The following is a 60948-nucleotide window of genomic DNA, read 5'->3' on the forward strand; positions in this document are numbered from 1 at the left end:
GCTACTCTCTCTCTCTTTTGATTTGTTGCCATCTTGACTTGCTAGTCTGTTGTGTTGTCTATCTGGTACATGAAGTTGTGTGGGGTTTTTTTTGCATTCACTTTGTTTAAGTTAACTTATGTCTGCATGCCTCTGTATTAGGGCTGCACGATTATCATAAAAATTATAATTGCAGATTAATTCCCTTGATATCGCAATGGGATTATAATTTTGATTAATAGAAATGCAATTAAATACATATTTTGTGTTGCCAACTGCATATAATGTATTCTGTATAAACAACCAAAACAAATCAAGCCAATAACGTTGGACTGAAATTACTTTATCGCACTTTAAAACATGAATAAATCAACAACTTCGCATTGGTCCTCTTAGCAGCATCATAAAACAAAACTCTTATTAAACAATAACTTAGATGGGACCATACATGCAAACTAAAAATATATACACGCCATAGCATTTAAGACTTTTCAAAGATGGCATAACAATTGGCATTGCTTTTTTAAAGGTTTTTGGCTAGGAAAACGAGCCTGTCAACACTCTCAGGCTTAAGGGAAGAAGGCAGACAAGTGGCGATGTTCCCCCCACCAGGCCAATGGATTCTCTTCGCTGTCAAGGGCAGGAGAGAGCAGGCAGGACTGAAGCTCAGCAGCTAAGGCCAAGTCTTGGTGCAGAAGGGGGTCAGATGGCGCTCTGTGGTCATCACCTGCCTTGAAGAAGCTGCCCAAGGTGTTCTTGGTCTTCTTTAGTGCTGGTGCGTTGCTGACCTTGATATTCTGCTTCTGTCTTCACACTCACAGATGGTTGAGGCTTCTCCTTCAAAAAGGTATAATAAAGAAAATCTTAATCACAATTTAGGTCTAACTCACTATGGCCTAATTACATAGAATTTTGTTTTAAAGCCATCCATAATGAAATTACAGCACTTGATCTTCTCACAAATTATGTCCATCCATACACAACATACTGTATAATCTGACCACCTTTAAGTAATCATAATCATCATGACTGTACCATCTCAGAGGTCAATCTGGTCTTGACAGCTTCAACATTGCCCTCACTGACATACCTCATCTTAAATCTGGGATCAACAGCAAATGTCAAGTAGCCCAGGATCTTCTTCTTGAGGGATCCGGAGAGGTCTGTCTCCCCCTCTTTCTCTGCCAAGGTTGTGCTGTTGAGTAGGGAGAGGACAGGCTTCACGAAAGATACACTGACGTAACTGTTCTCCCGAGAGCGCATCCGTGAATTCAGCAAGAGGACAGAGGGAGTTGTTGACTGCCTCGAGGACTTCTACATCCTGCCATGTGGGGGCGAGGTGTCTGACCTTTCCGTCTGATGAGAGGACACGAGCAATTGCACTCTGCTGCTCCAGCACTCTGTCAATCATTGCTTGCTTTGATCCCCACCTTGTTGGGCATTCTGTCTTGCAGCTTGTGCTCAGGTAGCTTCAGCTCTCTCTGGGCCTCGGGGAGTTGCCTCCTTCGTCTCCAGCTGTAGGAGAAGCATCCCACCACCTTCTTGGAGACACCCAGAGCACGGTTAATGCATGGATCTGTCATAGCATTCTCTGAAAACATAATATTAAGAAAACATAAGTTGCATGACATGTCACGTGTTATGTAAAATCAAAGCACAGAATAAATCTCACACGATAGCGATGTATTGAAAGATGAAGAGGTTAATGTAAGTACAATCTGATAGTTCTGCTGTATATACAGGGGATGGACAACAGAAACACCTATAATGCAATCCAATGCAATAGCCCTGCAATAAATACCAGCTTTGTGAAGCTCTTAATGTTCAGTTTTTGTTGAGACTGTTGCAGAGGTGTTGATTCACCTCTGGCAAAAACAGGCAAACTGCATTAGCAAATAGGAGAGTGGTCACAAGTAGAGGCGTTTAGTTTGTCACATAAAGGAATAGTTCGGTCAAAATTCGGTCATTATTTACTCATTCTCATGCCAGTACAAACTCGAATCAGTGTTTTTTCTTCATACAACTTACCAGGAGCTTTCTTCCAAACAATTGCAGTAAATGGAGGCCAGTCCTTTAGGCTTCAAAAAGGGCAAAAAAAAACCATTAATGTACTCCATACAGCTCGCATAATCCAAGTCTTCTGACGTCATGCGATAGCTCTGTGAGTGGAAACAAACAGCATTTTCTATCAATTATTTAATGAAATCGAGTCTTCCCCCATTGTATTCAGCTTCCCTGCACTCACGAGAATGTATTTTTGCACGATTTTTGATACCAAAACAAACATGGATCCAATATGGCTTGCAACAATTGTGGTTTGTGCTGCGATTTGCACAGAAAAAAAAAGGGAGAAGACATTCTTGTTTCTTTTTCTTTCCCCGCTCATCCATGGCGCATGTTGGATCTTGTCTTGCGTTTGTTGCAAACTCAATTTTCATTGGCTATTGAAAATTCCCGTTAAGATTTGAGTCTTTGGCGAGTTCACACCACAGGATTATGCAAAGACGAGCCCCAATAAAATCAAAAATGTTTAATCTAATCGTTGCCGATTGGGATCATAGAAGAGAGATTTGAGTCTTTCACTCCCACACACACAACAATTACAGCTGTGACTATACAGTGCGACTACCCTGGACTACTGCAGACTCCCAATCTCAAATCATTGCCAAGTCAGGCTTGAAAAACATGTAATGTGTAGAGCAGTGACAGCAGCACTGAACCAGCCTCTTTGTCACTTCGATCTCCCCCTGGTTGCTCCTCCCCAGGGGCCTCATGTATAAACGTTGCGTGCGCACAAAAACGTTGCGTACGGCAGTTTTCACGCACACGTAAACTTGACATGAGAATGTGTGTGTCGTCCCGCAACTTAAGACCATGCGTAAGCACATTTTTCTAGTTTTGTCAGTTGGCGATGCCAAATGGCAAAGTAGTGAAACTCTCTAAATGTTTCAAAATCACATTCCCACTCAATTGACTGTTCTCTGTCTATGAAATGGTCTATGAAGAAACTGAGTTATTTCTGCTGATACACCATCATATTTATGGTTATTTATGTGTTTAATGTAATGATAATGATGATGTAATGTAACACTTGAAAGGCCAATGCCCATCCCTTGTTGGTATGTGTGAGTGCACGTCTCTCTCTCCTCGGCTCGCTACAAGTAGGTGAACGACTGACACATTGAGACAGACAGGAGAATGGAAAACCTAGTGAAAATACTTTATCACAGATGGCAGGGCCTACTCACTGTGCCAAAACCAAGATCGCCAGTGAACTGGACAGTTTTCTTTGTTTATGTGACATGGAGATGTTAATGCACATCAGGGACTGTAGCCTACAGTTGCCGGGGCGCACAGCGATCCATCCCTCGTGGGAAAAAAACGCAGTGTCAGGTGGGCTAATGCACTCGGAATAAGTCCTGGGACAACTGTGTGATGTCCAAACGAGTTGTGTGCAGTACCTGCTCACACAAACCACCGAAGCTGTGCGCTGACTGTGGGACTGAACAGTAAGAGAAGATGTAACAGTAACAAAAAAGGTGTAAAAGGAACAAACCTGTGGAAAAGCATATTGTCCATATTTGGAGCAGCAGAGTAGGGAGCACTGAACACGGCACATTTTGTTTTTATCTTTGAATCAGTTCATTTGTGCAGTTTACCTTTTTTTTTTTTTTTTTTTTACAAAGACACTGTATGCGTAAAAGCACATTGGTGTGGTGGCCTGCAAAAACCCTTCACATGGTGAAATCTTGACATTTCTATTGTTTGATATTTCCAAAAGCTAGAAACTATCCCGAGTATAACTTTTTGAATGACTGAAATAGCTCTCTCAGATCAAGAGTCTTTTTATCTGTCATACGTCTAAAAGTAAAAAGTGAGAAAATGGCTTTAAACATTACACAACCAGTCTCTACCAAGTTAGTCTACAGAAGACTGTAAGGAAAAATCCACACCAGCACTGAAAACATCCAATTCTGATTTGTTTTCCTCAACAACATACTTGGTCACTTTCTTACAGCAATCTGAAATCATAAGATGATGTCCCTTACACCTATTGGACACTTATCTATATTTGCTTTAGTGGTGAGAAGGTAAACAGGGAGAAGTCAAAAATATCTGCCTTCTAGTAAAGCTTTTTATTAGTTTTTGCAACAAGTTGTTGACGTCAATAACCGGGGAATACCACGAGTGGATGTAGCCATCATCTTTCCATGGACATGACATCGGTTTGCTGATGAATAGCTGACACGACCACCAGCTACCTGTAGCTTCGTTCATACTAAGACTCTGTCCTACTGCTTGTTAGCTAAAACACCAGATAGGCTACTGTTATTTTGTGGCCTGTTTGAATGCCTGTGTTTTATTCCTGGATATTAGCTAGCTACGCTAAGCGATTTTTTCTGACCACTAGAGGGTGACAGAAACCGCAACACATTTTGTAAACACACACAGCAAAGCTAACGGACAAACCGTGCATAAATGCTAACGGCTAAAATAAACGTACCTACAGACAAATATCGCCGGTTACCCGTCTCGCTTTGCCAGATTTCCTCCCGCTGAAGGTTACATGTCCCACAATTACAAGTGAAGAGGCAGGTAGCTCGTTTACTAGTTGGAAACGTTTACTCGCTGGCTTCATCGATTCGCCATTACTCGGGCCGAAGTTGACAACAAGCTTTAGGAAAGAGGTGAAAACAACAGTATGCCGCTAGATGTGTCAGCCTGCCCACCTGGCCCGTCCTGAGGATAGGCAAAACAGTTTGTGCACACAGAATAAATATTGGATGGGCCAAATGCAACAAGGAGGGAGAGAGCGGAGAGAATAGAGAGGCCGTACAACCCATCTGTCTGCCCTCCTTACACTGACTCCAGTTGGCTATGATGCACGTGAAAACCCAGGACTTTTGCTCACATTGGATAGACGTGGTACATATTTTTGAGAGCGGTAGTTTTAACAACTTCAATGCAGGAGAGATACAAAGGTTTCAATGTGGAGAAACAGCTCACTGAGTTGAGGATGATCAACACGTGTAGCCCATGGCCACTGCTAATGGGAGACAGATTGACGACAAGACGTTTCATTTGTTATTTAAAAAAGTCTTTATCTTGTTACTTGTGTCACTTTCATCTGCTATACCTAACAAAATCTAACCCTTCCAGCTTAAAAGTCATACCAGCATACTTTCATCACAAAATGTGGATGTTGGCAGGAAAACCTGTTTCTGAGATTGCTCAAGCATATATATATAGATTTGTTTTTATTTTATCTAACCCTTATTTTACCTGATAATCCCATTAGGATTTAAGATCTGTCATTCAAGAGAGACCCAAGTAAGCAGCATCATGACAAACAATTCATGCAGACAAGTAACATCAAACAATGCACATAACAATGTACCTAACAATGCACCCTCACATAAGTGCAAAGTCACAATTCACTCATTATAACTCACTCAAAAGACAAGCCAAAAATGTGAAACTATACAAAATGAATAGTTTGTTCCACACCAAAAAGGCCTGATTTAGGGTCTTGGGTTTATTTCAATTTCATTCTGATTCACAATACAGTGAGAGGAAATACAGTACAATCATGCAGAACGGAAATCTTTAAAAACAAAAAAAAAAACGAACAGCACAGCATTAATTTTGAAAAACGATTTTAATTACTCGTTGTTAAAAAGTCTAATGCCTGTGCTGGTGGCATTGCTTAATCAGCTAGTACTTGCCCTTATTTGGGAAAGAAAGAGCGGATAGTCCTTACTCTATTGTTTGGAGGGAGAAGGTTATTCGGGAGAGAGCAGAGGAGATAAAAGTTTCAGCACTACATCATCACGACTATCACAGCAAATTTCCAGAGAGAAACTCATCTTCTCTGCTCTGCCCCTGAATTAAACAAAAGAACAACTTGCATCCTGCCCTTTGCAGTGTGGACCACACTCCTCCTATTGTTCCACACACCAAACAATTAGGTGATTAGTCACTGACATCTCAATGTATTACAGTGTCATTTACAGTCATGAACAGTCAATCCATGATTTTAGTGAGCCCAGTTAATTACTATTAGTTCTGCCTTAAATATTCTAAATGGTCCAAAGTGCCCGTGGGGAAGCACACAAAGTAGTCAGTCCATCATTAAATATTTCCCATTAACTCCATGGCTAGAGAGGTTTAAGGGACTGATATAAAACACAGATCACATATTCAATCCCTAAGTAACTACTATTGAATTATTAATGGTGAGGTACATTGAGTTTGAGCTGCAGGGACCAAGGGGTCTGGCAAGTCCCATAGTTATTCACTAGCTTGACTGCAGTCACTGAACCTTGTGAATACTACTTGTCTGGATTTTCACTTATTCAAAGAGGTTGACAGATTAGGTCTCTCTCTCTCTCTCTCTCTCTCTCTCTCTCTCTCTCTCTCTCTCTCTCTCTCTCTCCCTCTCTCTCTCCCCTTCATTTGTTCAGTCTTGTTTTGTCAGCACATATGCAAATGCAAATACAGAGTTACACAAACGGAACATTATATAAACTCAGGAATTCTTTCACTGACCAATGTCCTCTCACAGATAAGTGTATGTGGGTGGGCAATGAAAGTTTTCACTGCACAGAAAACTTTTACAGAACATTTTACTTGGTATTAACACCTTCAGTCACTACTCATCCACTCATCTACTGCTCTCATCTCATAAAGAGCAAGAGCAAGACAGACAGGCAGGCAGGCAGAGAGACAACTAAAGAGACTAGTAGCCCAGTACAAATTCTGCTGGTGAAATATCACAACCAAATTTAATAAGCTCTGTTGAATATTAATGTATTTTCTGCAGTCCTTGCCTCCTGCACAGCCACACTTTTATGATGAAAAGAGATAGAGGTATTATATTTTCAAAAAAATATAATGATCCTTTAATCAACCCATGGGCTTTTATTGTATCTGTTATATTTCTCACCTTTGGCACCTCTTTATTTTAGACCACTTCAGATTAAATAAAAACAATTTTTGTTTCTCTTCCACCTCCATCAGAGTGGCATATTCATACTAAGAAACATCAAAGATAAAGTTATTGTTCTGGTTTATTTTTTAGTATATATGTAGAAATTATTAAATAGAAATCTTAAATACATAATAGAAATATGAAATAGCTATATTTTGTAGTAGGTCTTAGTAAATCCAGTTGTTTCCCCCCGGTACTAACTGTAGAGAACATAACCTTAGCAGGACACATGGACCCCACACAGAGGGGTAAATTCTGCTTTCAGCTGTCATCACAGAACTAACAGCTGTTGCAGCTGTTCAGCTGAAACAAGGGCCAGCAGTTCAGCAGCAAGACAACTTTAACTGGCTTAATTGTTTAGAGATGACCTGGGTAAGGCATTAGTCGCTACCCGCTGTACAGCTCCAGCTTTATAGCCCCAATTTGTCTGTTCCCATACTTGGAGTGGAGGTATAGGAGAGAATGAAAGATGACCAGCAAGTCATCCTCCCCCTGTTTAGAGAATCTGATTAGCTTTGGCTCCAGTCTGCCTCAACAGACCAATGAAATGCCGATTAGAGACAGGCCATAAAGAACAGTGAGATAAGAATGGGATTAGACACAAGGAACAAATGGTATTTGTTTGACAGTTTTGCATTTTTTTTATATTTTTACTACCTGTTAGTGTTATGTCCTCTACATACAAAGAGACAGATAAATGCAAACTTGATCACTTGGCACAAAGATGGTGAAGGTGCCTTATGGTGATTTATGCCTAGGACTGCCTGTGGGTTTTCTCCAGGGCTCTGTGAACAGAACTTTATTTGAGCCAGAGCTAGAATATGGTGTGTATTCTGTCCGTTGGGTGTGCCATTTCTTTATTTCCAAACTTGACTCCTAGGTGACCATTGGTCTGACCCGGAAGAGGTGTAGTGGTTCTTATAAACTTTAATAGCTGTAACTCCTCATTTGCATTTTTGCAGTGTGACTGCCTCAAAATCACAGTTTGCAGTGGAATGAAATCATGAGTGAAGTGAAACAGTAAATCCCGGTGAGGATCTGAGTTTTGATTAAGGTGGCTTTCACACCAGCATCGTTTGGTCCGGACTTGAGGACCTTTTTGCTAAGTTCGGATCATTTTGACTGGTGTGAACTCGGACTCGGGTGCGGACCAAAATCTTGCAAAAGGTTTGCCAAAAATCGCCGGTCTCGGTCCTCTTCCATTCGGACCGTGGTGCGGATCATTTTGGTGTGAAAGCAACTTTGATAAAGTCCGAACCAAAGAAAGGAAATGACGATATGTGCGCAATTACTTGCTCTTTCACAGTGGGTTGCTTGGGTTGTTTTTAGCCAGCAAAGAGGAAAGAGTTTCCGACTCTAGCTTGTACCGACTGTGGAGTCAGTAACGATATTCTTTTCTCCTTTTCAGGACAGTGAGGAGAAGCTATTTTTCTTCAGTGCAACACGGCACACCCGCCGTCTCGGTCAATATTTTAGTAAAACAAATGTACACTCACCTAATGCAGACACACTGTCTTGTCAATATTTTTCCCAAGTTATTTGACCCGTCATTATATATATTTTATGCCTTGAAATCTCACTAGCTAGAGAGAAAAAGAAAGTGTATTCACTTCAATATTAACACCTAATAATCATTGTAGTGATTATATTATCAGTAATCATTCAGTCAAGAGATTGCTATTGCTGCCATACTGTTAAATTTTTATGCCAATTAAAACTGAGAGACATTAATTGATTAGTATTTGAATACCGTGATATTGAACACTAGTTTAGCCATTAGCATTAACTGTGATTAATCTAACTTTGAGCTGGTTTGCTTTTGTACCACTAGGTGTAACTGCCGTGCATTTCAGCTTGTGTAGCTCCTTATGCGCTTTGTGCCACATAGCTGTAACTTTCCACGATTCAGCTTTGTGTTCTTTTCAGTAGTCACCCTCACTGCTGTTGTAACTAAACCCACTAAAAGGTGGTACTGTAGCTAACCTTGTACTACAGTAAGAGCCCTTCCCAAGATGTGTTAAAACTGTGAGCGTGAACAGGCGACTCCAGTGAAGCTTTTAGGTCAGTGAGCTCACCCAGCTACACTGAAAGGTGCTAACACATAGCCCCAAAGGCAACACCAGAGATTGCATGTCAAGCAAATTTCCTCTATATTGACAACAGATATGGAGTGCCTCGCAATCAAAAAGTTTATTTCCTCTGTGTCCCAGAACGTAACCCCAGTCTACATTGAGTACATCAACAGCATGGACTCCAGGGACTGCACCAAAGAAATAACGTTTCTCCTCAAAGAAAGGTGTGAACAACCCAATGAGTCCCATTGTTTTCTTGCCTGTTCTTGTTGTCATAGGCAAACCAGTCTTGTCTGCCAAAACAATGCAGCTTTAGCAGAGTAACTGACTGCTAGTCTCCTCCATGAGGTCCAGAAAGCCAAAAAGAAATCAAATCTTTGCTCCAGCTGCTCAAGGTTAGAAGTGAACGATTGCCACAGACACTCAGCACTTCAGCATCACTTGACCATACAACCTGGCTCAATGTCTTCTTCAACCATCAAAAGATAGTAGTGATCAGATGAAAATTCTGTCATCCCTTAGTCACTTAGGAAACCCTCTACCTAAGGTGCCATCTTATGTCTCTCCTTTTGCTGTAAGCTCCAATCCTAGACTTCCACAAGCCTTTTTGGCTAACATCAGCCAAGACCACAACATGACCAGCATCCATCTCCCATTGGCACAATTCATTCTTCATCTCATGAAAATGGGAAAGGGGGGTTTCATTTTGACCTGGGCTGCTCTGATTATCAGTCTTATTCTTGTTCAGAACATGACTACTCAGCTCTCAGACAGAGAGGACATTTCCCTACAACACACAGCTGTTAAGTTTTCTATCTGCTTCAACCAGCACTGTATTATCGACTGTTGCATTGTTTGGACGTGATATGTCATTCTCGCATTGAAACTTGGGGTTTCCCATTTGTTTTAATTTGTAAAGTCACCATTCCATGCATCCTCAGCTGGCAAGTAATTCATGTGATCTTTATCCATCCTCCATCCTCGGTGCTCTTTTGTTTTGGAATCTTACTTCAACCATTAGATATTACGTCAAACGCATCATGGAGGACACAAAAACATACAAGAAAGCATAATGAGAAAGATTGATTGTGTCTCATGAAGAGTTGATACATTCACTCCTCAGATATACACCTCAGTGCCCAGCCCCATGTTCTACAATGGAACCCACTCTTAAACCTCTTAGAGGTCCTCTTAGCATCCCTTGGCCTCACCGTCAGCCCTTCTACCTTGCCTTTCTCCAGGTCCAGCAACACTCACAGCCATAAAAAGACCCTGCTACAAATCCCAATCCTCTGAATGGGCCATAGCCAATCTGTCTTCTACCATCAAGGGATCTGCAACTGGAAAGAAAGCAAAGCCTGCTTCTTAGTAGCATATGGTAGTACTGCATACTGTACATATTTATGTCAACAACATATAATATTAATAGATCCATTTATGTCAACATCTTATACTGCAACTGCATTTACAGTAGCTACATATGTTCTTCAGAGATCCGCACAAGATCTCAGTAGCATTCACCACACTCTGCCTTTTCTGTGAGGGTGAACAGCATAGCATGGAACTGTGTAAAAGACTACTTACAAGGCAAAGGGCACATAATGCACAGAGAAGCTGAGCTGCCAAGTGTGTTCTCATGCTTTTTGTACTTTACTTCACATAAAGAGCAAGGAGAGCGTTAAAACCAACGGGACCGTGCCTAGAGAGAAGTCATCTGGCCATCTTGACTATATACAAAGCTATTTTACCCGGGCACTTCATATAGACTACCCAAAGGAAGACTAGAGCACTCATTCAAGTCTGCACATTCATTGCAGGAGGGTGACTGAGTTTTTTCTTTTCTTTTTTTTATTCATAGTTTCTCATTTTCCAACAGATAATCACATACATACAACTCAAAAAGTATAAGAAACTTTATGAAAACAGTATTAATTGCATAATATTCATTTTCAAAAAGTCAGCTCGACCCCATAAAGACTACGTTTCAAATCTCCTTTAATATTTTGAAGCAAAGAGGGACCATTCAAACTAAATATCTTCTCTAAATTGGAGTGATGATCTTAACTCGCAGATATTTCATTTTTTTGTTACACCAGATAAAAGGAGTACCAGACAGGTCTGACTTTGAGGTATACGCATTTAAACGCATGGCTTCACTCTTCTGGCAGTTAATTTTATAGCCAGAAAAATGACCAAAGGAATTAATCAAGTCATGAGTGCTAGGAATAGACGTTAACAGATTGGAAAGAGTAAGAAGGTATTTCAAGCTTTCCTCTATCAGTGTCCTTTAGGGAAGGGAATGAAAAAAAATGTTAAGAACCTGTTCAGTTGGTTCAGTCTGATTGATACAAATCTCCATAATAGTGTTTAAAGACCTCATTAATTTTAATACCATAAATTAAATTCAAACTTTCTATCTTTTTTAACATGTGGGCTAACATCTTGCCTGCCTTGTCTCCACACTCAAAATTTTCCAAACGTTGATGGAGCAGAGTGAAAGCTGTCTCTTCATGAAGTATTTTAAGGTCTGCTCAAGTTGTGAGTACAGCTCTCTTAAGCTCTGTATTATTATGATCTTGCATATGTTTTAGTTCCAATTCTTTAAGTTGAGCAGATATAGTACTTTTCCTCTCCCTCTTTTTTTTTACTTTCTGAAACAGAGTAATTCATAATCCAGCCACGACAAGTGGCTTTGAATGCTTCCCACACAGTAAAGAATGAGGAGACAGAGTTTTCATTCATCTCAAAGACAAACCCCAAAACTAATGCAAGAAAAATAAAAAAGAGGACATACATATCCACCTAACATAATCCGTGAAGGTAAGAACAGGCCTAAAAAAGAGAACTAAGTGGCCAAGACCTTTTTTATTAGAAAGTCAAATAGACTGTAAATGACAAACTATTAATTAGGAAATGAATCAATGCTCAGAATTCTTTATTAGCCTATTCTCTAACTACACTGCTGGAAACAAAAGAGAGAAAGGAGAAAGGAGCCCACCTAAAACATTGGGCTCTTTTTGAATTTTCACTGTAGAACAAAGTAGCAAAGACATACACACCCACACACACTGACTGATGTTTCAACTAAGCCTCTTCTTCAGAGTCAACTACAGGAACAAAGACAGAGGGGAGGTGGATATACTGCAACAACCATTTTGAGAACAATAGACATAATAAACAACCATTTTAAGGGCAATAGATATAATGATCACATTTAATAAGTAATGAAAATAAACAAAATGTGTAATTAAAGGAAACAAGGCTTGGCAGGTCATTCACTCTGCCTGTTTTAGCTGCATTGAAAGTGAAGATCCAAAAAGCTTCCTTAGATAGTAGTTTGGCCATAATGTCAGCATCAGGACCAGCATACTTAGACCCATCTCCAAAGTTTGTCTTCTTCAAGAGACTGTACTTTCTTGGGGTCAAGTGCTGGTAACCTCTGACCCCCAGGTAAAGGGTATGAAGAGAGAGGAAGAGGAGAAAGAAGATAGAAGTTTATAGGTGATTTGGATCCTGGTATATCCTGTTAGGGCTGTGCCGATTATGAAATTTTAGCTGACCATTATTTGTCACGCAAATAATCACAATCAACAGTGACTGACCGTATGGAATGGCTATAGATTAATTTGCATGTGTTTTGAGGCTGGAGCCAGACCTGCATTTTGAGTTATTAAGAAAGTTCTGTTAAGCTTATTTTCTATCTACAAGTTAACTCAAAGAACATATATATAACCAAAGTTTAGATGGTCAAATCCTGCTACTCAATAAGGCTCTATTCTTTTATCTAAGGTAAAATATTAGTCTCATATCCTTGCTATGGGTCAGTGCTATACACTGTAAAAAAATAAAAAAAATAAAAAGTGCAGTGCAGTGGGTTGATTACGGGTTTCAATATGGGACACAATACAGGGCTTTTGAAATACAGGGCAGTTGAAAAACAGATCTATGTTCCAGCTCATGCTCTAAAGTGTGGCATATAGCCTACAGCAAATGGTAAAATAAAGTAAAATAAAATCTATAGAGAAATCATGCCAATCACCCTGAAATTAATCATTTGGAATCTTGTCACTGTGGTTAGTGTTGCAGGATTGATTTTCCTCAGAATTTCTGCATGAAAATGCAACTAAATAATGAAAAAGAAAGAAGATCACCATCTCTGGCATATACCAAGTGCCATGATTGAAACAAGCATAAAATGTTTGGCTGCCAACTCGGCTAGCAAGCTCAAACCTTTGAAGACTAAGCTGATAACTGGGAGAGACTCAAAATTGCAAAGCACTATGGGCCCTTTTTTGTCTGATGAAAGCTATCAATTTCTGTGACAGGTCTCCAAAACAAACCAAACCGCATGCATTATTTAACTGGAAAAGAAGACCCGCGACGCAGGATTGTGGGCAATATTTGTGGTGCATGAATGAGGCAGGCAGGCTTGCTGTCCAAATACAGTATATTAATAACAATAAAAGGGCACTTGTTTCTTTTTGTTTGAAGTATAAGAGGTTTTAATGTAGAAAAAGATAGAGAAAAGTAAACAGAAAATTAAAGTGAAGCTGGACAGAAAAAGAAAAGTTGTAAAAGTAATTGGATGCTTGGCAGCTGTGTATCAGCTGCTGCTGGGGCTTCTATTTTGTGTGTGTAGGAGAGCGCGGTTGCATTCGGTTTGTTGGATGAGGTTTCCTGCAGTGAGAGGGTTTGACGGGGAGAGGTGCTCTTTGACAGCCGGCTCATCTGGAGGAGACAGCAGCAGAAGTGGGAGGGAGAGCAGAGAAGCACAGTGGGTGAAAGGGCACCCCGTGCATGTGTGTGTGTATGTGTGTGAAACCACTCCTGAAGATGGGGATACAGTAAAAAAAGGCCTTTGGACACTCAGTGTAATTGGTTGCCTCTGTCTGTCAAACGCTAGTTTCTGAAAAGAGCTTGAGGCTGAGACTTACTGCATGTGAAGTAGGTAAATAAGTCAATAATAAAATGGTATGGCAGATGTTAAGAGGATGAAATGAGGTGGGAGGAAAGGGAAACAGGCCAAAGAGCAAGAAAGCAAACATTAAGATGAACTGCAGCAGAATGTAAAAGAGAGCTGTCTTAAAGGCAAGTGAGCCCTTGGGAGCTCCAGTGATTGTCTTTGATGGTTAGGGCAGGAGAGAAAGGCAGCAGCACGTCTCACTGAGTGGCTGCCAGGGGTCAAGTCTCTGATCGCCCATTTAGCACAGGCAACACAGACAGGCGGGGATGTGTTGAAATGAATGTATGTCAGAAGAGAGAGGTAAATGAATATTCTATCTTTCTATCTCACTTCTGAAATTCTCACTTTTACCTCTTAAAGGAATAGTTCACCCAAAAATGAAAATTCAGTCATTATCCACTCACCCCCATGCCACTAGAAAATCGGGTAATGTTTGTTAGTCCATACAACTTTACCCGATTTTCTACTGGCATGAGGGTGAGTAGATAATGACTGAATTTTCATTTTTGGGTGAACTATTCCTTTAAACCCCTGAAGAGCATTGGGCCAGAGCACAGCTTAAACGTTGTCTTCATGCATTTTCAGTGGAGAGGGGGGCTAAGCCACAAAGGTTCGGATAATTTAGCATACTGTTACATTGTTACATAACCGAATGATGCTCAAATAGCTGGAAACCAGATGGCCACTTAATGAATCCAGCCTTTATTCTAATTTCGTGACCCCATTGAAAACCCATGGGTACCCGCCTACCTCCATATTTCACATTTATATAAGACAACGCAACACTTGGACGGATGTTTTCACACCCTGCAGGAAAGAGGCTACCGTCCTGTGACCCTCCTGTTCCCCTCTCTATTTCTGTTCCTGTCTCTTTCCCCCTGAATTTGATTTGCTCTCAAACACCACTTATCTTGTTTGGCCTAAATTACTTTTCCTGTGTTCTCTAACTTATCTCTCGTACAAAGAGAGCGATAACCCTGCCACGGGCTGCTTCTCTCCTTATCCTTTTTGTCCAGTTTCATTTGTCTTCCTGTCCCATGTTGCCCTCCAACCCCATCTCGCTCTCTCGTTAGATATTTTTCTCCAAAGATGCTGTTTTGTCCCTCCTCCTCGTTCCCTATCGACTGTGGGACAGTTCTTCTCCTCTCAGCCCCTCTGTCTTTCCTTGGGCTGCACTGCCTACAAAGGTCAGGAAGTTGTTTCTCTGATTACTAAAGGAGACTCCCCATATCTCTCTCGTCAACTCGGCATGGCATAGCACAGATCATCACTGAAGGAAGCAATCAGTCTTCTGTTTCAGAGTCGCAGCTGCGCGGGGTGAGGACACACGGATGAGGAGGCGCAATCTAGGATTAAGTTGCGACGTTAAATATCAAATGACAATCTTATCGTATCTTTCGTTTGCCTTAATAAGCTGTGAAGTCATCCTCAATTAACCTTCTGATCTGGTCTAATCTGATTGTGGTTTCACATGATATTCAGGGACTCATAAGGACTTCTGGAAACTGGAAAGATGCAGATTAATGGAAAAGAAATGTACCATCTTCCTACTTATACAAATGAGCACACGCACACACATACACACACACACACACACACACACACACACACCCAGACACTGACACACACACAAATTGATATCCCTGAGCAGCAGTGTGGACCCGGCGCCAAGCTCTTATCATTGCCACAAATCATTGCTTTTTTTTTTTTGTTTGTTTGTTTTTTTTTCAAATTATTGCCAAAGCAATTTTCTTTCCACCCATGGTTGCCTATTGTTCCTTTTCTCAGTAAAGTAGAAAGAGGCAAGCTGGTAAAACAGCTGCCCCTCCATTGCAGAGATGTGTGACGCCATTCATATTTTTCCCAGAGCAGCAATCAATTAATCATCTTAATTAACGCTGCCTCAATGCAGGAAAAAAAACAAAAAAAAACACAACAAAGCTCTTTTTTAACTTTTACATTTTTACAGTACATGACAGGAGAGGCTGACTCACACAGTCTGACAAATGGTTTTAGAAAATAACGGAGCGTCCTCCCACACTCTTTCTCTCCCTCCACGGTTTGTTCTGTTCGGTTGTAGCTGAAGTGGTTTCCCTGCTTTGCCCCAACATCTCCCAGATTAGGCCTGCAGAATTAGCAACAATGGAGCACTCACAAAGCCGGGCAGGACGTCCCTATTCATCCAGATTCACACATTAATTTTTCTGTAGGACTGGATGTTGTATAATCAAATGACTCATGTTCCAAACAATAGCATGGGGTATATATTGTGGGCCACTTTGAAAAATGTACTTGCAAAGCAGTTTTTCCTTTCTATGGGAAAGCAGGGCATTGTTTGCTAATCTGTTATGTAGGTGAAATTGGAACAGAATCAGGATCGAGAAGTGTGAGCCATGTATACAAATTTGTCTTGCACAGATATATCGACAATTTACACAGAGCAGGTGGTCCAAGGGCAGGAGCTCACATGCAGTGCAAAAGGACAGCGGAAGATACATGATAGACAGCAGACTATTAATATTAATCTAAAAATATGTATTCATCCCACAGTTATCTGGCTAACTGGAGGTTGGCTGACAGCTCTTAGAAAGAAGCTGTTGAGGCGATGTGTGGTATTGGACATAAGGGACTGTTGCTGTTTCTCAAGAAAGTTGAGAAACCATCCTGATTTGCTCAACAGTATGGAAACTCATTTATCAACAGTGCGTACATACAAATATGTGCGTACACCATGCGTACGACCATTTCCAAGCATTTATTAATTTGTACATGCTTGATAAAGTGTGTAAATTTAAGCATGGCTCTGACACTGACACTGAAAAACAGGAACAGACAATCAAACGAACAAGCATTTTCAAAAATGCTTAGGCTACAATAGTTGAGAATAAAGTGCACATTATACCATTCATAAACAATTTGGACAGAGCATATTGTCCAACTATATTATCTACCATTGAAGCATACTGACTTAAAATGTCATAAAAATTGGCATCATTTTAAATATTAGTACGGGTGATGAAATTCAGGGTATGGGCAATCATAAAAGGTAACAATAACACATTGATTGTTGTGTATGTAAAAAGGCTCACTTTGCTTTGATGGAGGATTTGCAGCATTCTGCATTGCGCATGGAGCGTGTTTCCAGACAGCACACTAACCTTTTAATTGAGAGAGATGAGTGGCGACTCAGTAGATTTTGGTTTTTTTATTGGACCTCTGCCCCCAACTTCTTCAGGGAGGAGCTGCAGATGGATGGCTTGTTGATTAGTGTAGCTTTTGCAATATTTTGATGCGCTAGGCTTAGAGAAATGTATTCAAATTATAATTATTTATCACAACAGGAGGCAAGTGGTTGGTCCAAAGTGGCCAGTCCACATAGGACAGGCTGTTTCAGTCTGTCCTCCACCTGTTGCAGCAATATCCCTCTTGTTGACTAATTCTTTTTTTTTTGTGGCTTCAGCCATTGATCTGCAGATAAAAGAGTTTATTTTTATTTCAGTCAGGTCAACACACATTTTGGTATTAATACGTTTATAAATGGTTATGACATAGCAATAAGTTTGGTTTTGGCGGAATAGATCTGCTTTTATGGCTCGCTGCTGCACATTAGACCTCAGTCAGGGAGAACAAAACCCCCCATATAGAACATAGAAGCAGATCTAAGCAGGAGAAGCTGGGAGGAGGTGGGTGAACAAAAGCAGCAAGACTCATGACAGCAGACGACAGCGGCAGAGTGGCAGTCTGCAGGCGAGCGAGACAGAGAGTGAGTATGTGTCATTTAAAAGGTTTGACATTAGGGTGTGTGAATGTTGATTGGTTCACTTGTAAAGGCGTGCTGCTGAGTTAGTCCAATCAGCTTGACTTTCCTGCCTGAACTTGCATTGCTCATTAATCTGCCGCTGAGTGTTCCAGAAAGTACTTTGTGGTGTGCCACAGTTACCAAAAATTCAATTTCTGCATCAGAAAAATTCTTCCTCCTGATTTCTTTGTCTGAGCCATGTTCAGCATAAGGGAGACATCAATGACATTTCCTGCAGCATTTAAAGGAAAGGTTGTTACCATATATGGTCAATTGGAGGCTTATATTTATGTTAATGAGTGACTGTGCACGAGCATCATGGTGGTGTAGAAAGTGTGGTATTTATCAAGGCAGATTACTTACAGGTGTGCATACGCATGTTTGAGAAATAAAAAATGTTTGTACGTATGAACATTCTAAATTTTAGAACCTTTTCTATGCAGTGCTGATGAATGAAGGCCCAGAGCTTGCCTCCTTGAACAGGAGGAGGTGGAGAAAAAACAGACTGATGGAGGGTGAGGAATGAGGATGCCTTTGATTATTGATCTATAAAACTGGGCCAGGACTGATTGTGAGACATTGAGCATTCACATCCATTTCCAATTTGGCTATGTGGGTGGGCTGAGTAAGTTTTATCTGGTTTTGTGAGCCTCCCACTTCAGATAGTAGAAGATTGCAGATAATGCAGAGTGCAAATAATGAAACCGTCATCATTTGACACTGAGAGAAAATGTGAACATTGGTGCTGCCACTACTTCGAGATATGACTATTAGAGAGAGAGAAAAAAAAAAGCATTTGAAATAATGTTGATTTATGTTAAAACCTATATTTAGAATGAAAGTATGTAGGCGTTTCAAACACAGTTTTTAACAACAGTGTTAACAGGAATCATTAATTGATGACTCCCAATGATAAGGGTTTCCATGTAGTCTACTTGTGAAAATGTACATGGATTTTTAACCTCATTAAATGCTGATATGACACTAACACACACACACACACACACACACTCTTGGACACATGCATGAACACACATACACGCACAAACTATGTCACCTTCTGTCCCATTAGCAGCTAATTAAGATGTGAGTGATCTCCTTGGGGGAAGTGTTCTACTTAACTGCCTTTCCACCAGCTCCTAGTCCCACATTAATCTCACTCCCCAAGGGAACATGGATATCGATTTGCTTTTCCTGTGGCATCAATCTCACTTGGAGGTGATGAACACGATTAAAGTGAGATGAGCATCACATCCAGGAAGAGAAGTGTTAATGTTTGTGTGTGTGTGTGTGTGTGTGTGTGCATATGTGTGTAATTGTGGTGATGATTATCTCTAATACATGTGTTCACTCCTCCAAATATCCAATCTATGAAGGAGAAGCTCCTTCATGGGACTTTGACTCTTGATTTTATTACAAATTATTTATTGAGCAACCTTGTGTGTTTGATTAATGATTCAAATTTCTCCATAATTAAGTGTTAAATCATTTTTTCTTAAGCTTCTTACAGTTAAATGATCTGGTTACATGTTCATGTGTTTTCTTGGCGATTTGTCAGAAGCTAATTAATGCAGGTGTTGCTAATGACTTGATTAGTTGGCCTCTAACGATGTGTCTGATTAGTTAAGAGAGTCAGTGCCTTTTTGCACAAGCCAACTGAATTTTTCAAGGTTTTGGTTTCTTTTAAAGGTCCCATACCATGGAAAACAGGATTTCCCATGCCTCTTTGATTATAAAGGAGTTGGATGGTCTATCTAAACATGGTGAAAGTTTTAAAACACACGGTCGCCAACTAAATCCAAACAATCCATATTAGAAAAGCAAGCCTCTAAACGAGCCGTTTGGACTTCCGTAACTTTGTGGCGTCACAAAGGTTCGCTCATTATCATTTTTGTAAGAAATAATAACCTAACAAAGTGTTTTTTTCAAAGTGGTTGAGCGGTTGTCATTGTTTATTACCAGAGAGTTTTCCCTACCTGTCCCTGCCTGTTCTGCCGTGTCTGTTGTGTCTCACGTTTCACTCTTGAAGCGGTTAGCCAATCAGAACAGAGGGGTCGTTAATATTAATGAGCCTTAAAGACACAGCGACAGAAACAGCCTGTTCTTGGTAAGGCTCAGAGAGATGCTGGAAAATGAACATGTAAAAATGGATTGAGAGTGTTTCTGGTACATGACACCACACACACAGCTTTGAATGGACCTCAAGACATAAAATAAAACACTGGAAAGTGGAGAATATGGGACCTTTAACGTCTTCTAGTGCACAATGTATGGCCAACTTTGCAACACATTTTTTTTTCTTTTAAACATTTTATATGACTCTGGAGTTATCCTTGGGCTAGTTCAATAGGGTGTGTGTACATGCGTCTGCATTTCAAAATATGTGCAAATACTAGTTTATAGTCTAGAGAGTCATGCATGAGTTATACATTTTCTGTTGAAGAAAGACAGGAAATATGTTGTATGTGATGACTTTCAGGTCAGGGAAAGGGCTTTCCTAGACCTGTTTCTAAACAACTCCTTGAGATACTTCCAATTCCAACCTGGGTTTTGCCAACAGCACAGCACTTAGCTAGCTCTTCTTAGATTCTCTAATGATATTCTGATGTATAGCGACCAGTTGGATGTTCCATTTTAGTGCTGTTCGATCTTAGCGTTGCTTTTGACACCATTAACCACACCATCTTGGTTAATAGGCTCCGACAATGGGTCGGGGTGTCTGGATCCGCGCTTGACTGGTTCTCATCCTATCGGTCAAATAGGAAGTTCACTGTATCTCTTGGAAATTATACATCCTCACCTGCTCCAGTGACGTGCGGTGTGCCCCAGGGGTCAGTTCTTGGACCCATTCTGTTCTCTCTCTATATGCTTCCCCTGGGCCACATAATCAGTTTGGCTGTATCTTTTATCACTGCTATGCTGATGACACCCAGCTTTATGTATCTTTGAAGCCCAGTGACACAGGTAATCTAGTCACTCTACACAAATGTCTGACTGCAGGTTTCTTCAAGTAAACTCTGACAAAACTGAGGTCCTGGCTTTTGGCCCACATCCCTTGTCAGACAAAATTAGAGAGTGCCTTGGTCCATCATGTTGCCTTCAATACTTTAACACCTTGTATAGTTGTCTCAGCCAAAAATCTATCGACTGGTTGCAATTAGTAGATAATTCGGCTGCGAGACTTCTGCCAAAGACTGAAAGATTCTTTGGCTTTTTACTGACATCTGTCTGTACTGCTCATTCTGTCTGTTTTGTTTGTCTTGTTTTGTTTTACTCTGTCTGCATTGCCCATTTTGTCTTTGCTGTTGGTTTGGTTTGTTCTGTTTCTTTCTGCCGGTACTGCTCATCTTGTCCGTTGTTTTGTTTTATTCTGTATGTACTACTCCTTTGTCTCTGTTGTTTTGTTTGTATTCTTTTTTTTGCTCTTTGGTTTTTGTGAAACACTTTGGTTTTAAAAGGTGCTATATAAATAAAACTGAATTTACTTACTTTGCATATAATCAAACAGAAGCATTTTGTTAATGTTATTCTTCAAGCTTAAATAAAAAAGCAAGAGATAATCCAAGACCCAGCTCTGTGCTCACTGTATCTCATCAAGGAATAAGGAATGAAAAAAAGACAGTGTGATGATGTGATCAGAGGTTATCTGAGGAGGATTGCACATTTAGGTTTATCTGTAGAAAGTAACCTTCTCAGTCAAAGCATCATAGGATATGGAGTCAGAGCAGATACAGCAGGGTGCTTTGCCTGATTCATCGTAGCATTACTGTCTCATGCTGGAACTAGATGAATAACAGCTCTGCCTTGCTGGGAGCAGCAGGTTGGCCGGGAGGTAGAGAGGCACAGAGGCTTACCAATAACCAGAGGGTTGCGTGTTTGATCCTGTGCGCCCATAAGAAGATTTACTCTACCTGTGAGCTGGCAACTGGAGAGTACTGGTGTTGCATGTGCAATACCCATAATCGTTGTCAAAAGTACTCTTGAACAAGACCATGAACGCCAGTCCAAGGGTGCTGCACTCAAGTGGCCAAAACCACAGGTGGTGGCAGTGGAAATTCCTCCAATGTCCGCTATAGAGGCTGGCTCCAAAAAGACTCCAAACCCAGCCCAACTCCATGCAAGTCAATGGGACCACAACCCAGCTTCACGCTCAAAATATAAAGTCAATAAATTTTTTCCACAAGAGGTTATGGTCTCAGTAGCTATTTTCGCTTCTTTTAATGTATGTCCTTATGGCAAATTTCAAAATAAATCATTTACCCCGTGCAAGTCTGCCAATAAAATAACCTTCTCCCCCTCACCGTCAATTAGAGCTGACATAAAAAGAGCTCTGTTCTCTCATGTGGTGGACAGTCATACTCAAAGTGACTGACACATAATCAAGACAGCTGAGATGTGACCTGCACAGTCCACAATCCTCCCCTCATCTCTCTCCTCTTGATACCTCTCTATAATTTACACAATGTAAATGATCTTGCTCAGACTGTATGGTAATGAAGAATATCAATGATAGAGAGAGGATTGCTGTGTCATTTGGCATGTCTGCTTATGTATCTCAGGGAAACTGAGATGTTTGTATGATGTTAATCTTAATGTGAAAAGAGTTTGTTTTCCTCTGGTGGTACTTACAAAAAGACTGTGTATGTGCAATTTGGCTGTGGAAAATGTTCTACACTGGTAGCCCTACATCCTCTAATAATGGTGAGAGCCAACCATCCTGCACTAATTTTGAAAGAGGGGAAAAGACTGGGAGAGATATAAATGGGAGGAAGTAGAGAGTGAAAGGGCGAGGGAGGAAACAAGGACAAGAACATAGTTACTAGAGAAACTGAATGTTAAGGTAGTGCAAGGATAAATGAAGCTAAATGAGACAACAGCTATGCTGCTCTTAGTGGAGACAGAGGAGGCATCAAGGGTGGTTTGCAAATGAGCGGGATTTGATATGTGTGTCGTAACACTGTAATTAAGATGACAGAGTAGAGAGTGTGTGTGTGTGTGTGTGTGTGTGTGTGTTTCAACTATTTCTATGATATATCATTTGGTAGACTGGGAGCAGGCTAAGGTGATGGACATACATATTCTAGGTGAGAGAAAAGTCATTCTATGTTTGTTTTTTGACAGTTTATAGTCCACAGAAACCCTGCAATGATTTGTTTGATATGTGATTATGTATATGTGATTTATATGTGATATTTATTCCTGTCTAAACACCCAAACACATTTTCTTACACAGTTGCACATGTTTGTTGTTGCCTTTGATATTCTGTTCTTGTGTTTTAAACACAAGGTGGACACTCGTGTCAGGGTCCTGGTCTTTGCCCCAGCTAGCAGGTTCCTCCACACATCAATCTCCTTACTTTCCATCATTATCATAGGAAACTATTTAGATGAGATTCAGAGCTGAGTCGTGAGTTGAAATGTTTGTAATTCAGACTTGTGATTTAAGTGCTTCTTGGATGTGCGATATCTAGAGGTGGAGTAAGTCTAGAATTTTGAAGAAAAGCACAATCTTATGCTGTGTGATAGTATATTCTCGTCTAAAACACAATGTGGATATACATTTAGTTTAATGATTAAAAGCTTAGAGAATGATTTCCAAATGCCACACACACCCTAGTCTGTCAAATCAATCACAATACCCCCTCCCTTGTCTGCAGCTCTGATTGTGATTTCTGGATTGTTCTTTAATTCTGTAATGGTAATGGTGTAACTATTTTTCCCACAGCGCAGCCGAGGGCATCATGGGGCAAATTCAGGTCAGGCAGTCAGTCAGTCAGGTAACGCTTACTGAGATGTCGCTTCGTCAGAAGGCCTCTAGAGGGCGTCTGTGGCTAAGGCCTTGTTCAGACTGCCAGCCGAAATCGGATTTTTAGCATATCCAGATTGGAGTCGGATTGATTTTATCAAGTCTGAACAGCAAAAAACCACATGGAATCCGATTTTTGCAGATCAGATTTAAGCCACATTTGTATGTGGTTTGAAATGCAATTCAAATCGGATTTCTACAGATGCGTCTCAGTCTGACCGCTCTAGCCGCTCAAAACGGCTTTCAAACTGTCATTAACGTCACTCATAGCGCGACACATTCCATTGGCGTCACATCCAGAACGCCAGAAATGAAAATGGAGAACGTAAACCATGACGTAAACAACAGCTCTTACCGTCGGGGATGTTGTCTACTGCGACAAGGACTTCTGTACCGCGACTAGACCGTCCTATGGTGCGGAGGAAAAGGTGGTACGTCTCCATTCTGCATTTGCAGCTTTTTGTTTTGGTTTCGTATCTGAAAAATGTGCCGTCAGTTATCGTACGTACACACGCCGACGTCGTTACCATGGCAACCAGTGCAGATAGCTTAACAGTGCCTGAACCATAGAGATATAACTCTCTATGGCCTGAACACACAAATCCGACCTGGTCACTTGCAAATAACAGTGTGGACAGTCAGAACTAAAGATCGGATTTGAGAAACAAATCGGATTTGCCTGCAGTCTGAACAAAGCCTAAGAGATGCAGTGTTTCCCATACAGAAGCACAAAATCAAAAGTTGGTCAGTGTATAGAAATGGATCTAAATCGATCTCTAATGCGTCTGATGTCGCATCACTTCATGTTTGTCATTTGGAGAAGCACAGACAGCAGACCAGCAGCATTGAACTCAATCCACAGAGTCTCCGGTGTGAAAACAAAAGTGAAACTTAACATTCCACCATTTGCTGAACTCGCCTGTGTTACTAACGGGATTTGTAAACAGTAACCCGATAACACGTCTTCTGCTGCCCTTCAAACATTAACAGTAGGTAACATATATCCCACCTTGTGGTATTTAACTAACGTTAGTGGAATTATTTAACTGATAACTGTGTCGCAGTGCTTCAGTGCATTGTATTGAATTGAATTGAATTGAACTGAACACATGCGCCGTGGATCTGTACAGGATCTGTGCTTGTTGTAATTGGATTCATACAGGGACCACCCTTGAGAACAGAGCCTGTACCACCAAGTACAACTGTATAACCATATGTACCAAAAATGTTTTTAACTTCATGTGTTCCTGACTGAAATCCTGATCACATTAGTTCAGGCAGCACACGCAAGTCATGCATGCCACAGCAGCTGATTGTCAGCTGATCCAAACAAACACCAATCACGCTCGGCACTTCAAACAAGGTGGTCCGTTTACAGCTCCTCATTCATCCCTGCTCTTGACTGGTTGTGCTGCGTCCTTCCCAGCCTCCTCCTGCTCTGGTTCTTCAGAAATCAATATACATGTGGTGGTATGTCTCTGTAGGCTTGTCTCTTGACATTAGGTATATTCCATATATCAGTGATATGTGTCTGCTGGGTTCTGTTCTGCATACCCTGGGGGGTTAATTACACTGCTTGGATTCATATGGGGAGCACCTTTGAGAGCAGAACCTGTACTCTCAAGCTGCCTAGGCCCACTTATGTATTCCATTTTTACTAACGATTTACCTCTCGTACTAAAAAATGCTAAATTAACTATGTACGCAGATGACACTACAGTACATGCATCAGCAACAATATCTGCTGATCTGACTGCCATCTTGAACAGGGAGCTAGATATTATTGGAAAGTGGATCCTTGAAAACAAACTGATACTTAACATATCCAAAACTAAAAGCATAGTATTTGGTTCAAATCATTCTCTAAGGCGAGAGCCAGAGCTTAAACTCTTTATAAATAAAACATCCATCCAGCAAGTAAAGGAAACCAAGCTATTGGGCATCACCCTTGACAACAAATTGTCCTGGTCAAAACACATCAACACTATTGTCAATAGAATGGGCAAGGCATTAGCTGTAGTAAGGCGATGCAGAAAATATCTAGCACCTGATTTAACTAAACTTGTATTAAGTACTCTTATTCTTTTCACTTCCCAAGGCAAACACTAATTTCCTTAAACGCACAGTAGTATATAGAGCAATGAAAACATGGAATACTTTACCACTGTTACTGACTAAATTAACACAGAAATCAATGTTTAAAAAGCAAATAAGGAAACACCTAGGAACATCATATTTGTAGGATGCTATGCATATGCAGATTTGTAGTTTTTGCCGGTAACTGTTGAGAGAGTCATCAGTGTAAGTTTTACTTTTTTTTTTTTTTTTTTTTTTTTTTGTTTTGTTTTGTTTTTTTAAATATATGTCTTATGTTTATGTTTATGTTTGCCATTTGTGTTGACTGTAGTGTTTAATGTATGTTTTTAAATGTGGACCCCAGGAAGACTAGCTGTGCTTTAGGGCAAAGCTAATGGGGATCCTAACAAATAAACAAATAAACAAAACACAACTGTATAACCATTTGCACAATAATGGTTTTGGCCGAAACGTCATCAAATAAAGAATATTTGCTATGGAGCTAGAGTATGCGACACACTTTTTCTTGTTTTCTCCTGTCCACTTCCAGTGATCAGCACCCCTCACCAATTTTTGTTGTGTGTTACCTCTACATTGTACAATAATGGTTTTAACATGATGAGAGTGTTCCTGACTGAACTGGCTATAATAATTTATTACATGTGCAGTACAGGATGGCCACAGAGCTGGCTACTACCACGGAAATTTCAGATATGTGCAGGTTTAGGACCTAATGAAAATCCTACAGTCTGTTAGTGACATGTGATTTCAAAACTGCAGTTATTAAGCCTTTATTTTAAAAAAAAGCAGCCTAGATGCTTCTGTAACTAGAAGGGCACTTGGAGAGCGCAGACCTCCGCCAAGGCCAATAGTCCAGTCTTCTATGATATGCAAATGTGCAAGCGCAACCAATATACGGATCCTCTCCAAAATTGAATGGGTTCTTCCTTGGCCCATGCTACACCCTTCCACAAAGTTTCATGAAAATCGGGCCAGTAGTTTTTCCGTAATCCTGCTGACAAACAGACAAAAAAACAAACAAACAAACAAACGGCACCGAATACATAACCTCCTTGGCAGAGGTAATTAACAACTACAGACCTATATCAAACCTGCCCTTCATAAGCAAAATCATCAAAAAAGCTGTCTACCGGCAACTTTTTAACCTGAAATGGCTGCTTTGACAACTTCCAATCAGGATTTCGGCCCCATCACAGCACTGAGCACGGACGACACCCAAATTTTCATTGCTCTTTCACTAAGTGACTATGGTCCCATAGATTTGCTGCTTCAGTGCATTAAACAAATCAATGATTGGATGTGCCTGAATTTCCTCCAACTAACTAAAGACAAAACTGAGATAATTGTCATTGGTCCCCGTAAAGAAAGACTGAAAGTTAGTGCTCACCTTGAGTTTGAGTTTGTTTGAGTTTGAGTTTATTAGTATTCATGCTCACAGTTAACAACTGAATAGAAGCAGAATTTACATTAATAAAAATAGAAATATATCTATACATGATTGTACATCATAAAAATGTAAAACTATACATATCTATATACACACATGCACCCATACATTCATACTCATACATACGCATTTACAAAATGCAACCATACACTTATATACAACCATGCATACATTTTAAAATGCCATAAAAAAACAACAATATACAACACAAAACACAAAACAAACAAACAAAAACAAAAACAGACCCCAAAGACTTCAGCTATCCATCTTTTGTTCCATTCAGTTCTGTATTGTACAGTCTGACTGCTGTAGGCAGGGTTGCTGCTTTCATCCTGTTTGTTCAACCTTGAACCTTTGGTCATTTAGGAAATAGCTTGCCACAGGACTAGGAACGAGTCATGCACAGTTTGGCAGAAGAGAGAGAGACATCAAAAACTGTATGCCAGCAATACTCTGATTTGATGTCCTTTGTCCATAGACTTTTGATCATTTGCTTGTGGGTAATGTGGACCGCTTGTGATGTGTGTGAAGTTGCTCTCTTGTGTGAATGTTCTGAATGTCTTTGATGAGATGAGATGAGATGAGATGAGATGAGATGAGATGAGATGAGATGAGTGTCTCTCTGTGTTGTGCTCTGTTTTTCAGGCAGATTTCACATCTCTCAGATCTAGGTTGACATACCTGGCTGCCATACTGGGCCCTGATTTGGCATTTGGAAATCTCTTAATGACCTTCACAGTGTGCCTGTGTAGTGGACATAAAAAAAAGTGGTCATGTGACAACATACATTTCAATTGTTAGATTTATATCATTATATTTTCATATGAGGGTCATTCTTTCATTTGTGTTGCAAACAGTGTCCGAGCACTTTCACACTGCATAGAAGTCTGAAAAACTTAATAATTGAAAATGTATGGATCTGTATTTAATTACCTCTTTTTAGATTACACAATAGAAAAAACTGGCAAAATTTTATTTTTAAATATATTTAATAGAGCTTTTAATGTCAGCTGACCATGAAAAAGTGCATGTCCGAAGCCAGACTTTTGCAGTGTAATGCCAGTTTAACAATATAAACGTACATTTTTGAGGAATTATTTTCAGTCAAAATAAAAGAGAAATACTGAAAATATTGTTTACTTATTATCTATCTACTTTATAAATTTATAAATGATAAAAATGTATTATGAAAAAGTGTCCAAAGATTTGATGTCTGTGGTGTTACTCAATAGAAAACATCCATTTAAAAAGAATCAGGAAGAGCTTTTGAACAACTTCCTGTTTGAAGAAGTAGACATATGTTCTGTATTTCTGATATTGTAATGTTAAGTTTATTTTCTAACTGTTTTGACTGAACACATTTTTGTATCGAAATGCAAATACTTAATCATAATACAGGCGTGAGAGCTGCAGCATGTCTTCTTTCCCTTATTCACATTTTACTGAAAATGTGTCACCTGAAAGATAAAGCTCTGCTCGGGCCTGACAGTAAGGTGCAACGTCTGGTCTCAGTTTATGTTTCTCTGCCCATACAGTCAAGCAGTAGCGTGTTTTGAAAGTTTCATATTTTTGTTGTGACCCATTGAGCTCCTCTGTTCATTTGTCTGTAGGATATCTGTGTCTGCTACCTGGCACATGGAAAATGGCATCGTAAAATCGTAAAAAAATAATGAAAATCAGAATAAACATTCAGTTAAAGCAACGGAATTTGTGTCAGTCTTGAGAAAGAGAAAACACTATCGTCCATCACCCACTGCGTGAAATGTGGGTGGTCGTTAAACCTCCATGAAAAGACAGCCTGATTTATTTCATAGGAGTATACTTATCACATTCCTGTCAAATATTAATAGGCCGTTCCATGCCCCCCACCCATCACTCACATCAAAATTTGTGGTGGACTGGATTCACAATTTGCTGTGTGACTGGGTTAGTGTCCAATAAGTCCAAGCCATCACTAATGAGATACGAATGTGTCCTTTACTGACCTCCACTTTATTCTTTATTAGGTTCCTCATTACCTTACGCCGCCCTCAGCAACTGCTAGTCTTCCTCGACCCAGCAAAAACACAAAGGGAGCTTTGAGATAGGTAGCTGATCCATAAACCTGTACGTATGAATCACAGAGCAGGGGAAGTTTTATCCTATACTGGACTGTCTGCATAGAGTGGGACATAACATTTTGGCGTCTTTTAACTAAGCTCAGTCATCAGTCTAGGACAGCGGTTCTCAACATGTGGTCCAGGGACCACCAGGGGTCCTTGAGGGGGTTCCAGGGGGTCCCCGGCAAATTGATGAATCGTTAAACTTCATCATTATTTAATTTACAAGAAGTTAACACAATTAGAGAATGTAGAAGAATGACTGTTTTGATCATAGTTTCACTGTTATCTCTACAATACAGATAGTCATAGAATTCTGGACAAAATCATATCTGACAATAAAAATATTCTCAGATTTGGGACCGAGAGACAAAATCTCATTAAATGGGAGTCCGTGGCCTTACTAATTCAGGGGTCCTTGATATGAAAACGGAGGTCGCCCATAGGTGAATTAGTTTGGGTTGAGTACAGGATGTACAAGAGAGGAGAGTAGAAAGAGTGAGTCATTCTGACAGGTGCATTGTGTGCAAGGCAGGGACCTCCACACTCTGGCCATGGTGGTATTTGTTTCTCAGGGTGTCTGGCACACAACACCATCACAATCCTAATGTAGGTTCAGAAAAGATATTCATCATTGGATGGCTAATGGGATGTCATTGGATTTCCCAGATTGGCAACATGTATTGGTCAGAGCTAGCATTATTTTATTTTATTTTATTTATTTTTTACCTTCTATTTTTTTACCATCTATTGGGTAAAGGCTGTATTTTTGCATACATATCTTGTCTAGTGCAGCTTTAAGAGAACATAATAATGCTCCTTTCTCTCTGCATTTTTCACTGCAATGACATGGCTTGTCCTTTGCCAGAGAGTAAGTTAAGGGTTGCTCAGGATTAACATTCAATTTCTTCAGTAATAACGTCAATGGAAGAGCAGCACATGACCCTAACATGTTTTAATCAGGTTTCAATTATATAATGAGAGTCATATAGCAATCCCATAGGAGCAGCAGCCTCTATGCAGCCCCTAGCTCCTTCAAGGCCCTGCCCACATCACAGTCCCCACGTAAAAAAGGTATTGTCAGCTCGACTTAATTGGAAACTAACAATGCATCATCTGAAGCCTCCCTGTCAAACACACACAGAGGGCAGGGCAAATTCTAATCACTACCGACATAATGATTATGATTGATCACCTTCACCCAGGATCATGCATTTTTATTGATTAGAATGGTGCCTTGGAGGATGGCAATGCACCTCTTAATAAGGCATGAACAGTCACTTTATCGTTTACCATTAACCAGATATGATACTGACTAAGCATTCATGGTAGACTATGAAAAAGCCTGAGATTGCGTTTTCTACTGTCAGAGGTCCCAGAATCAAACAAAATTCATTTTTTTAGCAAATAATTGAGCATTAACTTCACTCTAAAGGAGATGACTGGGCCAAAGTCATGCCAGAAAAAGCTTCCAACACCATACAAATACCATTTATTGTGATCGTACCTCATACTGTGATAGAAACAGTAAAAAAAAGCTTGCTGAAGGGAGCAGCGGCTGCAGGAGATAACTACTTGTATTGCAATTTGAAAATTGATTCCTCAAAAATTGACATGCAGCGGCAGCCCGTGTCAGCACTTTTTAAGAGCCAAGAGAAGAATTTTGGCTTGAATTTGATATGCGGATTTTGAGCATAATTAAATTCCACTTACTTTCTGCCTGTGACAAGAATAATAAATTGTAGTATGCATTAATATACTGTATATATCGTCTCATTACACTCATATCAGATAACATTTGATGGGATGTGATGGAATGCAATGTGATGTGTTGTTATAAATTGCGGTGTGATGTGATATGCATGGAATAATCCGATCTGGATAGTGCAGCATCATATGATATGTGATATAATATGACTTTTCATATAATGTAATACCATGTTGTTTTTTAAAGCTTTGCCTTATCTGAGCATTGTCCACTGTCCGCTGGCTTGTTTGAGACAGTGTGAGGTTTGTTGTTTTAAGCATCGTAATGGAACCTTTAAACATTTTAAAGGTCCCATATTTACACTTTCCAGTGTTTTATTTTATGTCTTGAGGTCCATTAAAAGCTGTGTGTGTGGTGTCATGAACCAAAAACACTCTCAATCCATTTTTACACGTTCATTTCCCAGCATCTCTCTGAGCCTTACCAAGAACAGGCTGTTTCTGTCGCCGTGTCTTTAAGACTCATTAATATTAATGACCCTCTGTTCTGATTGGCTAACCGTTTCAAGAGTAAAGCGTGAGACACCGCAGCCCGGCAGCTACAGGTAGGGAAAACTCTCCGGTAATAAACAATGACAACCGCTCAACCACTTTGAAAAAAACACTTTGTTAGTCTATTATTTCTTACAAAAATGATAATGAGCGAACCTTTGTGACGCCACAAAGTTACGGAAGTCCAAACGGCTCGTTTAGAGGCTCGCTTTTCTAATATGGATTGTGTGGATTTAATTGGCGACTGTGTGTTTTGATACTTTCACCATGTTTAGATAGACCATCCAACTCCTTTATAATCACAGAGGCAAGGGAAATCCTGTTTTACACGATATGGGACCTTTAAGAAGTGGAGTCACACTGGGCATCAAAGCATGTTATTGATCACAAAGCATATTTTTAAATCAGACAAGAGGAAGGCATTTCCGCACTGCCCTCTACATCATCTATGCATTTACTGCATGCATAGATGGGCAGCAGAAGGGAGTGCATATGCTGCAAGCTCACACTACAGGGTAATGAAAATTAATCTGGAGTGAAGTAAATTCTGACTGATGGCAGCAACCTTACGAGTTTCTGTGAGCATTATAGAGCCCATATATCAAAACAGCTTGGATTGAATATGATCCATAAACACAAGGACATGATCTGAGTGTCAAACTGCCAAGATAATACCCCTCTAGGTTTAGACCAAAGAGCCGATGGGTACAAAGAACAGGTTCTTTGCATTCACTGGACATGGTTGGACATGAAAAGCAAAAGTGCAGACCCACTGGGAGGAGTTTCCAACAGTTTCCAAATGAAACTGATGTAGGATTTCCAGAAATCACCATATTTCCGGGCTTTTGAGTGGTAGAACATGAATCTATCTTACTAATTCTACCTATCATACATGAATCTATACTTAATTTTTCACCTGACACTTCTGTTACTTACGGACTCAGGAATATTTACATATTCTGCTGTCTAAGAATTGTTATTTTGACTCTTACACTCCTTATTACTAGCGTACTGTAATGTTGGTCATTCATGAATTTGAACATGTTCTACGTTTGCACTCACTGTAAGGCACTCTGGGTATGGATGGAAGCTAAATGCCTGTAAATGTAATGAAAAGGCAATGCAAGACTATTAGCGTATTTGCAGATATGACACTGATAAGACAATCTAGTTATGACAATGGGTAGACATTATAGAAACAGTAAAACCATACCAACACCTTGTATATTTAATGACTTGATTCCAAAAGACAAAAAGAAAAAACTTTAAGTCAGGATGAGATAAACTTGCCTTTAGTAATTAATCAAATCTAATGTATTCTTTTCACAGGGTCTATCCTCAAACTGCAATGCAACACTATCACTAGATGTATCTTCTGTTGTTCACTGCTGCAAAAGATGCTTCCATATCAGATGTTACCTATTAGTATTTAGCAAAAGAATTGAATTTCTTGGTTGTGAATGTGTGAAACTGGGTCTCTTATTCCATATTGAACTAAGGATGATGATGAATTAATCACTGGAAATGGGTATTAACAGTGATTATGACCCATTTTTCAAGTATCATTAAGACATTAAAACATTGAAAATTTTGATCCAGTTTACCTTTATTGATCTCTGTTCCCACTGAGTTGGCCACTTGTGACTACTACTCTTATTGTGAAACAGCTCAAAAAGCTAAATTTTTAAAACATTTCACCTGAATAGTTGTTGTCTTGGCTAAAAATCATGACCATCTTTTCCATTGCATTCCCTTGATCATGAATTGTCAGTTGTGGTTTTCTCAGAAGGTTTGATAACTAAGGAGTCAATATCTTTATATGATAAGCAAGGTGCAACTGGGATGTACAAAAAGCCAGAGCATAGTGACGAATGTACTCCGGCCCTTCTCCATCTCCAGTGCCGTTCAGAGGCTGAAAGACAGAAAATCTCCCTTTTGAGTTGCGAGGGATGCGGTAAACAAAGGGAATACGAAATTTCTTCCATTGGCGCCCCGCTTTTTTGACCTTGAAATGGGAATGAACAAACGTCCTTCTTGATTTTTACAAGGAGACAGATGCGACATCGGCATCTATCTTTGATTGCATTAGCGGAGCCCTGGAAAAGCTTGGACCGGACATTAATGATGTAAGTGCAGTTCATAATGCATCTGTCAGTTATAGTAAAAAATGCTCTGTCTTTCAAAAGCTGAAGGATATCCAACCTCTCATGCTGCAACCAAACTGCCACTGTCACGTTTTGCACATTGCTGCCAGCGTGAAAGCACTGAGTTATGATGCTGAGGGCCAAGCGCTGAAAACAGTCAATGAATTCTCATGCGGTGCCAAGTGGGTGGAGCAGCTGAAGCACTGCTTTGAATTTGCCCATCAGGACGATCACAAAGTCCTGTCTCATGTGCCAGTGCCATGACTCTTCATGCCTCTTCACAGCGGTCGAGAGGCTCCCGCTCAATTGGCCGGCAATCAAGGCGGACTTCCTGGGAGCCGGTGAGTCAGAGTGCGACAAAGCGATCTGGAAATTCGTGGGAGATGGAGATCAGGAGAACAAGCTCAGCAAGAGGCTCGTCTCGCCTGAGTGTTGCATTTACTTTGTTCTGACTGTCATGGCTCTAATCCAAAAGGGAATTCTCCTTCTTGAGAAAGACAGTATCCAATATCTCATCTTTCACACATATGCATAATATAACCAAAGAGGATCATAATGCACCTTTCTATTTGTAGAATACATATACATATGCATGTACATCTGCACACCCTTCATATACATGCATACCTGTAAAACATATATAAATACATAAAATATATACACACATATATGCACACTTTCCCCTCTTCCTTTCCCTTCCCTTTACACTCCTCTTCTACTTCCCTGCCAAAGATCTAAGTCAACATAACTGGGTTTTACTTTCTCAATTACATTATTTAAGCCTTCAATCATGCAACATACCTGATAAATTGTATATGCCCGGTCTCCAGATATCCGTTTATGGCTCTCCCACAGATTTTATGAAGGGAGTCTTTCCTTCTTTACTGTCGTGGATAGAATTGCTAAAATGAAAAATTCAAACAGCAGGCCATGATGACATCAGTTATTCTCTGATGGATATCTGCAGGCGTCAAGCTGTTGAAATATCCTCTAAAAATGTATGAAAACTAGTCACTCAAAAAGACCTTAAAGCTGCAAAAGTAGTTCCCCTTTTTCAGTACACAGATCCTTAAACATACGTATCTTTATCTCTGTCCTTCCATATTCTGGAAAAGCAACACAATTCGGAGCAATCTGATTGATCGTTCCATTCTATATGATCATCAGTATTGATTTAGAAGTAACTATCTCACAGATATGGCTGTCCTGCAACTGCCTTATGAAATTCATTCTCCTTTAAACATTAATGAAAAAACTCTTGGACTTTCTAGACCGATGATGACATTTTTCCGTACAAATTATCTCACAAGAGTTTTTCATCGAGAAAACATGCAGCTTCAAAATGGCTTGAGTGAACAATTTGTAATTGCATGCAGTGATTTTGGGCCCTCTCTAATTCAGCCAACAGTAATTATAGCTGCAGCATCCTTTTCATTGCTTCCTATTCTTCTTCCTGTTCCAACTTGATCTACAACTGAAGTAAATGCTACTTTTGAAGAAAAAAAAAAAAAAAAATGTCCAGATAGTTCAAACTAAATTAAATACACTTGTAAAAACTCTAACATCATCAATTTTACTTAAGCTACAATGCAAAAGAAATGAAGTTTTAAAGTTTCATCAGCCAAATTCTTATAGAGTCAGCAGTTAAGACTGATGAAACTTGGAGCTGCACCCACCTAGTTTGCATGAAAAAGGCATTTGCTCATCAAGATGAATGTTTTACAGAAGAGGTTTGTTAGGTTAGCCCACTAAATAATGTCTCAACTAAACATGCTATGCAGCCTAAACATAAATGGGACCTGATAAAATGTGTGAGGAGAAAGACCTTCGTCACTCCCCATTGGTTGTTGGCTGGAAACTCATCTTTTCAAGATGTTTCTCATGTTACCTTTTCCCACTGAATCATATCTCCTCTCCTCAACTCTACTTGCTCTCAAAAATCCCACCTTCACCTGAGCTTCGATTTCTATTTCTTGTCATAATACTTGCATGATTATTGTCTGTTCACAGGAATATTGTCAGGGCACTATGGCTCTCACCTTTGCGCTCCTTACTATTTGTTGCTTATAATGTTGGTGATCTAGGTATTAAAGCTTATTCTACTGTTGCATTCATTGTGAGTAACTCAAAATATAAGAGCATTATCTGAATGTCCAAGATGTAAATATTAATGTAAATGTAAACAGCATCAGCCCAAGAACTGAGCCCACACTACACAAAATGAATAGTAAAGCAGAAGGAACATAATCACCAATGAACTCTGACAACTTTCTGTTCATCAGTTTAGATGAGAACCAGTCTGGAAAACTTGCTGGAATCTGCATTCATCATCAGATCATTAAAAAAACCGATAGTTACAGATAGTTATAGTGTTTACAAAAACCAGACTGGAATTTTTTTAAATATGATATTTCTCTTTGAACACCTCTAGGCATTACTTTGATACCACATCCTACAATTAGGGGTAATTTAGAAAAAGGTTTATTAGTTATTATGGACTGATGGATCAAGGGAGATTTTTCTCCGGAGAGGCTAAACACTCTCTGTTTCATAATAGTCAGAAATGCAACCAGTGGAGAGGATGCTCTTCACAATATAGAACAAGCTAGTGGCTATAGCCTCCATATCCTCTTTGAGGAACTTCATTACATAACATCTCATTATACAGTATCCAAAAGGTCATGCAGTGAAATTGATGGTGTCTCAAGAAGTCCAATGGGTCTCATGTATCACTGATGTATATGTATACATATCTTTCCATGCAAAGTTTAGTACTGATAAAATACACTATACACTATATGTGATATATATACACTACCAGTCAAAAGTTTGGACACACCACATTTTTCTTTGTTTTTACCATTTTCCACATTTTAGACTAACAGTAAAGACATTAAAACTATGAAATAACACAAATGGAATTATGCAGCAACCAAAAAAGTGTTAAACAAATCAAAGCTAACTTATATTTTAGATTCTTTAAAGTAGCCGCCCTTTGCCTCGATGGAAAGGCAAAGGCTTTGGAAAGAAATTCATACATAGGCATCAACTTCACTATTTATATTTGTCTAAGAAACACATTTCAAGCATTTAAGTAGAAGCCTTTAGATCAAAATGGCTTTAAGAGAATGAAAAACATAGTACATTCAATCAGGTGTGTCCCAACTTTTGACTGGTAGTGTATATGTATGTGATAATGTACCATTGCACACTCTACACTAAGCATATCTTGAAAAGAATGTAGGACATGGGATAAGGCAGGGCTGAATATAGGCAGACTGATCCACATAATATGCCATACAATGCACCTGTCTTCACTCCACTGTTGGCTTATTCACAGCTGGCTAATTTAGAGGTCATTACTATCTTCGAACTTTTTTAACGTTGATAACAAAATTCTTACTCTATTTTATAAATCTTTTATTGAGAGTATCCTTTGTTATTGTATTGTTGGTATGAACATTCCAAAATCATTCACAAGAACAAATTGGGAAAAATTGTTAAGACCTGTGGGAAAATCATGGGGGAGCAGCAGGCTGACCTGTACCACCTGTACCTGACCAGGCTGACTGAGAAGGCAGACAAGGTCTGCTTGGATACATCCCATCCACTTTCAGCGGAGTTCCAGCTACTCCCTTCTGGTCGGAGGTATAGATACCCCAATATCAGAACCAACCGAGCAAAAAACTCATTTATTCCCATGGCAGTAACTCAATTAAACAAGATGTGGTAGCCATGGGGAGTCTGGGGTAATACATGGACTAGGGGATGTGGAATATAATGGACTAGTGGATGTGAATACATGGATACATAGGGGATGTGTAGTATACTCACTAGTTATTTTTATTGTAATTATTGGTATACAGTTATCAGCGTGCATTGTAAATGTCTGCCTGGACTGCCTGGATATTTATGATGGCTGCTATAGATGATTTTGGATTATTGTGGTTTCTGTTTATTGATGTGCTTTCAATGGTTTATATGCTCAGGTATACAGTTATCGATATGCACTTTAAATGTCTGCCTGGACTGTGATGGTATTTATGATGGCTGCTATAGATGATTTGGATTATTGTCGTTTCTGTTTATTTGATTTGATGTGCTTTAAATGTGTCTATATGTTCTGTGTTGTACCACAAATTGCCTCTTGGAGGACATTAAAGTTTTCTAAGTCTAAGTCAAATACTGATACTATTCAGTGTTAAACACTGTTTCAAAAAGCCATGGATTGACCTACATCTTACAATGTTTGATATCTCTTTTAATATTTAAAATTAGAAATTAACCAGCAGGCGAGAGAGAAAAATGATGTGCTGCCTTATAAAGTAAGTAAGTAAGTAAGCCTTATAAGCACTAACTGTTATAAGATACATGTATTTTATACAGGTGGTCCAATGCTCCCGCATGCAGTGTTGCTACTTAATTTAGATAACATAACTCAAACCCTCTGTTGAGAACTGGAAGAAATTTAACAACTAAAGCTAAATTACTTTTCAACAATGAATTAAGTCCTATAACACTTGCGGCTATATGTTTATGTGTAATGACATGCAATTATTGCTTTGGCACTGTTGGAATACTTTGGAGGGAAATTGCATTTAGGGGTCATGCTGTTTTGGGGGACCTTGATAGTGATGGTGTGCTTACTGTAGATGTGTGTTTGCTGTTTCTTCATCACTTCTTACTATTTGACAAATTTTCTTTTATTCATTATGCCAATTAGTCCCTCCAAATAATATCTTGTTTTTGGCATGAATATTATTCAAAATGATCAACCTTTCAGTCAGTGAAATCTTTGGTTGATTAAGTTTGCTGCTATGTTATTTCTATTTTCTTGGCAGAACTGAATGGTGCGAATGAAAAGTTGAATGCTAAAAAGGCCATGGAACATTTCAACAACCATTTATGACTAATGGCAGGAGTTACCTTTGTCTATTATTGTCTACAGAAACAAATCAGGTTGGCCAAAGCATCGGCCTCCATCATTAATCAAAATTATGCTGAAATATCCTTGATAGACTAAGAAAACACCTCTAACCTGACTGAAAAGATGAAATAGACTATAATTCTCTCACATCCTTCATACTCTCAGTGGTATTCCAGTCATAATGTGAGCCTACAAGCCATTACTGATTGATGCTTGTTCATGATCAACAACGGAGGCAGATTAAGAGTTATGTCGATATAGCTAGTATAAATCTAAAAGACATAACTCATAATTAGTCTAATACCAAATTAACAATTAACTTGTTTGCTGTATGACATTACAGGTACTCAACGTTAAAGGGGAAGGTTACATGGAAAAACCACTGGAGTGAAATTAACACAGGTCTCTGCCATTCTCACACTGAGTACACTTTGACTTTATAATGACTACTAACAGTTTGATCAGGCATATCACTCTCTGTTTTCATTGTCCTAATTGGAGATGCTGCAGTATAGCCTGACAGAACTCGTAACTAATTACATCAACATGAGCTTAACTGCATACTAAATATCTTTGGCGGTGAGCATGGTGGATAATCTTTTGTAGATGGTGGTGCCAGAAAGTATTACTGACTGCAATCCCCTGTCATGGTATCAATACTGTCCATTTCCCATCCATACTACAATGACTCAAGTGACAGTGGCATTAACTACTGTTATTTGGAAAAAGAATACATTTGCTACATTTCAGTAGTTAGAATAGGCATTTGGCACTACTTTTTGTTAAGTGATACAATGGTCATTACACCGTTAATAGGCCAAGTGTTACGTCAGCGTAGTGATACCTGTGTGGATGAATTTGCACTTGAACAGTAAAGCAACCTAAACTGTGGTTCAACTCATCATTTCATTGCTGTTAGTGTAAGAGAAGAAACACAACAACGATCCCTGTGATGATCTTAGAAAATATAAGTATGGGGATTAACTATCTTAATTAGTATAGTGGGCAAAAACTAGTGGAAATAGAACATGATGTTGCAGATTATCCTTAATATTTGTTTCAAACCAATACAATTGCTATGCCTTGATAAATAAGGTATAGTAAAAAAAACAACAACAACACACAGCACCAGACACTTGGGGCTAGAAACAGTATTCATCTCTTGATGTTAAGCTTGATTTTTTGGAAATATCCTCCAAGTAGTCCATTACATAAAATTGTAAAACATAGGCTAGGCTACTCTAGAAATGGTCAAGCTGCTGACACCCCCTAAAGGTGTAAACCTAGAATTGCCCCTGGTTAAAACCCAAGCTGTTGCCTTCTGAACCTAATTAATTAATGAATTAATTAATCTAATAGTAGTGTAATAGTATAGCTATATAGATAGTATAGATAGCATAGTTACTGTATATAGATAGTATAGTTCTATTTTTTTTAATTATTATTATTATTATTTTTTTTTATTCATTACATTTTCTCAATTTTTACATGCTACTCGGGTGTTTTTAAATTATATTGCCTGTATTTTGTAATTAATTTTGATTACGTTAAAAAAATCAGTAAGAAAACTTGAACAGGAAAAAGGAACAAAACCGGAAACACGTGTGCGCCTACGTCATTTTCATGGAAAACAACAAAAACAAATCGCCGTCTTGCAACATCTGCTTTGTTGTTTTTCACCCTGTCAAGCCTGTTTACTTTTTAGAAAACCTCGAAATCTTGGTCAGCCTTCGTGTTCATGGTAAAACTCGACATATTCCGTTATTTCAAAGCAAAGACAGGACGCCTGTCGTGTTTATACCGCTTTCATCCGGTGCTAGTGTTAGCCAACACGGACGCTAATGTTAACTGAAGTTAGCTAACCTTACGACGGAATTGCCCAAATGTTATCTGATACGTCTACAAGAAAATTACGTTTTTGCATTTTCCATAGGTACTCCCTATGATCCCGTTGAAGCTGTAGTTTGCCGATAACAGCACGGTGGTTTCGTAGCCATGGCTCAGCAGAGAGGAGTCAACAGTCTGCAGTTCAACCAGGACCAGAGTAAGATGATAACGTGTTAAGCTAACTAAAGCCGTCATGTAAACAGATATGATGTCTTTTGAAACAATGCTTAGACATAGTTCAATTTCGTAGTCGTCTTCATTCCTCTTTTCCTTTCTTCTGTCACTTTCCGTCAATCACTAGGTTGTTTCTGTTGTGCTATGGAGACTGGGGTCAGGATCTACAATGTGGAACCCCTGATGGAGAAGGGACACCTAGGTGAGTGGACTGAAAGCCTTGCTGTCAGACTTTCACATTTATGCATATGCTAGCTAAATGTTAGCTCTACTTGGTGTGTGTGTGTGTGTGTGTGTGTGTGTTTCTAGACCATGAGCAGGTGGGCAGTGTGGCCCAGTGCTCCATGCTGCATCGATCCAACCTGTTGGCTGTAGTTGGAGGAGGAGTCAATCCCAAGTTCTCAGAAATATCTGGTGAGTGAGTTAAAACATTTATAATCATCTTCCCTTTCTCCACTTTATGACATATTACATTTCCAGGGTTCTACAGTGTGAGTAAAATGCTTGCATTTGCTGCTACTTTTTTAAAAATGCGAATGAGAGGTTGAATTCAGGGGCACTGGTGCGAGAGGAGATTTTGACGTCTGAGTAGCACTCTAACTTTGGGTGGTCGTTCTATAAACATGTATGGACTTAAAATAGGCCTATTTATAACACAATCATGTCAAATGGTACTATTACGCTATGTGTGAATGCAGCCTTAAGACCGACCAGTCACATGCCAATGAAGAAACGCAACTATTTTGATGAGGCGTGATGTAAAAGTTACTTTGAGTGATGACTGCACATGCCACCTGAGTTGTCTTTTGAACTTGTCATATAGTAGTACGCACTCTCGTTGTTAGTAAGCTAGTTTGTCACATGTTGCATACTGCATCGTGGCCGAGGAACTTCAGACCACTGCTTACCTTGAAGAACGGCTTAGACATAAATCCAATTTAAGATAGCAACATCCTTTGTGCTGTGATGATTGGGCAGATAGCAGACAGACTCCATTACAAGTGAACTGGCTGCTAGTGTTTGAGCGGCATGATACCTCTCATAGAGACATCTTGAGATTGTGTGAGATTGTTTACGTCCATCTGTTGACTGATGGGAAGACAAACTACAGTTTGGTCTGACAGTAGAGACAGCAGCATTCCCATGAGTGTCTTTAGGCTAATAGTTGAGTAGTTAATTAGCTTCATTGTTGCAGTGCAGTATCATAACATATCAAGGAGTAGAGATGCAGGCTAAATTACAAGAACTGCTGGGACAAGGCCATATGAGTTGAATAACTATCAGAATTTATTCCTAGTCCTTTATGATCTTCTTGACAACATATTTCAGGACTTGAGATAACATTGATAACCAACAACCAAAGGGAAATTGTTTTGTTCACTGTGTATAAAATATTCTAAGTTCTCTGATTTGCAGTTTGGAACACCTCTCTGTCATGAGGGGAGTGTAGGTTTCAAATCTAGTTTGTGCTCCTAGATTTTGCTGTGTGCTCCTATTTTTTTTTCCAGATTAGGAGCACCAGTGCTCCCTGGTAAAAAAGCTTACTGTAGAACCCTGATTTCTCTAATTTCAGTGCTGGTCTGGGATGATGCTCGGGAGGCACGGGATCCCAAGGACAAGCTGGTGCTGGAGTTTACCTTTACCAAGCCTGTTCTAGCTGTCCGTATGAGGCACGACAAGTAAGTGGTGCCACATGCTCCCCTTGCCATATGTATCGGTGCATCCACGTGAAATTATAATTCTTGTTAACGTTTTGGTTTTTTTCAGGATCATCATTGTTTTAAAAAACAGGATCTACGTGTACAGTTTTCCAGACAACCCTGTCAAACTTTTTGAGTTTGACACCAGAGACAACCCCAAAGGTAGTATATTTACATCTCTTCTTGTGTATTTTTCCACCATGGACTACTGTTCAACTTTTTTGAATAGTGTGAATTTATCTCTTTTTTCCAGGACTGTGTGATTTGTGTCCTAGTCTGGAGAAACAGCTGCTTGTCTTTCCCGGTCATAAATGTGGCAGTCTGCAGCTGGTTGTAAGTTACACAGAAACACATTGTATCAAATCTCCCAAAGCTTGCTGCTACGGAAATGGTAGTAATGCTTCAAACGACAGGTAATGTTCAAATATATTCTGTCACTTTGTTGTATTCTCAAGGACTTGTCCAACACCAAGCCTGGCACATCATCTGCCCCGTTCACTATCAACGCCCACCAGAGTGAGATAGCCTGCGTGGCGCTGAACCAACCAGGCAGTGTGGCAGCATCGGCCTCCCGCAAAGGAACACTTATCCGCCTGTTTGACACAACAACTAGAGACAAGCTGGTGGAGCTACGCAGGGGAACTGACCCGGCCACTCTATACTGGTGTGTGTGTGAAAACTCAAAGAAAGGCAAAATTCTGCATACTTCCAAAGTATTAAACATTAGTTTAAGCTCTGACAGTCCTGTCTGCTTTGTTTATTCTTTCCAGCATCAACTTCAGCCATGACTCCTCATTCCTGTGCGCCTCCAGTGACAAGGGCACAGTACACATCTTTGCACTGAAAGACACCAAACTCAACCGACGCTCTGCGTAAGACTAGCCTCTCTTGAAATCCTTTTTTTCTCCATGAGCCTTTCTTAAGGATTCTGTTGATGAATCTGTCTTTTTATCCCTAAAACAACCTTTTCCCTTCCTCCCACAGATTGGCTCGTGTTGGGAAGGTGGGCCCTGTGATTGGTCAGTACGTGGACAGCCAGTGGTCATTGGCCAGCTTCACTGTGCCAGCTGAGTGTGCCTGTATTTGTGCATTCGGGAAGAACACATCCAAGAATGTCAACTCTGTCATTGGTGAGGGAAAGTAGTTAGTTAGATTTTTCTTAAAACTAGCCATATTCAAGCGTTGGTATTTATCATATGATACTGCACTGTCATCAGTCCCAAGTAGGTGACGTGGTTGACTGGATTGACAAGCTGGGTTTTAAAGGGCTGTAGAGGCGACAGAGCTACCTGCAGTTGCAAAGTGGAACAGAGGCTTGTCATCTGTGTGATGTATTCATTAGTGATATGTTTTGTGACTAAGCTAACCCATTTTATAATGCTAGCTCCATCAGAGTACTAATGCAGGATATTTCATACGGTGTTTGCTATCTCAAGTTCCTTTTGACTCAGATTTGTGTGGTATTTTTTTTCCTCTCTTTTCCCTTCTGTAGCCATCTGTGTGGATGGGACGTTCCATAAGTATGTGTTCACCCCTGATGGAAACTGCAACCGGGAAGCCTTTGACGTTTACTTGGATATATGCGATGATGATGACTTCTGAGACCAGGGCAAGAAGGAAGAGGCGGGCAAAGTTTTAAAAAAAAAAAAAACAATGGAAGGGCAAAGAGGTAAAAATGAGGAAACATGACAAGGACAATTCTGATTAATGAAAATGACGGAATTAATGATTATTGTTCCAGTCTGGAGACAGACTAGGAAGGTGGCTATTCAAAGAGAATCAGAAATGTGTATAGGAACACACAGAAGTTTATGCTGGGGCCTGTTTTGTAAAGTGTTTTGTGTTTGTAATCAATTGTATCTATGTAGAAAAGTGGATATAAATACAATTTTCTATTAGCCTACAACTTTGTGTCATCTTGATTCTGAGTGGTAGATGTGTAAAACCTCTTTGATGACAGATGCACAACATCTGTCATCAAAGTCTATAGGCTATATCAACAGTCTATAGGCTAAATTATTTAGCCTATAGACTTTGGTCTATAGGCTAAATTATTTACTGTACGTATAAGAGTTTATTACAGTCAGTGCTGAGTTAATTATACCCTCAGTCAATGCTTCAGGAAAAAAATATCAAGTTCAATTTTGCTGCTATGCTTTTACACCTGACTCCAGTGTCAATTTCTGAGAAGGTATCCCTGGGCCCTATAAAACCTTGAACTGAAAGAACAATATAACCGAAGCCGAAAAGTTCATAATTTTGACTCATTCTGTAAAATATGTTTGTAATAATGCCACAAATTATCAAAGTTGTGTGCACAGTTTTTTGTATTTTTATTCACTACAGTTTCACTGTGAGAGTCATATTATATGAAGCACAGGGAAACTTCTGCCGTCAGCTCACTGGGCTTCTTTGGGCTGCAGATCGAGGAGAAAACTACATGTTAATACTCTCAAGGACACAAAGTTACCATCTAGAAAGTGTTTGCATTAAGCCTTCCATCAACAGCGTACAGTTTTCCAGTCTCTTAAATGAACTACTGTCTTCAGTGAGCCAAAAGCATACGTGATGCATGTCAACTGCCCTTTACCTTTCCAGAGTCACGGCTCTTTGCTCTCATCTTGTTGACTTGGGATTCAGCGATGTCAGCCCGCTCCTCAGCCTCCTCCAAGTCGTGCTGAACCTTCCTACACTTAGTCAAGTAGAGATTGGCTTGTTCGTCCTGCAGGACAGAGCAGCATGATTATGGAGAATATAATCAGAGAATCTTATAAATACAATTATATACCAATACAACCCATATACGCACCGCTTCCTCAGCCTGCCTCTTGTACGACTTCACCTTAAGCTGCAGCTTGTCTACAAGATCTTGAAGTCTAGCCATGTTCTTTTTATCCTCCTCATTCTGGGGTAAAGAACATATATTAACAGAGTGGAAATAGCAATTACGAAAAATCATCTTAGAAGCAATTATTTTGCAATCAAAACAATTTAAGGGCATATACCTTAAGTTAAAAAGAAAATACACTGAGAAGCAATTTTCTCAATCACTCAGATAATGATCAACTTGCTATAGAAAACAGTGAATGCCAATAGTTCTTTTCCCATTTGTTTTGCTGTGCGTCAGTTGTTGCCCTTACCTGGTAGGTGAGCTCTTTGAATCTGCGTTCGTACTTGCGGACCCCTTTAATTGCATCTCCCCCTCTCTTCTGCTCTGCCTCTAGCTCACCTTCCAGCTCACGCACCTGCACAGGAGAGATACAAGTTGAGACACAAACGCATAACTATCAATGAAAAAGTGAAAGAAAATGAAAGGATTTTTAAAAATAAAGGATCTGATCATCCAAGGTAAAATAAAGTGATCAGAGTGATCGGCTGCACAATATACATTGCTCCATGGATATCCTATTTTACCCTAGCTTCCAGTTTCTGGAGCTGTTTCTTGCCACCCTTCATGGCCAGGCTCTCTGCTTCATCCAAACGATGTTGCAGGTCCTTGACTGTGACTTCTAGGTTCTTCTTCATCCTCTCCAGGTGAGCATTAGTGTCCTGTTCCTTCTTCAGCTCCTCAGCCATCATGGCTGCCTGCAACAGTACCAGACAAGTAATGCGAGATGTACAGTACATCTCACCAAGTCAAACTGGTGAACTACATATGCATATAATCTGATTGTAACTCATTTACGTGATCTGCTTACGTCAGTGATGGCCTTCTTGGCCTTCTCCTCAGCATTTCTGGCCTCCTGGACGTTGTCATCCATTTCGCCTTGTATCGCCACCAGGTCAGACTCCAACTTTTTCTTGGTATTCAGAAGGCTTGTGTTCTGGACAAGGAAAAGCAATCATATTCATGTCCTGTGTGTGTATGTGTTTGTTTTTCATGCAGGCCTGCATTTACACTTACTTGGGAATGTAGCAGCCCCACTCTCTCACTGGCATCCCCTAGTTCCTGTTCAGCCACTTTGCGGCCTCTCTCCGTTTGCTCTAGCGCTGCCCTCAGCTCCTCAATCTCAGCAGTCATCAGACCATTCCTCCGCTCCACCATGCCAGCCTGCTCCTTCATGTCCTCTGATGCACGGATAGTATCATCAAGGTGCAGCTGGGCATCCTAAAAGTTTGGAGGGAAGCATAAAGGAATCCTGGATTGGTTTAATGTATTCACTATGGAGAAGAATTATTAACCCTCTCTTTTTCCGTTACCTTGAGCTGTCCCTGGACATTTCTCAGCTGCTTCTGGGCCTCAGCAGCTTGCCGGTTGGCATGGCTCAGCTGAACCTCCATCTCATTCAGGTCTCCCTCCATCTTCTTCTTGATTCTCAGGGCATCATTCCTGCTCCTGACTTCAGCATCCAGAGTGCTCTGCATGGATTCAATGATTCTCTGACTGTTCCTCTTGATCTGCCCCATCTCCTCGTCCCTCTCTGTCAGCTTCCTGTCAACCTCACTTTTAACCTGGTTCAGCTCCAGCTGGGCACGCAGAATCTTGGATTCTTCATGTTCCAGTGTTCCCTAGATAGAAACCATCAGACATCATTGTACACTTAAGGCAGCTATAAGGTAGAATAAAACAAATACAGTTGAGGAGCTATTTAAATATAGTGCTATTATGTACCTCAGCCTCCTCCAGGGCAGTCTGGATCTCTGCTTTTTCTACCTCTACAGATTTCTTCGCTTTCTCCAGCTCATGGAGGCTCTTGCCACTCTCTCCGATTTGCTCAGTCAGATCAGAGATCTCCTCTGCATTTCAAGAAAATTGAGGAACACAATTAAAAATAAAGCAGTGAAGACTGTAATGTAAATTATTGGCTGTTATTGAACTCACGTTGCAGGTTCTTGCTCTCTCTCTTTATGGTCTCCAGCTGATCCAGGGCCTCTTCATAACAGTTCTTCATTTTGAAGAGCTCAGTACTGAGAGATCGAGATTCCTTCTGCGCTCCTTCCAGCTCAGCCTGACTCTCCTCATACTTCTGCTTCCACTCAGCAAGGATCTAGTTGAATCAATGTGGTTTTTGTCAGTGTCTTCAGAGCTGCTTTGAAAAGTCTGAACAAAATCTAGTTATTATTCTGAATAGTTTTAGAGTCATATTCTGATGAGGCTTACTTTATCAAAGTTCCTTTGCTTTTTATCCAGGTTGGCAGCCATGGCATTAGCTCTCTCCAAATCAATCATCAGGTCCTCCACCTACAGTAACATTTACATTCATAGTCACATACCACAATTTACACTCACATTTGCATTTTTTTTTCATCGAAAATATTAATATAAATATGTCTTCCTGTCCATCTATATTCACATTATATTGAACCACAGATAATTGATTATAGGAATAATCTCTAAGAAGAGTAAGAGATACAAGAGACTACGACCTCTCCCTGCAGTCTCTGCTTTGTCTTCTCTAGAGATGCACACTTAGCATTCACTGCCTCAATCTGTTCCTCAGCCTCCTGCAGTCGCTGGGCCAATTTCTTCCTGCAGGACAGAGAAAATGGGTTTTAGGACTTTCTTTTGAGTGAACATGTAAAAAGCCTATGATATCTACAGTAATTACTTGGCATCTTCAAGTTCCTCAGTGCGCTGGATAGCATCAGTCTCATATTTGGTCCTCCACTGGGCCACCTCACTGTTGGCCTTGGACATTCCCCGCTGCAGCTCAGCCTTGGCCTCCTGCTCCTCTTCAAACTGTTCCCTCAGCAGGTCACAGTCATGGCGGGAAGACTGGACACTATGGGCCAGAGCATTCTTAGCCTGATAGAAGAAAGAAGAAATAAGAAATCAGTATGTGAAGAATCAAGACAGACAAGGAAACAAATTATTTACGCTGAAGACACTGAGAAATTACCTTGACCTCCTCCTCAATATGCCTCCTCAGTTCATCAACCTGCTGAGTGAAGGCCTGCTTGCCTCTGGTCAGTTGAGACACCAAAGATTCCTTCTCTTCAAGCTGACGACTATACTCACCTAAATGGTATAGATACTCAGTTAAAGCATGAATACTACACTGTCTTGGAGAATTTTAATGTTTCTTTATTTTGTTCCTCTCTATGCCTGATATTGTAGCACTTTTCCAAGGGGGTATGAACATTTTGGTTTGGTCGTTGTTTTTTAGTTACCATTCTCAGTCATGAGCCTGGCTCTTTGAGCGGTCATGTCATTGATCTGCCGAAGGTTCTCATCATTCTTAACCTTCAGCTCATTCAACTGGTCCTCCAAAGTGCGGCACATCTTCTCCAGGTTGCCCTGCAAGGAGAGACATAGTGTCAAATACTTCCCTCTTAATCCCAGTGAATTGAGATATGTCATGATTTATCAGCCACACAGATGTCTATCCCACACCTTGGTCTTGGCCACAGCCTCCATGTTGCTAGAGAGGTCATCAATCTCCATCTTGTACTCGCTTTTCTCCTTCTCAAGCTTTTGCTTGACACGCTGGAGGTTGTCAATCTGCTCGCCAAGTTCTGCCACACTGTCAGACTGCTTCTTTCTCAGGGCTGCTGCTGTAGCTTCATGCTGTAAGGTTGATTCCTCCAGATCACGACGCAGCTTCTGGAACTCAGCCTCACGTTTCTTGTTCATCTCAATCTGTGCAGCTGTTGCTCCACCAGCCTCCTCCAGCCTTTCGCTGATCTCCTCAAGTTCCCTGGTGAGATCAGCTCTCTGCTTCTCAACCTTGGCGCGAGCAGCGCGTTCAGCCTCAATCTCCTCCTCCAGCTCTTCAGTGCGGGCCTGTAGCAAGGCAAAATATCTCAATTAATGTATGATATCAATATATCTTTATCACTAATAATAATAATAATAATAATAATAATAATAATAATAATAAGTAAACAGTAGATAAAGTGGGCCTTGTGAAGAGTGTTGCCACTGTCAGGAGATGAATATTTTACATAGTCTATTTATGTATTTAATAATTGTATTATACCATATGATTGATAGTGTAGAGGGTTACTTCATGTAGAGTGTGCAAATACATTATGGAAATTGTACAGAGACTGCATTGTACCTGGAGTTCCTTGATCTTTTTCTGCAGTTGACCTCCCATAGACTGCTCATCTTCTATCTTACTGAGCAGCTGGCTGGTCTCAAAGTCTTTCCTGATCAATATCATATGGACAAACAGCAGGCATTAGTTCAACAGATTGAAAGTGAAAGTAAGAAATATCAAAAATATAACAGCATTTCCTCTTTCCTACTTCTTGAGTTTGTCGTCAGACTGCTGTTTGTCATTCTCCAGATCCATTATGGACTCCTGGGCCAGTTTCAGATCACCTTCCAGCTTTCTCTTGGCTCTCTCAATATCCATGCGGACCTTCTTCTCTTGTTCCAGAGAGCCTTCCAGCTAAGAAATAAAAACCCCATATTTAGATAATATTCATTTACAATAGATATATTTACAATAACTACAATATGTAACATTATGCAATGCAGTTCATTTCAACCCATGAATATACATCAATTTCAGCCTCATGTAATAAACTTAAAATGGAACATCCCATTCATTAGGATGGAGGTAGGAATGTTTCTATTTAGTTCTATTTTGGCTTTACTCACATCATCTACTTGCTGCTCCAGCTTGGTCTTGGCCTTTGTCAGAGAATTGCATTTGTCCTCTTCTGCTTGCAGGTCATCAAGAGTCTGCTGATGCGCCTCTTGGAGGGCTTTCTTTTCCTTAGACAGCTTAGAGATGCTCTCATCCTGAGTTGCCATCTCTTCAGTCAGGTTTTTAACCTGAATTCAAGGATAAAAAGGAATTACAATAAATGACAAACATCAGGAGAGTGATAGGAAAGAAGGGGGAGAGAGTAAAAGAGATGGAGGGAGACAAAAAACATGTGAGAGGGGGTTGATATGCTACAGTTGTAATGGTATGGTATGTAACTTTACACCTTATTTTCTGTGGCATGTTTCTCCTTCTCCACTTTAGCCAGGGTGAGCTCCAAGTCATCAATGTCTTTCTTCAACTCTGAGCATTCATCCTCCAGTTTTCTCTTCTTAGCAGTCAGCTCACCATTGACTTCTTCCTCATCCTCCAGTCTCTCAGTTGCCTCTTTGAGTTTGGCCTCGAGCTGAATTTTGCTCTTAATCAATCCTTCACACCTCTCCTCAGCATCAGTCAGATTTTCTGATTCCTTGGAGCAAAAGAGAAAAATTTGATGACTGAAATCTCAAGAAAATAATTATTCAATATTTTTTTTGTCTAAATGTGGGGTAAATGTGGGGTTGAGTGGGTGGGGAATGAATTAGTGAGTACTCACAGATGCAATTTGGAGCTGGAGTTCATTTTTTTCCTGCAGCACTGTCACCAACTTCTCCTCTAGTTCCTTCTTACGGGCTTCTGCCTTGGCCAAGTTTGCTTTGCATTTTTCAAAGTCTTCCTTCATGTTAGACAGCTCCTTCTCAGTCTCAGCACTCTTTAGCAGGGGCTTGATCTTGTAGTACACCTTCATCCATGGCCAGTGTTTCACATTCATAAACGACCGGATGTTATACTGGATGGTTAAGATAGATTCTCTAATTGGAAGAGAGGAGCAGGGTGAGGATTGCACCTTTTTTTTAACAAGATGAAAGCAAATACTATTTACATACAACACATAATCACCTCTATCAAGGTTTAAAAAAGCTGAGACACTATCCTTTACCTCCTTTCCATCATCGTCACAATCTCCTTCCTCTTGATGTATCCACGACACAGAGCCTGAATCATGGACACCAGGGAAGCCAGTCTGTCATCTCTCATCTCCTCTAGCACACCCAGAAGACCAGCCTTAAAAAACACCTGAGAAACCACAACAGTTTGTCAACAGCAAAATACAGGAACAATAGAGACAGTAGAGATATCCATCACTGACTCACCTTAGTATGCCCAAATTTGTACTGCTCATGATCGACATCAATTGACCCAAGTAGCTTCTCAGAAGCCTTCTTGTTGTCAATGAACTGGCCCTCCGGGATGACACTAGCATTCAGTACTTTGTACCTAAATTAAGAGAATGTCAACATAGAGTGAGGTTTTGTTACGATATTTAGGAACTGAACTGTTTAAAGGTCTGGAAATGGTTACAAGTCCAATGGTTGCTTGAAATATTATAATTACATTGACAGTCACAATTTTTTATATTGCTCCATGAACAGTCAAAACTTTCTACTGCTTAGCTTACATGGCACATTATGCACAATTCCAAACTAACACTTATTTATTAAGTTTTGGTTTAAGATAACAATAAACAAAACCAGTAATGGTTTGTTGTTTGTCATTCTCTAGGTCCAGATTGAGCCTTTCATGCATTTACTGTAAAAGGCTTGGATAATAAATTGCAAGAGCAGTGGGCGGGAGTTTATTTATTATCCAAGACTTCAGCATTTCTCCAACACACCTGTGCAAGGATCTGGATTCTTTTCTTGTTTTCTAGTTTTTGAAACGCATTTTGTGCATATGTGTCCATTAGTGAGTGTGTACCTTTGCTTGAAGTCAGCATAAGGAATTCTGCTGGGGAAGCCCTTTCTACAGATCCTGATACCCTCCAGCACGCCATTACACCTCAGCTGGTGGATAACCAGGTGGTTCTCCATCAGACCTGGAGATGAATCAATCAATAAAACAAGCAATTACAAATTGAAAAATAGTTATATACAACCTATAGTTCTTTGGTAGTCTCTATAACCTGGAGTCTTGGACTCATTGGGGATCAAACAGCGCACAAAGTGAGGGTGGGTACTCCTCAGGTTGGTCATCAGCTTGCCCAGGTTCTCCTATAAGGAGAGGGGGAAGTGAGCAAATAAAAAGGTAGAGAGCCTTTCACAGTTCATATTCAAACTTGCAGGAAGAGTGTCAGTAAACTTACTCTGAACTGAGAGGACACAGTCTGCATGGAACCTCCCTTCTTCTTGCCACCCTTCTTGCTTCCACCAGACTCTGCTACAAGAAAACAATATAATCTCATTGGATCTCTTGCATTAATAGAAAGGTGGCATTATGTGGATGGATGCGCTTCAGTATTTTGACAAGATTTAAGATAGCTTTATTTAATTTGGCAGGGGCTTCCTCAGAGCAGTCTAATCTTGAAAATTCAGCTGAGATGGCATATTTGCTGTTAATTAGTTCATTTGTAATATAGAGACACCATTAGTCTTTGATTTTACCTTCAGCAGCAGGGCCAGCAGCATAGAGAAGAGACAACAGTTTACATGAAGACTTCTGGTAGAGCTGCAACACAGAGTCATTCAGGGGATCCTTGTTCTTGTCCAACCAGCCTGTGACATTGTAGTCCACAGTGCCAGCATAGTGCACAAGAGAGAAGTGGGCCTCAGCCTTGCCTTTGGCAGGCTTGGGTTTCTGGAAGGCATTATTTTTGCCCATATGCTGGTCATAAAGCTTGTTCTTGAAGGTAGTGTCTGAGGCCTTGGGAAACATACACTCTTCTTCAAGGATGGAGAAGATGCCCATTGGCTGACCAAAAACACAAACAGAAACATTCTACATGTAAGTATGTGAAAGATACGTCCAATACTACATGTATGTCCAAGTGTTTTAATAGTGGCACTCTTATTTTCTTTGTACTGTGATTTAGCAAACACTTTGTGTTCTGGAAACATTGACCCTCCTTACTGACTTAACAAATTAATGTTATCCAACATCTACTGCTCGTAAATTGCTAAGATTCTGTCTATTTTACATGTTACTTTGCTCAACCAATGCCCTCAGCCGATCTCAGTTGCATACCTTCTCAATAAGCTCAATACAGGCAGCCAAATCCATGCCAAAGTCAATGAACTCCCAGATAATACCCTCCTTCTTGTATTCTTCTTGCTCCAGGACAAACATGTGGTGGTTGAAAAACTGTTGCAGTTTCTCGTTTGTAAAGTTGATGCACAGCTGCTCCATGCTGTTGTACTGTAACAAACGTAAGAAAATTATCACATCTTACAGTATATAGTTTTGATACCATAACCTTTAACAAAGAGAACAGAAACACTCACATCAAAGATCTCAAACCCGGCAATATCAAGCACACCAATGAAGAAGTTTCTTGGCTGCTTAGTGTCCAACATCTGGTTGATACGGATGACCATCCACAAGAACATCCTCTCATAAATGGACTTGGCAAGGGCACTCACTGAGTTGGTCACCTACACAATCATAAAAAAAACATGATTGTATTGACCGCATTTTAAGCATGGATAGGTCTCTAGTCCCTAGCCCTAGTTTCATTGTGGGCCTTTTAGTTCCCTATGAGCTAGAGGCCTTCTCATTTTTGTAGACTTGTTATGTCATTTTAGCCTACTTTTTAAATATTTTAGCTCAATGGCTAGAACGTGCCACTAACACTACCAGGATTAGGGGTTGAATTCCCACTGTCTACCCATGCTACAACTGTATGCACTTATGGTACTGCAAGGTGTTTTGGATAGTGTCCAATAATAGTCTTGTGTTGTTTCGGATTTTAATTAATTGTACATATTTTTAACCACTTTTTCTTTGAATACTTCCCAATTTTATGACCTTATAATGTATTTAACTATTCTTGTTTATGTCGAGCACCTTGTAAACTTAGGTTAAATACTATATAAATAAAGTTTATTATTATTATTAGTAGTAGTAGTAATACCAGTAATATTTCCTATTATTAGTATTAATGTTATACAAGTGAACAGAGAGATGCTTGTTTGGTGACCGTTGCTGTAAAGTCTCACCTGAGGAACTGTCTGTCCCTTAGTGACAAACTCATTTCCAACCTTCACTCGAGGGTAGCACAGACACTTCAGCATCTCAGCCGAGTTCAGGCCAAGAAGATAAGCAATTTTGTCAGCCACTAGAAAGAAAAAGAATATATAGATGAAGGAAGAGGTTTAACGCGCTTCAACCAACTCACAAGGAGTTGAGAGTAGAGCAATCTTGTATCAGGAGGGACTTCAGAGATATGGTCCAAAGTATACTGGAGCACACGGATTAAAGGCAACAAACTTTATTGCAGGACTAACGTTTCGACGCCAGGTGCGTCTTCGTCAGAGTCAAACAGTACAAAGGCTTGTATTCTCTTAAATAACCTCCCCTAATTAGGGACTAATCCAGCACAGCGTTCCCATTGGGAACCCTGCATGCAGCTTGTTGTCCCCTCCCCATTCTTCCAGCCTGTGCTGGATTAGTCCCTAATTAGGGGAGGTTATTTAAGAGAATACAAGCCTTTGTACTGTTTGACTCTGATGAAGACGCACCTGGCGTCGAAACGTTAGTCCTGCAATAAAGTTTGTTGCCTTTAATCCGTGTGCTCCAGTATACTTTGGACCATATCTCTGAAGTCCCTCCTGATACAAAAAAGAATATATAGTTCTTAAAACCATAACCTAAGTTTAGCATGTTTTAGGACCAATTGACTGCAAGTTTACTTACCTTCTGTGCTATCAGGCTCTGCCTGCTCCTCACGCTGCTTCTGTTTGAACTTCATGTTGCCATGGTGCATCACAGATCCTGTTAGCTTATAGATGCTGAGCTTCTCTTCTGCATTAAAGCCCAGGATGTCAATGGCAGTCTGAAAAGGATGTATAGATACTCCACAGTTAATGTGTGAAAATCAGCTATATATTTTTTTTTTAATCTGAAAATGGTTGAAAATGTTACATATAACTTGCTGAATGAAGGGAAAATGTTAAATTAAGTCATTAATTTCTCTTGTTTTGAGAAGCATTTAGCTCTCGGAGTGGCTCACGTCAGTGGCGACCAGCTCCTCCTTGTCATCGATGCTGGCCACAGTGATCTGTCCCTGGCTTATCATGGGGAAATCATAGGGGTTGGTTGTGATGAGCGTCATTTCTGTGGAGGAGAGGAAGAAAAATGCCAATTATATCCAGTTCTCAGCTCAACTTTACAGTATGTTTCTGAACTGCTGGGAACATGAAATCACAATATACAGTACATCTGCACAGTAAATCTAACGGTCTAGTAGAGATTATCGATAGAGATTTCCATTGAAAAAGGCTGTAGGTCCAGGCTTAATCCATGTCAGTGAAATAGACTCAAAATCCAACTGCTGAATTTCATATCATCTCCAGAGTGATGAGTTATAACTGTACCAATCAGCTCAGGTATGTGGTTGGTCATCATCTGGTAGAAGATGTGGTAGCCTCTCTCATCCGGAAGTTGAAAAGTCACTCTGGACTTTTCCAGTAGATCTGAAGGAGAAGACGGACACAGGAAGAGAGGATTCAGGCCCCTATTATAGGAATTCAAATTTTCCTCTATTTATACACATACATGGTTAAAAACGTTTAATGAAAACATTGTTTGAGTGGTTAAATTTAATTTACTGCATTTTCAAAAAGAAGATTCAGACCAGCTCCAGTCAACACATCACAACTGGACTCAGTCCTGAGTGGCTTCCCTCACTAAAGAATTACTGAAATCGTTACAATGAGGCCAGTTTGCAGTGTTTGAACTGGAAAGCCTTCACTCAGCAGGTTCACATCATTGGAATTAGAGGAGCTGCTGTTGTCGGCCAATCAGGGTCCAGTGTCGTGACTGTTCTGCCTGTTAAGGCTGAGTACGCAAATTAATTCCATTTAAAAGAATAGTTCACCCCAAAATGAAAATTCACTTATCTACTCATTCTCATGTCAGTCTAAGCGCCGATGAAGTTTTTATGTCCACATAACACACAGCGAGTTAGCTAGTGCAGCTCAATGTCAGCCTGAAGAGGCCCGGAAGCGGTTCTTTAGAGTTCCTAAAAGGTAAAAAAAAAAAAAACTCCAAACAGCTTCGGTTTCAACTGCGGTTTCAGTTGATTTGGAGAAGGTTGGAAGTTTTGACTGACATGAGGGTGAGTAGATAAATGACAAAATTTTCATTTTTGGGTGAATTATTCCTTTAACTAATTCAATTAAATTTTTATTTGCAAAACATCATGAAGAATATAGTAGATCTGAAAACCAAATCATGAAAAATGCTAAATGCGGGACCTATAAATCATGACTGCTGGTCTATGGCTGTCAGTCTATCTTCAGCAGGAGAGTTGGTTCAAACATACTTACAAGTCTCAATATCAGCACTGGCCAGTTTGCCGCTGGTGCCAAAGTGAATCCTAATGAATTTACCCTGAGGCAGAAAAAATAGGAGGTTATGAATGGAGAGTACCATGAAGTAAAAAAAAAAAAAAAAATCTGATTGTCCTTTATTCTACTCACAAAGCGAGAGGAGTTATCATTCCTCACTGTCTTCGCATTGCCATAAGACTCAAGCAAAGGGTTAGCAGCAATGATCTGATCCTCCAGAGACCCCTGAGGAAGAGACACTAATTTACTCTTTTTGTGTTCAAAATCAATAGCATCCGAAATGAGTACGTTTAGGAGAAATGGCATCTTATAATATATCAAATATCTGGCTGCAACACACCTGCATTTTGCCAGAAGTTGACTCTTTCTTCTTCTCACCTCCAGCTACTGCAACTGTTGCAAAGTACTGGATTACACGCTTGGTGTTGACAGTCTTTCCTGCACCAGATTCTCCACTAGTTTGCAACAAAAATAAGAGATGTAATCTTTTTTTTCACACTATCTCACAAATAAACATAATATACCAGACTTTGAATATGAATATGAGGTACTATACAACTTACGTAATCAAGACAGACTGGTTCTCCCTATCTGCAAGCAAAAATACATATTTCTCATCTCTTCATGCCAATGAATTTGTCATCCATCCATCCATCCATCTATCCATCCATCCATCCATCCATCCATCCATCTCGTACCAGTCAGCATGTTCTGATAGGCATTATCAGACACAGAGAAGATGTGGGGAGGAGCCTCCATGCGCTTCTTCCCTCGATAAGCTGTAACCACCTCCTGGTCGTATACAGGAAGCCACTTGTAAGGGTTCACCGTGGCACAGAACAGGCCAGAGTAGGTCTGAATTCAAAGGTTAGAAGATCAGAGTTAAATAAAGGAATTGCCACTGCACTTTTGTACTCGGATGTTAAGTGATTCTACAATTTCATGTAATGTTTTTCATTATTCTCACATAGATCATCCATGCTGCATAACGCTCTTTGAGGTTATAAAGCACAGAAGCTTCATTGAGGTAGGTCATCATGGCCATGTCCTCAATCTTGTCAAACTTGGGGGGGTTCATGCTGGAGACATCATCCTCTGAGACAGTTCTGGTCTGGAATACCCAGAATAAAAATAAACCATCCATACATTGTGAAATATTCTGATCACAGAGTTTTGAGTTTTCTTAATTAGCACTGACATACCTCCTCACTATCAAGAACTTTGACAGTAACTTTCCCCCCGTCCTTCTTCACGATGGTGCCCTTGACATACAGCTCCTTGGGATCGACCACAAAGCAAGCCGCCTTGGCATCAAACGGTTTGCACTGAGCATCAATCCTCTCCTTCTCAGGCTTGCGGAGATATATGGCCGCCTTGCCATACATAGCCATCTCCGCGTCCGTACTCATGGTTGCGCCTCACTGTGAAATATAGAAAACACATGCAAATATTTCATGTATTGTCTTGGAATTGCCTTCAATTCCTGTATAAAACAAAATATTCTTTGAATGTGTTTTGCCCTTTTGATAGTTCCAAGTTCCATCATGTTAAGGACATTAGGTAAATTCTGTCAAATGGATTAGGTAAAATAATCTGAAAGGGAAGCTCACCTTGTGTTCCTCTCCCAGCTGACTGTGACACTGTAAAAAAAAGGGTTTTATAGTTAAGAGGGCTTATTGCCATGAGATGATGAGATGATGTCACCCAAGTTGTCAATCCATCTATAATGCACATCTATGCCACCATACCCCAGTGTTTATACCAAGTGAATTACCATTCATAGAGCTGAAAGAATAACTACAATCAAACATGTGAAGCTAATATGTGAAGAACTTTCTGCTCTTGTCAATCAGTTAAAAGGCAAATTGTCTTAAAACATTAATCCTCATTGGAAGCATTGCTGGAGCTGTTCTCGTCATTTAAAAGCTTGTGTTTAATAAGAAGAAAGAGTCTTACCAAAGGAGATGATCTTCTCAGTCCCTGGGATGTGCAGGTCTCCTCTTATATCTGTGTGAGAGTGCACAGCCCAGCAGAAGTTAAATAAGGAGTCAAGAAAGATTGGAAGTGCCGGTTCAACACCCCCCTCCCCGCCCCTCACACACACACTGAACACTAAGCTGCTTTTCCACACCGCTGATAATCTCTGAATCGAATTTCACTGACTTGGCAGTAAAGAAAATGTCATTAATGAAGACAATATTTGGTAAAGACCATTTTGGAATGGTCAAGTAATTATTGCACTGATTTTTCCATTTGAATTTCATTTGACTCAAAATGATTGTGAATGGTTTTCTTTCAGAATATATTAGAGCCTTCTCTAATTTCGTTGTCAAATTTAGTAATTTCAAGGCCAGAGTAAATGATTCATTTTGATTATGTGGCTGATTCATGCAGTCATTGATTGTATCTTATGGCATCAATTAACTGTACATTCTCTCCTCTGCATCCCCCCCTGTGAAGCTCATGTTTTTACATAGGACAACAAACCATTAGATATTTTGATTACTATAATGAAATTTACAGTAATCACTTAAGATAAGTGAACACTGTACTACACTGTAATATACAACATTCAACACTCAAAATGTACAGTATATATTTAAGAGTGTACATAGAGTGTACACTCAATACATTACACTATTTTACAGTGACAGTAAACCAACTAAACCAAAAATTTAGAAGTAAAAGTAAAACAGATTATTTTCTAGCAGCATTTTATTTGGTGGCAAAGTGATACTTTGGCAAATTCAGTATGAGTCTTTATGTCTCAATGTCATTTAAAAAATCTCAATTTTGTAATTTATTCCTTGTGTCCATGTCATGTCAACAGCATCATTATTGCCTGCATCTCCGCTCATGTTGTTGACATTAGTAATGGGAGCTAGTACCAATTAGACAGTGGCTTTTCCTCCAGCACTGATTTATGGTCAGTTGTGGGTTTAGGTCCCAAAGTTCACATTTGACGGAGGGTAAGCTGATCCTAGTTTATGCATAACTTACCCTGGATAGCTGTAGCTTCACACATTCTTTCTCATCATTTGCTCAGGCAGGGGGCTTCATGAGGCTTTCTTTGGACACTGAACATCTTCGCTCCCACGACTTCCCTGTACGGCAAATTCACACTTCACTGACTTTCAAAAGGGAGATTACAGAAGTGAAAGTGAAGACATGTAAGCAGAAGTGCCTCCGTGTCTTCAATGCGACAGACACGTTTCTGAGGATGCCTTAAGAGATTAGGCCGCTGCACATGCTTGGACCTGCTCATCTGTAGCCTAAAAGTCCAACAAAAGCCCTACTCTGTAATATTTCACTACATGAAAGTCACGCCAAATCATGTCATTGATTGACCTAGATCCGTTTTAGCAGTGGAGCCGTGGAAGAATCTTGATCCAGGTCATCGGGTGATGTAGCATGATACAGCTGCTGTGCCGAGTGTTATGATCCTCTGGTGTCATGTAGACACGTGTTAGGCTTCCGAATCCTTTCCTGACCTTGTCTTAAAATATGTCCTAGTCCACCAAATTGAACTGCTCCTTTTGTGATTAAGAAATGAACACACACACACACTCGTACACGCACATCCGCCATATATACACCACAGCCGGGAGCAGTTGTTGCATGGCCACTCACATTTTCAGAACTCGTTACCAGCTGTGGACAAATCTGTTTTTTTCATGCATACGATAATTATGTGCAAACAAATGTAACACGAACATCAAGTTTGATCTGTTATTATCTGTTTCATTAGCTTGGAGTGATGTTCAAGCCGAGATGCAAGTACAAAGCCAAAATCTGTACCAAACCTTCATGTTTGGAAGGTCAAAATCCCGTCCAGGGATTCCCGTCCAGGGAAGGTCAAAATCCCGTCCGATAATTACGCAGCTAAGTCAGCTGTACAAAAGAACATGTGTGAATGTGACGGGTAAGACAGTAATATCAAGCAGTCAGTACCAGCGATGCTAGGTGGTGCACATGAGTAGGCTGTGAGATTGGATGAGATTCTCATGTACTATTTGAAAGTTGATGAGAAGTTAGTGGCTATAAGTAACTCATCAAGGGAGAGGTCATACACTATCTGCACCCGTCTTACACTTCTAAACTGTGGGATGGGAAAAGGAGCAGGTAACAATAATTAGAACTCTCTTGATTTCACATTAACTTATTTATTCATTCGTTGTCTTTTACCCATTTATTCCAGTTCAGGGTCACAGGGGGGCTGGAGTCTATCCCAGCATGCATTGGGCAGAAGGCATGAAGCCACCTTAGACAGTTTGCCAGTCCATCACAGGGCTAACACAGATAGAAAGGCAATCACATTCATACCTACAGGCAATTTAGTCTCTAATCCACCTGAATGAATGTAAAGAATCTAACACAAGGCATGAGTCATAAGGACTGTACCAAATCATATAGGTTAATAATGGATGAAATAATGAATGGTAAAAAATTAAGTAAGTGTGAATGGTAGAAAGTCATCGTAGGTCTCTCCCTGTTGAGAAACCCTCTAGACAACCTTGATGATAAACTGCTTAAGATAGCAGCCAGTCAAGTTCCAGCCTCTAT

General features: G+C 40.0%; 2 protein-coding genes across 2 annotated transcripts; one reads left to right on the forward strand and one right to left on the reverse strand.

The window, feature by feature from the left end:
* The first annotated feature begins 40196 nt into the window (after positions 1-40196).
* On the forward strand, positions 40197-44020 carry wdr45 (WD repeat domain 45). The gene is made up of 11 exons (XM_071898790.2): positions 40197-40324; positions 40517-40627; positions 40772-40846; positions 40954-41058; positions 42218-42323; positions 42412-42506; positions 42598-42677; positions 42800-43008; positions 43115-43216; positions 43329-43474; positions 43837-44020. The coding sequence occupies exons 2-11, from the start codon at positions 40579-40581 to the stop codon at positions 43944-43946; spliced, it is 1077 nt and encodes a 358-aa protein (XP_071754891.1). The 5' UTR covers positions 40197-40324; positions 40517-40578; the 3' UTR covers positions 43947-44020.
* Positions 44021-44743: 723 nt separating this feature from the next.
* On the reverse strand, positions 44744-57794 carry LOC139911503 (myosin heavy chain, fast skeletal muscle-like). The gene is made up of 40 exons (XM_071899056.2): positions 57588-57794; positions 57353-57496; positions 57084-57240; positions 56949-56976; positions 56726-56840; positions 56518-56610; positions 56365-56428; positions 55411-55509; positions 55047-55150; positions 54731-54869; positions 54034-54152; positions 53320-53469; positions 53063-53233; positions 52483-52789; positions 52185-52258; positions 52005-52092; positions 51800-51917; positions 51196-51319; positions 50982-51118; positions 50598-50853; positions 50229-50471; positions 49894-50070; positions 49536-49681; positions 49346-49436; positions 48679-49068; positions 48456-48582; positions 48185-48303; positions 47894-48090; positions 47712-47814; positions 47446-47526; positions 47167-47332; positions 46957-47081; positions 46545-46853; positions 46249-46452; positions 46043-46168; positions 45759-45929; positions 45485-45589; positions 45154-45249; positions 44935-45066; positions 44744-44761 (listed from the first exon to the last, which is right to left on the reverse strand). Exons 1-40 carry the CDS (start codon positions 57792-57794, stop codon positions 44744-44746), a joined length of 5820 nt encoding a protein of 1939 aa, XP_071755157.2.
* Between the last annotated feature and the right edge of the window lie 3154 nt (positions 57795-60948).

Source organism: Centroberyx gerrardi, chromosome 2 (assembly GCF_048128805.1).
Source record: "Centroberyx gerrardi isolate f3 chromosome 2, fCenGer3.hap1.cur.20231027, whole genome shotgun sequence".
NCBI classification, from domain to species: Eukaryota; Metazoa; Chordata; class Actinopteri; order Beryciformes; family Berycidae; genus Centroberyx; species Centroberyx gerrardi.

What these genes read in the sequence shown, in the direction of transcription:
- LOC139911503 (XM_071899056.2), bottom strand. Translation starts at nt 57,794, where the DNA reads ATGAGTACGGACGCGGAGATGGCTATGTATGGCAAGGCGGCCATATAT. An exon ending in AAAAGATCAAGGAACTCCAG is followed by an intron (nt 49,069 to 49,345) that starts GTACAATGCAGT and finishes GCCTTGCTACAG; the next exon opens with GCCCGCACTGAAGAGCTGGA. An exon ending in TGGGGCTGCTACATTCCCAA is followed by an intron (nt 46,169 to 46,248) that starts GTAAGTGTAAAT and finishes TTCCTTGTCCAG; the next exon opens with AACACAAGCCTTCTGAATAC.
- wdr45 (XM_071898790.2), top strand. Translation starts at nt 40,579, where the DNA reads ATGGCTCAGCAGAGAGGAGTCAACAGTCTGCAGTTCAACCAGGACCAG. An exon ending in CAAGTTCTCAGAAATATCTG is followed by an intron (nt 41,059 to 42,217) that starts GTGAGTGAGTTA and finishes CTCTAATTTCAG; the next exon opens with TGCTGGTCTGGGATGATGCT. An exon ending in GTCCGTATGAGGCACGACAA is followed by an intron (nt 42,324 to 42,411) that starts GTAAGTGGTGCC and finishes GGTTTTTTTCAG; the next exon opens with GATCATCATTGTTTTAAAAA.